Source organism: Plectrocnemia conspersa, unplaced genomic scaffold (genome assembly GCF_051122295.1).
Source record: "Plectrocnemia conspersa isolate PC_06_02 unplaced genomic scaffold, ASM5112229v1 ptg000001l, whole genome shotgun sequence".
NCBI classification, from domain to species: Eukaryota; Metazoa; Arthropoda; class Insecta; order Trichoptera; family Polycentropodidae; genus Plectrocnemia; species Plectrocnemia conspersa.
The window spans coordinates 20,777,620-20,846,298 of NW_028277165.1; the positions used below are offsets into that span (position 1 = coordinate 20,777,620).

The following is a 68,679-nucleotide window of genomic DNA, read 5'->3' on the forward strand; positions in this document are numbered from 1 at the left end:
AAGCTGATTTATTTAAAAAGCTTAAGAATTGCCTAACAAAATAAAATTTACAATAATAAGCGTAACAACTGATGAAACACCAATTTTACCATCTAAACATGTTGCAGCATTAAAGAAAATTCAAGATAAATTTTTCGAAAATATTCTGATTTCAATTTACTGTATTCATCAACAAATATTGTTTAAACTGTGTTAAAAGTGCCACATCTTGCATTATTAAACTCGTAAATTCAATACGATCGATAAGCCTGAGATAGTACAGACAATTTCTTATTCAAAGATATTCCTTATCGTAGCCAAATTCGATGGCTCAAGTTGGGAAAAGTGCTTCGGTGAGTATGGAATCTAAACATATTTTTAAAAATCTAAAATATTATTGACTTTCTCAAATTAACTGATAATAACTGGCTATATGTTTTTGCATTTAGATTTGCCGTCTTACAAGAGAAAAAATGATATGTCTATGACATTGTGAATGGACTTCTCTTGTGAATGGAAGTCTGAATGGATTTCATTTAAAACACTTATTGATCAAAAAAAAATACTATTTTTCAACGTTGTCTAAAAATGCTTAAGATACCATAATATAAATTTGAAGGATATAGTAGAAATGGCGATTTCCGAAAAATTGAGATAGATATTTTTTTTTTTCGATTAAATTGTAAAGGGTTTTTTTATTTTTTTCCGTTCAATTAAAACCATAAGCGTTTTGTATTACATTCTTATTTTTTATTGAACTTAGCTAATAACTAATTGTATATTAAATATAATTAGCATGTCTGTAAAATTATTTATATTATTAAAAAAAGCAGTCATAACCTAAATCGAGCTGCTGAAAAAAGTGTATATTCTGTAGAGAAAATCAATTTAACTGCTTTTGTCTTTACAGTTATTAATTAAAATAATACCATAAAAAATATAAGCTAATAAATATTTAGAGTTTACCTAAAATAAATTATAAAAATCATAAACATTATTTATTTATATTTACTCGAATTGTTAAGATAAACATATTTAATATCACCCCACTTTTTTTCCTCAATGCCTTATATTATTTTTTTAATTAACTAATATCATACATGTTATGTTATTATAAATATTATACTTTTTAAAATAATCCGAGTAAAAAAATTAATTGACGATCGATAATTAAACAACCGTACAAAACATTGAGGAAAATCGCTTTCGTTATTCAGAGAGTATTATTATTAGATTACTTCCGATCATTCAATCACGATAGAACTCGTAACATATTCAGGGCTCAATGTTACCATTGAGCTATCGAGTTAGTTAGAACGTGTTACCATCGCGCTTTGGAGCTGAAAAACTCAAAGGGTTAAGGGCGTCTGATGCGATTCATCGCCGAATTGGCAATTAGCGATGCGAAACGCTCGCACAATCGATTATCGGGTTCGAACCGGGGAAAATTGCGATATCCACGCGCAAAAAGACTACTGACACAGAGTGGTTTCCAATTAATGCCTGTTTTATATACGACTGCCTTTTCATCGCGGGACTAATCCGGCTTTTGTGCACGCCCGGTGTATGTGTCCTGGCGCTGCTTTGAGGGTGCCGACGAAAGTTTTCGGGTTTGTGTGCACAATACGGCTCACACACACAGGAAAATTTCATTACTAATTTTGTATCTAGACAAACTCCTTTTGAGGTCGGTGTATTGCCACGGAAATCTAATCACCGCCGATGTGCGGTGGCCCTTGTGCCGTGTGATTGTTGAGTATAATATGTACATATGTAATGCGGCTTTGATTCGCTAACCCTTTGACCGATTTATAAATACATTTTAATTTAGAAGAAAATAATGCCCTGTAAGGCAAGCTTATGAATAGTTTCATACTATTGAAAGCAATTTCGTAATGATTTGGTTATTTCAAATAATATGTTGGAAAGTAAATATATAATATTAGTAAACTCGGTTCCGAAATTATCAATTGAGCCCAATAGCGTGCCGTGACTTAAAACATGAAACAATATATATAAAAAAAATTGATTTCAGTCAGCAAATAAGAAATGTTGAATTTCACATTTACTAAAAAAAATTCTTTTCAGAAAATCTTTTCTTAACCTCAGATGCAATTAGCGCGTTAATGCGTCTCGAATCTATCCCGAAAATATTTGTTAAAATATGTAATTTCAGTGAAATCATATCAGAATACATTTTCTCCGGTAATTTTACTAGTGAAAATATAATTTATCTGGCAGGTGATGGTAAAATTACATGATTTCAACTTTTCCCTATGTAATAATATTTACATACTGATCATCATTTATTTAGATGCGATGTGTAAATTTTACAGTAAATGAATATTTTTCAGTGAAGTTATAATATTAGGTTGATGCATAAGTAACGTCGTATTTTGACATCGACTATCATATATTTTTTTTAACCAACTGTTTTAATATCTGTGCTTAATATTGTATTTGTATTATATAAAAAAGGGTTTCTTCTACCATTTTTTTAGTCTATTGTCAGCGGTTGAGTTATACAGAGCCCTTGAGATTTTTTTAAAATGTCACAGAAAAAAGTCCATATTCGACATTTTTTGCTTTTTGAATTCGATAAAGGCCATAATGCAACATTGGCAACCAAAAACATATGTGATGTGTACGGCAGAGGTGCTATCGATGTTCGAAACAGTCAACGATAGTTTGCTAAATTCAGATCTGAGAATTCATCAACAGCTGATGAAGAAAGAGTGAGGCGCCCTTTTACCACCGATAATGATATTCTGAATGACATACTTGAAACTGATCTCCGTCAAAATACCAGAGACATCGCAATGAAGATGGGTATAATTCAATCTACGGTGGTGAGGCATCAGAGTCGCATTGGAATGGTTTCCAAGTACAACGTTATGGTCCCGCACAACCTGCTGGACCGAGTTGCCACGTGTGTTTCTTTGTGTGCGAGACAAAAGCATGAACTTTTTTGCATCGACTAGTGACTGGAGATGAAAAATTGGTTGTCTATAACAATAAAACTAGGAAGCGACACTGGGCCCATTAACCACTCCAAAGGCAGAACATCATTAAAAAAATAATGCTTTGTGTTTGGTGGGATATGAAGGGTATTATTTATTACGAGTTATTGCAACCTAACCAAACAATTAATGCTGATAGATATTGTGAACAGCTGCAAAAATTAAACTCGGCACTCGTAAGAAAACGACCTGAACTTAGCAATAGCAAGGGTGTCATCTTTCATCATGATAACGCGCGGCCTCATTCTGCAATGATGACAGCATAAATTAAAGGAGCTCAATTGGGATGTTTTAAAGGATCCACCTTATTCTCTTGACTTAGCTTTTTCTGATTTGCACTTGTTTTTATCTCTACAAAATTATTTAAATGGAAAAAATGTAATACAACAGATGAGGTAAAAACAGCACTAGATTCGTTCCTTGCATCGAAACTTGAAAGTTTTTATTCTAATATGATTAAAAAGTTGACAGAAAGATGGGAGAAAATATGTAATTGATTTATTCAATCAAATTTATCTGAAAATTTTAATTTTTGTTTTCTTAAAAAAATACGACGTTACTTATGCATTAACTAATATTTTCACTAGTGAAGCTTAAATATTTTTTTACTACTAGATATATATTTAACTGATAGGCGCTAGTGGAATTATATGCTGCTCCTAAATATTTATATGAAATTCAATTTGACAGTTGCGAAACGTTCATTTGCTGTTCAAACCAAAACTTATTATAATTTATTTTATTTTAATAAATTATTTAGCTTTATAGCTAATTTTTACACCAAACAAACTTTAACTAAACATACATATAATGTAGTATAACAGAAACAAAAAATAAAAAGTCTTAATAATATAATTTATTTCCTAATACACTAAGTTGTTTTTTATTTCATTTTATGAAACCCGTTACAGTTTTATTTTTGCAAATTATCCTAGAAATATTATTATACAGATTCACACCTCCGTACATAATTCACCTAGCCGTACTCGTTTTCTTACACCTAACTATCCTTACATTTTCTCTATTTTTATTATTCAATTTATGTTCATCTTAATTTTTTAATTTATACTTATTAAAATACTATGGTAAAATGATTTTCTAACTTACTAATAAATACAATCATTCTACTAAATTTATTTGCTCATTGCTCATTTTTTCATTTAATTTAATAAACATATCTAATATTATTGCATAATGAGTAAAATAGGACAATATGATACTAATAATATAACTATTTTTCTACTAATTTATTTTCAAATGTAATTACAATGTTCCTTAAAATTTAATTTTGTATCTACAATTACTCTTAAATAATTTATATTATCAACTATTTCTATATTAGAGTTATCTATAACTATTTTTATATTATTATCTAACATATTTGTTTATTTATTACTAAACATACATCTAGTTTTATTCTCGTTTAGCTTAAGTACAATATTTCAATTATACTTAATTCATTATTAAAACTATCTACAACTTCTTTAATATTATCACCTATACAATACATTAATGTATCCTTTGGAAACAGATTTATTTAACTATTTTTTACATTATTAACTGTATCTTTAATAGATAATATAAATTATGTGGTGCACCGTGAGATATTAATTTATCATTGTATTACGCAACTTTTTGCTTTCTCTTTTTTAAATAATTATTAAACCTATAGTTTTGAGAACTTTCATTAGGTCACGTCAAAAATACAAATCAAGCTAGCTTATCTGTCAGGAAAATTAAGCGAAAGAAAAAGTACAGAAAGGCGTTATATCCCGCACATTGTTTCATAAAGTGCTTATCAAAATATATTTAAATCACTTATGATATAAGAGCATTGGTCAAAGTATATTCAAACCGAATTTTGGTCAATAGGAGGGCGCAAAACCAATTATCACTTCTCAGAAGTCAAAAATCTACGTTAAAAGCAATAAAATCGTGTCGGCGCCGTCGCAGTGGGAACGCTCGGTAACGAGCGTTCCCACTGCGTCGGCGTCGGCACGATTTTATTGCTTTTGACGTAGATTTTTGACTTCTGAGAAGGGATAATTGTTTTTTGCGCTCTCCTATTGGTCAAAATTTGGTTTAGATATGCCTTATTCGATGCTTATTTATAGTAATATTGTTAAAAATACTTAATATGAATTCGATTCCCACTTATTTTAGACGGTAATATTGTTTAAAATACATAATCATCATTTGCACCATGTTTCAAGCTTTATGCCAAATGACCAAATTTAAAAAAAATCAACAATCGCAACTAAAAACATTTGAGGCACGATTTAAGAATCATTATCTGTTCAACAATGTCAGAGTTGCTTTAAACATGTCAAAAGTGGAAATTTTTGTTTAGAGAATGAGCCTCGACGTGAAAGAATAATGAAATTGTGCTGAAATTTAATATAATCTGATTATACACCAATTAATAAAATAGCTCGAATATTTCTGGAGAAATGTATAAGAGTACTTTAAAAAATAGGCAAAGAGTGTAAAACAGGGCGTGTAGATACCGCACGACAAAGCTGAAGAGATCAAAGCTGTGCGCGTGAATGTTTCGTGATTTAATCGAAAAATAAAAAAGAACCGTTTTTGCACTTTCTTGTGAGTGGAGACAAAAAGTATGTCTTACGTTTAAATCAAAGTCGCAAAAAAGCGGCTTTCAAAGGCACAGGTATAGAAATCGACCCTTCGACCCAGTCTAATAATAAAAAAGAGCTTTTAAGTGTATGGTGAAAATCCAAAGGGGTAATTTACTACACTTAAATATATGGAAGAAAGTAGTATCCACTGAAGTTGAATACATGGCATCGATAAAATGAGAACATATTTTACTATTTAGATGTTACTCTTTTATTCCAAATACATTTTCGTCTGACCCTTCTAATATATTAGTTCTTAATCCCGGAAAATTCAAGGTTAAGTTAGCGGCTTCTTTTCAGTGAAAGAGAAAGCGTTACTAAAAATTATTATTTTTAAATTTATAGCTATGACAATATAAACACATAATAACTGGAAAATAAGTGTAGAGAAATCAAAAGTAAAATAAATGATTATGAAATAAAGCTAATAATTTTCGTTACGACCGATGAAGTTTATAAAAAGTGAAAAGAAGTGTTTGAACCTAATCATTATACAGTTATCAAAAGATCTGCATTTGGTACCAAAAATAAAATAGACGCGAGACATATAAAAATCATTTCAATAGATGTTCCTTATACTAAGTTTATCAAAATATAAAATAAAACATAAATATTTTTTTGGTGACACTGTATACTTTCCGAGTGTCTATTGTGCATTATTTTCTTTAAATTTATTATTTTTTATATAATATTTGAGCATATTTAAACAAATGCTTATGTAATTCACTATGTCAATATAAAAAGCTCATAATTATGAAAGTGGCCTAAGTCAAAAAAAGATCGAAAAAAATTAGTGTCTCATTGTTTTAAATTAATATAATATGATGCAAAATTTAAGATTGTGAAAAATTCGATACGTTATATGCAGTGTATTGTAACAACGTTCAATGGTATTCCGTTAATGTTTATTTTGATATTGGACCATGTAAGTGACGCAGTGCTTGTATCGTTATTTTTACCTTCATTGAAATTGATTTTCAATTATGTCATCATATATATTTATCACGTGATCATTTTTATAAACTTATTTTTTATTTGGTTTATAGACATACGACCGCTAAATTTAAATAACACGTCCAAAAAATCGGAATGAATACGACAGTTATCGTCTTCTGGTGAATCTCACTAAGATTTCTCTCTAAGTATTTTTTTATGAAAATCAAAAACCCTAGATATGGAGCCAGAGAAAATGAAATAAAGAAAGAGAACAAGAAATGAACAGAACTATAGACAAAAGCAAAATATTGAAGAGAAATAGCGGAAAATAATACACTACAAAAACTTAAAAAAAATTGTTAAAGATACGATTTTAAAAAATAAGAATTGCTTCTGCTCATAAAAACGTTTAAATGTCTTTGAATATTAAGAAAGAAAATTTAATTCTAAACAATTTTGTGAACTGAAAAATTTGGTAAAAATAAAAAATCTTTTTTATTGTGTTAAGTAAATATTAATATAATACATTCGGTTAATTTTGAAAATAAACTACAGGCAAAATTGATATGTCAAAATATATATATAAATTTAGCAGATTATATATATTTAAAAACATTGTTTTGCGTTTTATATTAATATTTTTTAATTAATTCAAACGCAAGCCTTTAAATGTCTTTAAAAAGTAAACATGACTTAGTTCACTTTCATAATTATGTGCTCACAAACAGGATACATTTCCTGAAATATGATTTCTATTGGTAATAGTTCGTATGCATGTATGTATATGTTACAGTGAATACGTATCAGTGAAATCATATCCGAATACATTTTTACCGGTAGATATATATGTTTACTAGTGAAATATTATGCTGCTTTAAGCTGTGTTCAGTTAACAACAAGGTTATTTAAACGACACTTTTAACCGTAATATAAAAAATAACGACTCGTTTAGAGATAGGGCCTGTTTTAAAAATTTTATTATTTGGATGTAACTCTTTTATTCAAAATAAATTTTCGTCTGGTCTTCCTAATATATCATTCATTATTAAATAAAATAATAACGTAACTAAATAAACCATCATAAGCACTCTCGTTAAACGCTCGTAATGACAGAAAACTACGCTTTTATGCATAAAGGATGCAATAGACAATGCGTCTTCTAACATAAAAACCACTCTCTGTTGGAACACTTAGTAACAATAAAGTCCTAAGAGAAAGAGACATAAAATAATTAAAATGTATGAAGTTCTCTCTTCATCGATATTTAATATATTGAATAAGACTCAAGTAGATAAAATATATGATAATCGTTTGCTTAAATTAATTTTAAACATTTTTAAATGTACCTTTTTCTAATACTTAATCTACCAAATAACCATTGACTGTATCATATCTAGCAAAACATTATTTTAAATGATAACTGAAAATTTTTTTTAGTAAACTAACGAATATATACAATATATATTTTATACAGAGTACGCCCGTATAAGAAAATTTAAGGGCGGTATTTTTACAAGCTGCATAAATCTTGCCGGCGTTAACGATCACTGGATTATTTCAGACGTCACAAACCGGCGACAAATTTAATTAAAAACGGGTCGTGGTGTTAATTAATATCATTAATTGCTCGAGGCGCGTTATCTTCCAAACAGGAATTAATTTCGAACAAACCACAGGATTTTGGTCTTTCGATAATCCACAGTTTGATCGTTATGAAACAATTTGTTAATTTTGTAACGAAATAAATTCTCGGATCGTTTAACGCGAAAATTCAACCGTTTCGCGATAATTGTATCGAACATTTCTAGGAAACAACTTTCTTCGTGAATATTTTACCGAAAGTCTGAATAAATCAAAAGAGTAAACTTGAGACTAGCGGACTACACAAGAACATGTTTTCTTTGAGGTAATATAAAATTAATCACATAATTAATTGATGAAGCAAGATTAAATTATTCGTTTCTGTTCTTATGCATTTTGTATTTTCAATTGCTAATCATGCAAAATATTTATTCAAGATTATAAATACTTCATATGGCAAACTGGTCTAAAAAAATATTTTAATATAAAATACAATTACTGATAATTTAAAATAGGGTAATATCTGATTAAAGGAAATATTTTAAAATGTTCTTTTACTAAAGGTTTACCCTACACGAAATAATATATCATTTTCGGGACATAAATTCCGTTCGTTTAATTTGCTGTCGTGAATCTTTTTTCAATATCTAAAAATCGTATATTTCTTCTTAATATCTTTTTAAAAAGTCTTGACCTATAATATATCATTATAAAATATATATTATTGTAACGAAACCAATTTGATCGCACCGATAATGTCTTTTTTATACGAATTTAAATTGGAACGATCTTCGATAATATATATATTACTCTACCGTTATAAAAATCTATATTACTTTTATTTTTTAATATATTTAAGTATATATAACGCAAAAACTCCCCCACTAATAAAGACAAATAATTGCGTCACCAGCCGGTCTTAATTGCAAGTACAAAAAAATAATAAAAAAATAATTAAGTTGTAACAGTCCTTTGCATTGTATAAATTCTCGTTTAAATGAAAAAAAGGCAGAAGTCAAATAACAATATAAAAAAGCGAACATTCCCAAACAATGGGTCGTGACCGCGAAAGACAATTAAAATCTGTGTTAAAAAAATACCTAAATAAAAAACATGTGTATAAAATATATTATTATATACTAATCTGAATATTCAATTTTTGCAGATCAATTAACACATTGATTCAATTTAATATAAACTTAATAATATTAAAAATACTTTTAATTTATAATTTTCATGTGAAACATAAATATGGTTAAGTATAAGCATTTTAATGTAAGAAATATAATCAAATTTTTCTTTGTAAAATTGCAAAGGCACAGTTGAATTTAAGACTAATAAACTGTATTAAGAAAAGACGTAATGTACAATAAGAAAACTTAGCGAATAATTAGATGAAGCGTTTTTTATCCTTTGCAATGAGAAAATGCGAGAACAGCTCTGAACGCAATAATAAAAAAAAGTAAAATAAAAACCAAAAAATATCACAATGTCTCCGACCTAGTAACATTCTCATCGACAGTCTCGTGACTTGAGATTAAGGCGCGCCGCTTGGAATGCGCTCCGGAAAATTTCATTGCGGAAAAAATTCTACGAACAAACGCAAAACTTTTATATTGGAATTTCGCAATGTAGGGAATTCGTAAAATTCGCGATAGAGCCGTCGCCGACTAATTAATCGTCGGAAAATTCGCTCTCAAATAAACTCATTCACAACTTTGGGCGTAAAAGTATTTTCGCCCATTAATTTGTATATAGGGCCTCTCGGCGTGCGTGTGTCGGCTGTGAGGGTCAGGAGCGTACTTGTAATTTACCGAAAGGGGGAGGGGGTGTTACAAAATTTTCATAATTTTCTATAGATGTACGGCTCGTTTATTTGGCAAAATTTGTAAATAGCTTTAATTCATAAGGTCTTTGCTACATTGCCAGAAGGTAACGAACTCGAATCAAAATTAAATTATATTATAAAATACCCTATTACAACTGATACTAACGTAAGCAGCAATAAACTGTGTATTTTTTAACCTCAAAGCTTATTTAAATTAATACAACAATTATAAATTATAGCATAAACCTTGCCACTGCCTATGAACAGGGCAGTAATATAAAGCAAAAATCTAGCGTTAAATATTTGAGCCCTCAACTAAAATCCAAACAGAAATTTAACAAACACATTATGGAGCTTTGCTTGCCGCCATTACAACTCTTAGACCGATATTTAATAGAAAGAGTTTACACAACACAAAAAATAAAATCATAATATACAAACATTAAAGCAGACCTATCTAATATATATTTTCTAAATATCAAGTCATCCAAAATAAAGCTACAAAAATAAAATATTTTACACCTTTTCATAATAATCTTAAAGAATAAATTATAATATTTTTTCAATAACAGCAATTAAAGTACATTATCAGTATCATACCAAAAAAATATTTCACGTAACCACACCGGCCAATTACTCTTGTGTAGACTACGATATAAATAACCATTAATTTAAATATAAGTACAAAATTTCGAATCATATATTGCTTTATAGCAGTGTTTCCCAACCTATTTTAAGTGAAAACCCCCAAAGGTGAGTTGATTGCGAGTGAGGAATTCCTAAAACGTCAAAGCAATTTCGATATATTTTTGTACAATTCACTATTGAGATAATAAATAATATAAAATTCCTATTATTTTATTATTGTATAATGAAAAAAATACGGTATTTATTACAAATAACTAGAACTATATAATTACATGATAATCCTGAAACTGTTCTGGGTTTTATAATTGCCAAATAAACTTTTAACAGACTTTCTTTTTTTTTATATTGAAGTAAAAGCAGAAAAGCTCAGTTTCGATATGTGATTGAAAATTGTAATAAAACATTCATAACTTTTTTACTATAATATTTTTTACTATATACTTTGATAAACTATTCTTGTAGTGAATTACAAACATAGTCTATAAAGATAAACTTTTATGGCAAAATAGTCAAATACATAATTAAGGGTGTATTTATTTTCTCTGCCATATTTTAATATTTCATTATATAATATAAGCAAATTAATACTAACATTATAATTATCCATATGTTTTCTTAATCATAATATAATATTAGCTCTCATTAAAAACTATTACTAAAAATGTTCTTCAAATGAATGTATATTCATTTTTTTTAAATTAAACTAAATAATCGTTTTTATCGGAAAAATAATAAAATATGTTTTAAGACAAAAATTCCATACAAAAATCTGAAAAATTGTACAAATTTTTCAGCAAAAAATGTGTAAATTTTAAACCTATATTTTTAAATAAATAAGCTTTTAAATGCACAGTTGTGCTTAAAAGGGCGCAGGACAAAAAAGGGCAGACAAAAGAGCGCGGACAAAAAGGCGCAACGACAAAATAGCGCAAGATAAAACGGTGCAATGACAAAACAGCGCAACGCTTATATAAAAACAAATATTATTAACTGGAATAATAATAAAATAAGACCCATTTTATTTTATTTTATTTTTGTTGTTTTTTATGCAGTATAATTATTTTTAATTCGTCTTATGCAATCCCTTGTACAGTATAATAATATCTAATTTTTCAAAAAAAAAATATTTGAGCTTTAGAAAGTGTGAATGAAAAACAAATTTATTTTTGCAATTAAAATAAACTTTTAACTATCGCACATAAAATTAGCTAAAATTATACTAATGTAAATTAAGTACAACACAAAAAAGCAATATAAACAAGCAACTAAAACGAAGCAAAAACCATATATTTTAACAACTTGAGTATAAAAATAAATAGAGATACACTATTTATTTATTGAAATCAAATTAAGACAATTGTAATCTAACCGGTTACCCCAATACGTCACGAAGGTAAAAAAATAAACAATACACGAAAGAAAAATAATTGAAAAACAATACACGATAAAAAATAGAAATTAATAAAATACGAACCGGACCAGCTCCTCGTAGCTGACATTAAATAGGCGATAGGCGAGTCGGTTAGTGCGGTCGTCCTGGCTTTAACGGGCATCAGAAAAGGTCGCGATCGTGTTTCTCGAAGACGATCCGAAACCCAAAACTGAAATTATTCGAGAATAGTTTGATTATAACTTTCTTTCGAAAGCTTAGCGAATCGTATCCCAAAGCTCTTAAAATAAATATGTTAGGATTCAAGAACAGATAATAAGCAAATATATTTTCATGAATGTTTCTCAAGAACGGTTTATGATTTTTTTCGATTAAGATTAGTTGATAAGTATTCAGGGATTCTAGCTTATGATTTCGATTCAAAAATACTGTAAACTAAAATTTTATAGAGGAAACGAATAACTAGCGGATTTGCAAATTAAATACGAACCTCACAACAAAGCCGAGTATCTAGGAATATTTATCGCAGATGTCGCTTATGTGTAAAAAATACCTTTTATTGCTCTCAGAATATTTAGTTTCTTGCTCTTTAATCAGATCAAAAATACGTTTTACGGAAGCAGCGAGACTGACTTCGTAAGCTTCCAAAATAAAATCGAGAACTTCAACTTCTCAAATTTGAGCGCTTAGCTTCTTTGATGGTCAATACTTAGTTTTCTTAATGACCAAGTTATTTTAAGAAAAATACAGGCAATGGAGTCTGACATACAAACACTATTAAGAAACTACGTAAAAAAACGCGTGTGAAGTAATGGGGAATAACGAGCATTTGCTAGAATGATATATAATACATATATTCATAGTCTTATTTTAGTATCTAGTTATTAAAAGTTATAGTATAAAACTTCCATTTTTAGTCTAGTATTTAATAATACCTACTTTTACGTGTTAACTGTTACCCCCAATGTAATTCGTTAGATTAACCAAATACAGATGAGTATGAAGCAAAAACGATATTATTTCTCGATTAATGTTTAAATAACTTGTTATGTTAAAATAATGCTATATTTTTTTGAAAATATTCAAGTGTTAAATGGGGTTTCGCCTTCATCATTGACTACGCCCATGGCTAAGGTTGCCCGTGAGCATTTGATTTATAGAAGTGTACGAAAAATAATAATAAAATACGATTCGAACGCGAAACAGCAACGTACCTTTTTCTCCTCCGTGATAACCTCGACAGATCATTACTTTCGTTCAAAAACACAATGGTGAAAATGATTAATAACCCTCCTGTGCAGTGCGAAATCTTACTATTCATAAAATTCGAGTCGAATTTGTTCAATCGAAATACGTGACTTTAGTGTGTACAACAACTTGACTGTTGAAAAACCTTTTTATTTTAGCATTTATAACAAGCAATCGATTATAAAATAATTCTGATTAATATTTTAATACACATGTGTGTGTTGAATCATATAAATTATTACATAAAATGTAATAGCTAATAAAGATTGCGCTTTATTCATTTCAACTCATGATTATTGCAATAAAAATATGTTTATTGCTTCATCCAAAATACAGAGAATGATATTAAAAATGCACATACACATTTACACTATTATTACTGGTTGACAGTTTTAACAACCGGGTATGAAGGGTATGCCTATAAAGACTGAAAAGTGTAATAGTCGTGAATTCTGTGTTTTAGCAAATAATAGTCATAGGCGCACTATATGTAGAATTATGAAAAATAGCTGAGAAAAATATGTTTGAAAAAGAGGCAGAATTGTAATTTTAATATAGTATGTATATACCAAAGATTTATGCTTTATAAAACTAAATGGATTTCATATATATTACTAGAAGTGTCACATTTTTACAAAATATAATAAAAATTATGATATTACATTACGAATGTGCGAATGAGTACGTAGCCAGTATAAAAAAACAGAGCCAAAAACAAAACACAATAATAAATGAATAAATAATGTGTTTTGTTTTTTTTTTAAATATAAATAATTAATGTGTTTTTTTTAAATAAAAATACTACGAATTTTTATAAATTTAATAAATGTTGCTCTGTCACGAGTGGAACGTAAAAAAACTTATACGTGCATGCAGTTGAAAATACTCAAATAAAAAACAACATGTACTGTGAAATGAAGAAATACACGACAACAAAGTACAAGCGATCTAGTATATATTAAAATAAACTATGTATATTATATTTGCTTCTTCAAAACAAAAATTCACACAACATTACAGACTATGTATGTAGGTAAATGTAAAGTATTGCGCTGTTACAAACAGATACATACTAACCATCATAAACGACTACAAGATGGCGTACATCACATTTCAACAGTCGGAATTCGCATTTTCACGGAAAATCGTAACGAGCGAACAACTGGAAGAATGACGGCTTTCACATCTGCCGAAATTAATTGCAGTCATAAAATATTACCCGCATCACCGCGATCATAAGCTGTCAGAAGTTGGGCCGTTCCGCAGGAACAATGCCGATGCCAGCCCTAATGGAAATATAACAATAAAATGCGTAAATAAACGCCACAACACTGACAACTAACACGTTCGCCTCTTTATCGATTCGGGTTATATGGGCAGGAGCAAAACGTTAACCTGATATGACTTTAGCGCTTTGATTGAATATTGTAATGTGTAAGCAACTATGGATTCTGTTTTTGGTTCCGGGTTATATTATATGAACATAAGCAAAATATGTTTTAAATGATGTTTGAAACAGTACAAACTTGTGCTAGTACTGAAAATAAATAACAACTAGTATTTCTTATTGGTTTAGACATTGATCCTTAAGATTAGAACTTGACCCATATTTTTTTCTCTGGCAAAGAAATTTGACATTTTTATAGGTAAAGCTACGTCCATTAGGACTTCGCTGGTATAGGTTGTTTGTCAATTGCCCTATGCTAAGAAAATATAAATTTATGTCAGTTTACGCACTATTAGAAAGCTGCAAAATTACTATAAATAAAGGCAAACATTGCGAATGAACTGCCACACCGAAAATGTATTCGGGTTTTGAAGCCAAAGGGATGTGATTTTGCTGCTAGAATTTGCATCCAAAAAGCTTGTGCCAGTATATTATTATTAAGTACAATTTATCACAAAGAAATAGTGTCGATTTACATTTTGTAGACTGAGTGCTGATAGAGAAGCTGGTGGAGAAGTGATGCCTTCTCGTGTGGATGTCGTCTGCTGTCTGAGATCGTCCGGTTGTCTGCCGTCTCGAATCGTTTGATCGTCTCGTCTTAAATCGTGTGATCGTCTCCTTTCAAATCGTTTGAACATCTGGTGATGTGACAAAGAGTCAGATCTCTTACACTCTTGATTCGAGACAGCTCTGTCGAATCACATATTCTTGGACAATTGCATCGCTTGATTATTTAACCAAAGAAATATATTAAAGTCTTAAATAAGTGAAACTGCAATGTGAAGCTTTTAAATTTGGTTAATGCAAGGAGTAAATAATAGTGGTTTTTACGCTGGTTAGACGCATTGCTTATCACGATCCTTTACACACAGTTTTCTGGTGCTTAAAAATGGTTAATGTACTAGCAAGTGGATGGTCTGTAAAATGACACAATTGCGGTACTAAGTACTCTGTTATTGTTAGTTAAGCATTAGTTATTAAAATGAGTTGCTATTTCCTTTTCATGTTATTTTAATGTTCATTTGAACAATTTTAGCATTAACGATGCAGATGGTTGCACGTCCCACAATGCCTAGAATATTCTCATTTTAAGCATATACACAGTGATCCTAAGTTTGCAGCACTGTAAATCAGACAGCTGTCAATAATCACGCGTGTTCAAAGTGTCAAATGTTAGTTTGCAACAACGCATTTTTGAAATGGATTAACCACCGCTAAACGCATTAAAATTGTTCAATTGCTTTACAGAAATACAGTGGCGTAGCTAGGGTATGTGCTGCCCGGGGCAATCCTTAAAATTGCCGCCCCCCTCTCCATACATTTTTTTGCATCAGCATTTCTTAAAATAATAAATTGATTATTGATAAGCTCTTGCTATTCGTAGATTTACATACATCTTAGTTTATTCAGGTCTAAGAACCACACTAGACGATTCCATCGCGAATATGCCGCCACCAAGCAAGTACCGACCGGGGCGGCCCGCCCTCCCCCCCCCCCCATAGCTACGTTACTGCAGAAATATAAAATATGTGAGAATTGTACATCAAAATTGACGGGAAGATTATGGTAAATCTCATTGTCCTACTAAACGAACAATTCCCAACGTAGTGAAAAAAAATTAAATGACTGGAAGCGCTGGAGATAGGGTAAGTCGTGTGCATCATCGTGGCGCCCATTCAGTCGAAAATATTGCTGCTGTAAGTGAAAATGTAGCCGAAGATTTGGAATTGTCGATTCGTCGGCGTTCACAGCCTTTGGGCATATTTTATGGCTCCCTTTGGCACATTTTGCATCTGGGCTTGCACCTACACCCGTATAAAATTCAGATAACCCAAGAACTGAAGCCCAGAAACCATGGATAGCGAAGAATTTACGCAGATTAGTGCAGTAGGAAGTTTATGCTGATTTTTCATATAAAATATTTTCTGATGAAGCACATTTTCACCTCTTTGGGTACGTTAATAAGCAAAATTGTCGCATATGTGACAAGAAAAGTCTTCATCTGATTCACGAGAGAGCATTACATGCCCAAAAAGCAACTGTTTGGTGCGCATTGTGGTCAGGCGGCGTCATTGGTACTGTAACAGTCAACGGTGAGCGCTATAGGCGCATAATATCCGATTATTTTTGGCACGAAATCAAAGATATTGATGTGGAAGACATGTAGTTCCAACAAGACCAAGTGCAACCTGACACACATGTTTCGCGTAAAAAGTCAATTGGCCGGCAAGATCATGCGATTTAATGCCGTTGAAATCTTTTTGTGAAGTTAGGCTAAGAGTCATGTCTACGCCGACAAACCCGTAAAGTTTAAGTACATAAAAACCAACATCCGCCAAGATGTAGTAGAGATACCACCAGAAATGTGCAAAAATGTCATCGAAAGGATCGGCTGCTACAAATGTCTGGAGGCGGTAATTAAATTAATATTATTTTTTTATAAAAAATTAAATACATAAAAAAAATCCGAAAATATTCACTATAGTTGGATCATCCTTTATTTTTACAATTAAAATATCTTTACAACATAGTCGACATATGTTCTACGAGCCGCCACTGTTTTAACCCTTTCAAACCCTAGACGAGTTAATGCATTTAGTGTCGGCAATAAAACACGGTGCGACAGAAGCTGGATTGTGTGCTAATTTGTTGAATTTGCATCCGTCCTCGTGTGAGTTTTTAATGAGTTGCAGTCGCTACCGTGTTTCGCTTAACACTTAACACTCGGTGGTCACATCACCAAACAAAACGGCGTGTCGTACCATTCGCTCGACGAACACGAAATCCACGCCTAAAATACACGCGATGGTATTTGTAAAGCGAACAGACATGCACGGTAAAACTCTAGATCATATAATAATGTACTAACTTGGTTCTTGCTCCATGTAAGTTATTTAGAGTAAAAATATTTTACTTGTTTAACGTATTACGTGTTTTGTACGTATGCTATTCACGTGAAATATCGTGTACTTAAAAATATAAATATCCATTTTTTTTAAAATGACACTAAAAGACTTAAATATTAATAATAAGTAGACGTAAAAATATTTACATGTTACTAATTTTTTATAAAACGTTTATATCAATACAATAACCAGTTTGTAAATATAATATATTACTGGTTTATAACCATTTTCATGTTTAGAAGAATGAAACAGTTTTCAGACAACTATTTTTAAATAAAATTTGCCCCAAATCATGATCTCTTAAAAATTACTTGAGCAAATTTTGCAACCAATTTTCGTAGGTGTCTTCTATTATTATTTTTTAAATTAATATAAAAAATGCTTTACAAATTTTTCATCAATGATAAAAACTGAAAAAATGAAAACCGTTAAATGGACTTGGCAAATAAACAAAATCATTACCTCAACATACATCATTAGTCAATCTAATGAAATTTCTAACCCTCGTAAATCTTGATCTTGTGATCTTTTTGAAAAACGAAAACAACACTCGAGACGTATATAATAGTTTTATATTTATTTTAATTTAAGAATTTTTGTAAATATTTTTACAATAAATCAATAATAATAATCATACAAATAATAATTACATCTTAGTTAAAATGCTTAAAACATCTTTAACAAAACAAAGATAAAAAGTATAAATATCATCATAACTCTATGAATAAAATTATGTCGAATATACGTTTTCTAATAAATTGTTTTAATATATATACGTATGTACAAATGCATATTTTGATTTAGTTTACAGTAGTATATGATTTGCAGAATCTATGATGTTCATGTATCACAGATTTCTATATGGATTTTGTAATTAAATTGTTATTTCCTGGATAACCCATATTCTGAAAAACATAATAAGCAAATTAGTATTAATGCAATACAAAATATGTTATATTTTAGCGCACATTAATTATATACCTGAACATTCTCCCTTTGTAAAACTAACTCGATTCTGTCTCCGGCCGAAGCAATCAAAGGTACGGTTAAGCAACAATCAAAATCGACTGTCCTTGTGCCATTCACCTAAACACAGAAAAGTAATGAAATATGCCGTATACTTTCTATTCCTTATAATATATTAGGAAAGGATACAGTACATATACAATTGTTTATATTAACAATAATTCTGTAAGATATTTTATCAGATAAATTTAGGTCTGAATCGGTTTAAGAGAATAGAATGGAATGAAATAGAGACCTGAACAATAATGTACATATTTTGGTTATCCGTTAAATTAAATAGATGATAATACTTAAATTTTATTTACTTACTTTATTCTTATTATTTTCATTTTAAAGGTTTAGTAGTTTTAGATTTGAAGGTCAGCATCTTTTTGATTACACTTTAATATAAGTATGAGATAATTTGTACAAACTTGTAAAATACGGTCGAACGGCTTAATACGTCCGACGATATCAGCGGGGCCACCTCTGCGAATTCTGTTCACAAATACACCTCTGTTGAACAAACCATCAGATAAAGAGAATCCATAGTCGTCGTATACGACGTCCTTGTAAAGAGTCACATGATGGATCGTCGACGGATCGAGATGTTCGTTATCCATAGCGTATAAAGCTGAAAACATAAAGTATTCCCTATTCAAGTTCTATTGATTATAAACGAAATCACATTCTAACTCACTGTTTAAGAAATCAGGTTCGTTATGCTGATAACCATTGGGTAGTTGGTAAGGGAGCATGTTCGTTATACCGCAAGCTTCTTCTCCATAGTGTCCCGAATCTTCGTTGAACAGATACTCAGCGCAAAGATTATCTCTGATGTTTGGATATTGGAATGGATCCCTTTGTGGGTTGCTCATATCAGAATGCTCCAGTCCGTTATTGTCGATGCGATAATCATCAGAATTGTTCATTACATGAACGTCCGCTCTGGTGGTAGCGTTGCCGTCGGTTTGGGCGAAAGCGTTATTACCGTTTCTGTCGTTCAAATTGAACGATCTTGGAGTGTTTATATAGTTGAAGTTAGGAGGTGGCAGTTGATTGTCCGGGATGGACGCATTTTCGAGACACTTAATAACGGATGCTAGTAACTTGTTTTCGTCCGTTGGTAGATATGACAATCTGTTTTCAACTTCCGACGAGTTGTTCCTCGTGTTTTCATTAATGTCTGGTACTTTACCTTTAAGAAAAACGATTTGGATACAATTTATTTATATATAAAGGTCATGACTTAGTGGTATGGAGTTTTTTATGTTGGTCTATATCTTCACTAAGACAACACTTTGTTCCAGCCTGCGAGCAAGCGACATCCCATATTAACATATCAATTGTAATAATAATTTATATTACATTATTTTTATCTGCTAATGTAATTTTTTACTTAGATTTAATATTCAATAACGTTATTGAGTCCACGTTGAAGGAGGCGTATCGGTAAATAAATCACAATACAGATATTTCTACGATAGATTTTAATACGTGGTGCTATAGACAGATGATATTGTTTTTATGTATCAAATGTGTATGAAAAAAACTATTGATGCAGAAGATTTCTTGGAGCAAATATATATGAAAAGTATATAGTACTTTTGCTACATAATTCTTCAACTTCCGAACATCATTATATGTAATACTAACCTTGAGTATTCGCATCACGCTTATTCAACGTTGGTTGACTATCCCATGACTCAACTGCACTGTCAACAGATGCTAAACCAGGACTCGATTGTGGATTATTACCCTCTGATGTACATTCGCCATTTTCCAATTGCACTTCATCTAAAAAAAGTGTCTTATTAAATCATTCTTAATAAAAAATTCAGTATGAATAAAGTAATATAAATTATCAAAACAAATATGAATACCAATTAATCTGGTTATAAACAAATTACTGGAAGAGTTCTGAAGGAACTTTCCAAATAAGTATTAAGGTATATCAAGTTGATTTTCAATGGTGTACTTAAACAGATATTTTCCATTTGAGTTAAATGAAACTCAAATAAGTATCATACAGAAAGATCTCCATAAAATTAATAATTATTATTTGACACTAAAGTCATACTTCAATGTCAATTTCTATAAGGAACGAACATCACTTCATCCAAAAAATCTGAAGTTCCGTAAAGCAGCATCATGAGATCAATCCTGTATTTGATAAAAACGCAGATGTTGCATCAAATATCTGCAGAAGAATCTAAGCTAGATCGATACTATAAAACTAGTCAAAAAACTTTGCGATGCAAAAATTGAAATCCTAATTATTTTAATAAAAAATTAAGCACCCACCACGTTCACGGTACATCTTTAAGAAAACCTGTTTCTTAGCAAACTGAAGCATATTTATGACTTCGGATAGCGTCTTTTGCTGAACGCTCTCGCCGTTTATGAACAAAATCTCATCGCCAACTTTCAGCACACCGGATCGTTCAGCCGGACTGCCTTTAGCTAGTCCGGTAATTTTTATCGGCTCACTAGAGTCTTCGCTTCCAGAAATCGTCAAACCGAGCGTTCCATCTTTTGGTTTCATTAGCTGCAAATCGAAGATGTTGGATTGACTCGACGAACCTTCTTGATTCTCCATGATAAATTTAGTCGAATTAGATGGAGCGTAAGTGCTGCTGGATTTGATCGAAGAGTTTATCGATGAGTCGGCTCTATTATATTGATAGTTGGATGGATAGATTAGCTTCTTTGCTCCCAAATCACACCAATCTCTTCCCGTTTTTTTAACTGTTAAAGTTATTATATCGTCAGGGAAGTTTTGCAAGATACTGAATGCAGCTTCCTGAAATGTATAATATATTTAATTAAAATGTTTATGCTTTATTATTATTGTTTAAACACTCACTAAAGATAGATTGCTTAAAGGTTGAGAGTCGATAGCGATCAAATGATCACCGACGCTAAGTGTACCACTTCTGTAAGCCACTGATCCAATTTTTATGTTGGATATTACCATAGGCTCGTCGCTGTTGATTCCTCGCTGTTTACTTCCTTTAAAATATATTAAAATAATAATATAAAGTTTTAAATAATTCAGAGCATTTTAATATATGTAATCTGTTGAAGATATTTTTATATTTCTAAAAATAATTTCATATAATTTTATTTTTTTAATAAAAAAATAATTATTTTATACAATTAATGTTATTTATAGAATTTAATACATTTATAGAATCAGTACTAGTATCTTATCTCTTAATAGATTATAATTCAAATCATAGTAAGAAATTCATTTAAAATAGTACAAAATTTGGTCAATAGGTGTCTATAGCACATTGTAGTCAAAATTGAAAAATACATGTTTGTTTAAAAGTTGTTTTTAAAATTCTTTAATAGTTATAGATAAATAGAATTGCTCTTTTTCCAAATATGAAATTAAGTATGATTAAAATGTATTTGAAATTAATTGTTGTTATTAAAACTAAATTAGTTCGTAAAGCAGTCAACAGATGTCTATGAAAAATAAAGTTTATATACTACTAATATAGCATTAAAAATAATAGTAATAAATTTTCGATAGAACAAATAAAGATAAAACCAATAAACGCATAAAAATGCATCGAAATTAAATTCCTAAACTCTCAGGGGCAAGCGTAATAATACAATTGCACAAAAATGTTCCATTTAATAAACCAATATTTACACTATGCAATACTTTTGCCTTTTTTCTGCCATAAAACGAGGTAAATATTTATGCTGGATCAAATACATTTATGAAGTTTGTTAAAGTTGAAAAAAATATGCATAAAATAATAAATTTACTATTCTCTCCATAAAAACTTTAATAATAAAAATGCAATTAAAAAGTTTTTCTGCTATTTTTTGTAAATAAAACCATTAGCTAATTATTTTATGTAAAATCTTTCACCCAGATGAGAGTCAAAATCTTAAGAACATTATAATATTTGGAATCTAACGAATTTCAACTAAATAAAGCATAACTGGCCAGACATTATTAGTGTAACGATACAAATATGAGAAAGCGGTATTGGTTGATTAAAAACGGAGTGAGTATCTAAATATGTTTTCACACTAAATGCATGCACACGATAGTCTTAGTCCCTTTTTAACCTGTTATCGTGATTCCCAACCCTGCGCCGCTTTTCGCCAGTTTCACGTTGAAAACACCGCTAGAGGCTTCGACGGAATCAGCCATACTGAATTCTATCTTAACATTGAGGTACCTCGTAGTCGTCGAGTCGTTGGTCTTCTGGAGTATTTCGTTGGCCGCCTGAGTAGTCAAGTTCTGCTGGGAGTTGATGGACAATACTCGGTCCCCCAGCTGAAGACACCCAGTTCTGCAAAAGGTCCGAAGCGAACTGATTAGTCAATTTCGCGAGAAACACTCATCGGGTGATGATTGGTATAGGGGGGGTTTTTGCAAGCTTGCAATTTGATTGTTTTATTTTAAAATAGTTTATATATCGATAACGAAATAGAAATATGTTTTGTCTTCCTTCATTGCATTTCTCGACGTGTGGGAATTTGATTAGTTGTCATTGTAAAACAATATAAAAAAACTGCCTAATGCAACGTTGCATCTACTCAAATTGCCACATTGTGACCTTATTATGGAGGTATCAAATATTTTTCCCATCCTATAACTAATCTATCACTATTTACATTATATTTTTTTTAAAGTTGCTTTGAACTAGATGCCGTCTAGTATGTAAAATGAATCATAGAAATATGCGCAGCAGCATTATCTTAAATTACACTTTTTTTGTTTTTTTTCTAGGAAGTTAATCAAATACCTATAAGCAGGTGACTGATGAGTAATGTGAGAAATCAACAACAACTCTCTATCTTCGCAAACTGTGATACCACTGTCGTGATTGGGAGGAATGTCTAGCTGTAGTGATAAAACTTCTGTCCGGCATACGCCCACGCCGGTTACGAAGTTATTGTGATGGAATTCTGAAAATTGATATATACACATAGTTTATATTTAATAATGGAACAGAAAATTCATTAGTCAATTTACTAGTATATTTTTATTTAAACACTTAACATTTATGATGAGATAATTCATGACGGAACGATACAAAAAAATAACTGGGCTTTATTTCTAAATTCAGCGTTTCATTACTTTCGCGCAGAGTATGCTTGCGCTATTTCCATGTCAGGAATCCACCCATTAAACCAACGATACTTCATCTGATTGACGTTCCCAGTTACATGGAACTGTCACGAGCCAAGATTATGCATTATGTCTACGACAGCAAAAGAAATAAGTAACAATCATCAACTGACAGATTTTTCTATTAACTTAGGCACTTAATTTTGTAGTAATCATTAGTTATTATAATATTCTCAGAGTGTATTTTCACATTTTATGCCAGCTTTAGATATTTTATTTAATCCTATCTAAAGGACAAGCTGTATTTTAATTAACTATGGGTATCAGAAAGAAAAAAGTGTTTGGAATAAATCACCTCAAAGCCACCTATTTTCAGAATTAAAAAGAAATATATTCCAAGAGTATAAAATATATATAAAATACTTGTAAAATACTTATACACTTATACTATAGAAAGTACAGTTGTGGTCTTATTTTCAATTTTTATTGAAAATTAAGTTTCATATAATATAATATTATTTTGTAGTGTGAGAGTTTTTGTGGGAGCCCTCGGCAATACCACGCTAGTGACTCGTGGCATTAAAAAGGTTAGTATGATACATATTTACACCGAGATGTGCGAGTATATGCCTATGTTTTCACCAGTTTTTTTAGTTATTTTAATCGCTCCGTCATTTTACAAGATCTCTGGAATTGTACTTTAAGTTTAAGCTATGTTTCCAGATCTAAAAAATACTTTAATTTAATATACCTGTATCATCAAACGTTTTCGGTAATGAGCTCTGTCTGAATTGTCTGTTCTGCCTATGCGACTTTCTAGAGTTGATCGTGGACATGCCAGACATTGGACTACTAGGCTGATTTCTGTGATTGGAAAGTCTCAAGTTCTTCAGAAGCATGTGCACCGGATATATCTGAAGCTGAGTGAATCCCTTATTAGAATAATTCTCCATGTAGCACATGACGTCTTCTGGAGTATACGAAGAGTTTTCTATCAGCAGATCGTCCACCGCCAACACTTGATCGCCTGGATGTAGAGCGCCACATCTGTAATTAGAAGCGCATTAACACCACAAGTGGACAATGGAATATTTTTAGAACCCACCTATCCGAAATGCTCGCAGGAATGATGCTTTCAATGTAGACGCCCGGCGAAGCATCGGAATGCTGAGACCCGAAACACTCTTCGTTGAAACTCTTGTTGGTAAGGATGAGCCCCAAGTTTTCGTTACATTTTCTTTCTATTTCTATGAGCAAGGGACCAGTGGCGAATTTCACGGATTCCATCACAGAAATATCGTATTCTATGGTTAGTAGTGTGTTTAGCGGGCTGTTTTGTAGAATCTGGTGCGTGTCGGTCAAGGACTTGTTTGCTAATGATGTCTGTTTAAGATAAAAGTATTTTAGTAGTTGTGCTTTTATTGTGTTAAAAAATCAATTTAAAAATAATTAATTAGTCTCACATTGTCTACTTTGAGGAGTCGATCCCCAGATTTGATCCTGGCAGTGGAATGGGCTGGTCCTCCGGGTCGAACGTGCGTCACCAGAAGAGGACCAGCTCCTTGGACCGTTCCCAGGCCGCATCCTTGCAACCCTCTCGCCTCTCCTCCCCTCAGCGTAATGCCTAGCGACCCGTTGACCTTCTGCACGTTAACTTGCGCCACCTTCGTCGTGATGCACAAGGAGCTTTGCGAATCTGAAATTCAAATATATAATAAACCAGATTTTCCAAGACGGAAATAGGAAAGTTTGTTTAATTAGTTTTTCGCGGAGACCGGAGGGCATAAATTAGATTTCATACGGTGTTCGTCACGGCCTCCCGTGTTTTAATACACCCGACCAAAATAAATAATAAGCAAAGAGGAGCCGGGATCGAGTGAGATACTGGCTGGTAATTTTTTTTGTACAATTGAGTCGGGTTGCGATTTCGAGCGTGAAGAAGCCCGAGACTTGAGAGACATATTTTGCGGATGGACCGTGGCGGGCTGGTGTGAAAATGCTCATGTTAAAAAGAGTCACTCCTTGAAAAGTAAAGTTTTTATTTATAGTGATATTTTGAGTTCAAATGTACAGAAAAAAAAATATTTTCACAAGTGGATAAAATTAGGGTTCGCAATAACTTTAGGACCGATACCGGTAATACCAGTATTGGGGCAAAAATCGACATTCGATACTACCGGTATTACAAAATGAAATACCTTTCTAATATTTTTTTAAATCCGTACATTATATTTTAAACCAAATTTTAACCTTCTTGTTTATTATTTAAAAGAAAAAACATATAGACAACAAAATATCAAATCTTGAATCCTTAGATTTTTTGCAAAATTCTCAAGCAACAATATATTACAGCATAAACTTAGCAATATAGCAGTTAGTTTGACTTTGAATGATTGAACAGATAAGGTAACTTAACAACGTTAAAAAGATAGGGACGTCATTTGGGGGGGAGGGCAGGTGTGGGCATCCCCTCCCCTTGAATTTGGCCAGACAGATACGTTAATTAATGATAAACTATTCATCTTAATGAAATCGAAATATTAAAAACACGACTAGCCATTGGCTAACATTTCCCCTCCCCCCCCTCCAGAAAAGGTTAAAATGACATCCCTGATTCTAAACCTGAAATTCTCGGGTGAAACAGTCTCGCATCTATCCCGAAATATTTTTTTTAAATATATCGTTTTAGTGAAATTATATCGGAATACATTTTCACCGGTAGATATATATTATTACCAGTAAAAATATAATTAATCTGGCAGATGCTAGTAGAATTATATAATTTTAACTTTTCCATTTACATACTTATTACTTTTTATTTAGATGCGATTTATAAATTTTACAGTGAATGTGTATTTTTCAATAAAGTTATACTTTCACTAGTGAAGTCTAAATATATTTTCACCAGTGGATATGTATTTCCACTAGCGAAAATATAATTTAGCTGATTTCTTTGCTACTCTATAATTTTGACAGTTGCGAAACGTCCATTTGCTGTTCGAATCCAAACCCAATTTGTCCTAATGAAAGTTCTAAAACTAATTACCGTTTTAAAACATTCATTAGATCAAGTCCAAAATACAAACTAAGCCAACTCATCTCTCAGGAGAAATTAAGCAAAAAATATGTACAGACAGAAGTCACATCCTACAAATTACTCCATAGTTTGTCTGCACTTGGATATTATAGTTTAAAAAAATATGATAGCTATCTTTACTAGTATTACTACAGAATTCTGATATAAGAGTATTGGTTAAAGTGTATTCAAACCAAATTTTGGTCAATAGGAGGGCGCAAAAAATAATTATCACTTCTCAGAAGGCAAAAATTCACGTCAAAAGTAATAAAATCGTGTCGGCGCCGTTGCAGTGGGAACGCTCGGTAACGAGCGTTCCCACTGCGACGGCGGCGACACGATTTTATTGCTTTTGACGTGGATTTTTGACTTCTGAGAAGGGATAATTGTTTTTTGCGCTCTCCTATTGATCAAAATTTGGTTTAAATATACTTTATTCGATTCTCACTTTTTGCTAGTCGTAATATTGTTTAAAAACGCTTGATAACCGAGCGTTTTCACTGCGATGCGACGGCACGATTTTATTGCTTTTGGTGTGGATTCTAAACAGGGACCTCTTTGAATTTGCCATTTAATGATATACTATGAATCTTAATGAAATGGTAGTATTAAAAAAATTACTACCAACTTCCAAAATTTTCTCCCCCCTTCCTCCTAGAAATAGCTGAAATGATTGCTTATAGATATTAAATATAACCATTTGTTATGATTGTAATTTAATTGTAATGCAATAAAAATCAAACTAAAAATTCTACAGGTCACAAATTTCTACAAAACAATCATCCGCGCTAGTAAATTGTAAACATGAAAATATGTACAATGAAATATGAAAATATGTACATAAAAAAATGTACATTGTAAACATAAAAAGGGATAATTATATAATTAAAAAATATAATATACTGAAACAATAATTTTTTTATTACCAAGTAATAATAATGTCAGTATCGGTAATACCGGTATCGAAAATGTCGGTTTCATTGCAATCCCTAGATACAATGGAAAATAACTAAGACTTTATTTCAGTTATTATTACGGAACTTTATAAAAATGACTGATGAATGATACAGTAACATAACAAAGTATATTATCTCTGTGCCAACAATTATTATTTTATATTATACCAATAGATTTATTGATTTCACAGTATATTTACAAACAAAAATCGTAGAAGGAAAGATGTTCTTGATATCTTAATTTAATTCTGACATTGGCTTTTAGATTAAAAAAAGAGCAATGGCTTCTGAAATATGATAAAATATAAAATCATCAATTTATTTATAGAATATAATATTTAATTCGCACGACACTTATTTTATTGAATATCCACTAAATTTCAATACCAACAATATTATAAATAATAACCCATTATTTTTTCCGTATTTTAAATGCAACAGTATTTAACTTAGTAACTTAAAATACTATATTTTCTATTCAAAGTAAATCATTATCATTAATTTATTAGGACTTTCGTTAATGTTGTCTCTTGACACTTTCAAGCTGAAAAAAAAACACGTCCCATAAGCTCGTTTGTTACAAGATACTTATAGAAACGCTAACTGTTTTTTGGCGGCAGGTATTTCGAATTTTGGCACCATTACAAAATCCAATCAGCGTTACGTTTGAAGCGGTTGTTTCTAATCCCAAACTACAGACATTGTGGTCAAACCATATCGATTTACGATTGCTTTCTATATTTATTTTACAAATGCAAATTCTGATTTTTAACTTAAACGTTAATTTTAAGTATTTAATCACAGCTTGTCGAGACACATTGAAAGTTACGCAAATGTAATTACTCTCAAAGTTAAAGCGAAGCAAATATAACAATAAAACAGTTAAATCCAACATTCTAAATTGTGTAATGTTTAAACTTCTTATTCGCACAGTGCTCTAAACTCTAAAGCACATGTGTTTATTTTTTATTACCGGTAGTGATGAAATTTCTATTTCACAAAATACATTTTTTACGACTTCTTCAATCAAATAACACTTCTAAGAAATTATCTTATCTAATAAATTATTTTTCAGATATACACATAATATGACATTATATTAAAAATATAACAAATAGTGTTCTTATAGTATGTTGATCGTTAAAACGAATATTAATACTTAACGAATTGATATCTATTGGTCGAGTAATTAAAAAATAACTTTGAGAGACCTTAAAAATCGAAAATTAAATAATTTTTGATTGACTTTATCAAACGCTTTTTCAAAATCTATGTATATAACATCCACTTGTATACTAAGTAAAGTGAGTCTAATAGCTTTGAAACAAAGCAAAACAAAAATATTAGGTTAGTGACAAAAGATTGGCGAAAACCATGTCTATAAATATATTTTAATGTAATCTAATTTCGAATTATTTTGCAGGTATTGAAAGCATGTTTACAAGCCTTTAAGTATAAACGCACGACTGTTTACCCTTATGACCTTAGGGCATTTCCACAACTTTGGAAAAGAAGAGGATCGCAACCATAAATAAAACAAACCGAATAGGATTCATAAGACCATCCTTTCAGAATGTAGTCTGTGATATAATCTGGTCCCGAAAAATAAATGGCCTTTAAATTGCTAAATCCGTAATCCAGAAAAAACAAACTTGAGTTTTTGATAGACTACAAAGTTGACCATGAACGCTGTGTGTAAAATCCAAATGTGATCTAATGTTATGGTACACGGTTTGAAAATATTTAGCAAACCCATCAGCAACATGTTTAAAACCTTCAAATTTGATGCTGTTCCAGCTCATAGACGACAGCTAAAAGTGGTCGTTCCGTTTGAGTTTACGAATTTGCAGAATCTTGGATCTAAAATCAACGACTATTTACAATCTGTAATATTTTGATGGCAATTTTAAATCACGATCTCTGCCCACAATCTCAGATTATAAATTCATCTTATACGAGAGTTAGCATCAACTGAGACTTGGGCAGCTGATTCCCTCTTCACGAATCCAAAATTCACAGTACAATCTGACCTTTGGAGATGACTGGATAATACGAGACGCAGATAAGTTTACGATAAAACATCACATATTTATAGTAATTACACATGATTCTAAAATTGCAGCACATATAATAATAATTTATAAACGGAATAATTTTGCATACGTGACCGCTAGGCTAAGAAAAACTTTTTATCGAAATCAGAAATAGATAATTTATATATTATTTTAAAATACAATATTTCACATCCATAAGATCAAGAAACACTGTTCTAGCAAGGCCCTGTATAAAAATTACCAATCAATAAAGTCGTCAGAGGTTCAACGTATGGAATATTTTTTTCCAAAAATTATATTAAAAAAATGCTAACCTAGCACAATAGCAGCTTTGCGGCAATCTACTTACAACTTAGAACTACGTCAACTGTCACTAATCTAAAGCACTATCTTACGTCTCTTACTTCTAGGCACATGTTTTTATTACACTCCCTATATTTACGTGACTTTCAGTTGATAACTTAGCGTAAATTTTTGGATTACTTTTCAAGCGATTTCTTAAACATAAACTGATTTTTATTTAAATTTGTAAATATGACTTATATTAATTTATTACTATTTTTTCATAATAAATTTTTTAAGAGATATAAGCGTTAAAAGTGTGACATGTTTTCGTTGCATCCGTCCTATTGAAGATGCCAGTTCTACGTCAAAAAGATTATTGAAACAGAATGAAATAAAAGTTCTGAAAGGCATGTTCTCTTTAAATGAGATACTCTGTCAACCTTAAACCAAAATAATAAAAAAAGCACCTACCATAGTTAGGTAGATAGTACTCGACTTCCAGTGATGCCCTCTCCTCGACGTTGTCCAGTAGCGCCAGCACTTCATCATTGGTGAGTCTTGCGGTGGCGATGCCGTTGATGCTGCTAATTCTGTCGCCGGGAGCAAATCTGTCAGCATCGTGAGCCGCCGACTCCTTCTTGAAGCCGGCGATGGTCGGCAGCAGGCCTGGCTCGGACCTTCCTAAAATTACATACAAACATTTAATATAAAACAAAAAGTCGGACGGGGGCGTCTGTGCGCTTCTGTTGCGTCACGCGCCGCCATCGTGGCGCTAGCGTAGCTTCCGTTTGCCGTTAATTTTATTTTTGTATTCATACACTAATCGACAACGTTGACCATAACGCAATAGAGTGCGACCATGTCTTCATCATTCAAATATTTTAAATACAATAATATGTACATATGTATATGATATTATAGAAATCAGATTTTTTTATATTCCAATGCAACTTTTAATAATGAACTGTACAATATATGTATTTGGTAATTGTATCTATATGCACATTAATTTATTTTTTAAAAGATAAACTACCATAACCTAAAAAACAGATTACCCCAGTGGCGTAGCTAAGGAGCGGTGGAGGGACCGCCCCGGTCGGCACTTTATTAGGGGCGGCATTTTCGCGATGATCGGACCGTTTGTGTAGTGTGTGTTAAAAATATATATTTACAAATAGCTAAGAACAAAATTAAATATGTGAAAACGTTAATGATCGGCGTTAAGGATTACTCCACAAATAATCCAAATTAATCTATAAATATAATGAGTCAGAAATCATTTGTATACTTTTCTGCGACAAAAACTTCATGGACTTTTGGCTCAACGACAGTACGTCCACGTTAAAAATCCAGCCGAACAGTAACTCATGCGACAATATATCCAACGACATTACGACCCCAAACAAAAAAAAATAAAAAATAATAATTAAAAACAATCAAAATATCGACGAATCGAGGGGTGGCGGAAATTCGCATTTTAATTTTCAATATTATTTAGTGACCTGTTCTTTCAAATAAAATCTCAAGATAAAAAGTTTATCAAGTAAAAATATTATCAGAAACTTTCAAATCATCGGAATATAACAAAAAGTTATAGTTTTTAACGATCATGTCGTTGTTAATAATAAAAGTAACAGTTGACCCTGATTGAAATCCTGCTGATCTCTAAAAGAGGTAAAATTCTCCTGTAACTCATTCACGATAACTCACAAATAAATATCTTACTCGTAGATACTATTTTTCTCAAAGTAAATATTAATGATTTAACATTTTTCTATAATTTATTTAGCCCCCCAAATTAATATGGTTATTGCTATATGATTGTATATCTAATGAGAGACTAATGATTGTATACTTAAGGAAAGACAAAAAACTGCATGGTTACCAGGCGCGTACGGTGAGATATAATCTTTTTCGCTCGCTCGCGTGCTAAGTGACGAGAGTGAGTGAGCACTCACTCTCAATTTTTTTTAAATATTATAATATAAAGCCCAGATGTGCACTAACAAAGATATATTAAAAGACGTACTCAGGTTTCAACTAACAAAGCACGACTGACATTAATTTTAGAATTACCTAATATTTATTCGGCTGACATTTTTTTAATATTTAAAACTATTCTTTATAATACATACATAAAAAACAGTTGTATAAACAAAATTTATATAAATCTGGCGGCCAACGTCAGAAGAATATTTTCACGTTGAAGTCCATTTTATTATTGATTTTGGTTAGTGTGACGCGTATTTTTAATATAGCTAAACGACCCGGATTGATATTGTTTAGTTATTTGTGATACATAATTTTATTTATTTAACTAATATAATAATACAATATTGTATTATAAAAAATATCATTTAAGCGAATTTAAATATTTAAAAGCAGTTTAAATAAAGTGAAAAATAATCTATTGTAAAACATTCTCGTCTCGCATCAGTAGCCGAAACGATTAAAAACGTAGATCGTTAAAACAGAATTTATCGAATCAGATTTTTATTTCTCTCCATTGTCACCATCAGTATAAATTTCGTTGAAGACGTAAACACGTTATAAAAGCTAAAATTTGATTTTATTCTCCTCTGAACGCGCCACTGCTTAAGATAATTTTATTTTATTATAAAGACGTATTGTATCAATAAAAATTAAAGTTCGTTATACGATAGTTTTTACAGACAATGAGATATAGTTTTATTTATATTCGACACTGCTAATAAAATCTATTTGGCTATGTGGGTCAAATGCTTAGAACGGCTGAAAAAATATAAATACGTAAATATTATCAACCACTAATAGCTTTAATTATTTAATAATTTCCTTTAAACTCGTATATTTTTTATACATTTTATTCCTATATATTATATTTATATTCCAGGATTATACTTAAAAAACATATAGCTTAAAGAGAACCATTTTTTAATATTTAAATTTATAAATCGGGAGGCGATTCTTCAGAAATATTAGGCAAATGTAACCTATATTAAAAAAAAACATATACTACACGACGACATTAATGTATTAAAAATACTTTTTTAATATTAAATTGAATCGATGTATTTAAATCGATGGTCTGATCTTCACGACCATAAAATGTATTTAAAAAGTTTTAATTATAATCTTTAAAAACATAGATATTCAACGGTAGAAAACCATTGATCAGTCAAAGGGATCGTCGGGATTGAGAAACATGTCAGATTGTAAACTTTCACGTGTTCCAAAATGGTTGTTTTTGCCAAAAGCCGTACTAATTGCTTTCGGCAACGTTTGACTCATCCGGCGCTCCTCCATCTGCTCGCTAGACGAATTACGATTTTTAACATTTTAAAAATAAACTTAATATTCTGCTAATAACTCAACGAACGCCGTGTTGCGTTACAGACAGACACACACATAAACACTGGAAGACCGCAAACAAATCTGCAGCAGCTTTCACTGACATCCAACGGAGCGATAAGGGTTAAAACGCAGATGGGGTCAATGTGTATAAAACATTGAATCACAGTTCAAGCAAACGGGAACAGGAGATTAGGTCTGTAATGATCGAAATATATACACATTACGCATTATTCATTTACACGAAAATTGGCACGTGTCCAAATTGAATTTGCGAATAAATCTAAATAATATGGCGTTGTATAAATCAAACGACTTGTTAAATAGAAGAATTGGGTGTGTGCATATATTTTGCTTGTTTAACTTCTTTATATCTACGTTTGTAATACTAAAGAAATATTGAACATGGTGTAAAAATAAAAAACTTTAATAGTAGTTATATATATTTGATAATCCACCCTTCAATAATTTTAAGAAATGTTAATAGTTAACAATTGATACTGCGTTAAATTCTAGCTGGAGTTCCTCAGAGAAGTCCGCTCGGGCCGTTACTTTTTGTATTGTATACGAACGATATCCCAAAATTTAAAAATAAGCATTTATACAGCTTTTTTTAACGAATGCTTATGGTTTTAAACCAAACGCGAATTAATTACAACAGAAATCTTTTGAAATTTGGATAAATACCTTGTGAGGTAGAAATTTAAAATTAATCTTTCGTAAATATAGTTGACTTTGTTTTATTATAATAAAACAGAGTCAACTATATTTACGAAAGGTAGATAAACTTTGTGTTTGCCTCTCCAAAGTGAACAGAACAGTAATGTAAAATGGAAATATAGCGTTTAATAACCGAGTTTTCACCTAAGCTTAATTTTATTATACATAAAACTTTGCATTAAATGGCTTGCCGTCATTGCGGCCCTTAGACTGATATTAAAAGAAATAAAATCTGACCGAACAGACATAGGCCAAGATCCAAGCCTGTTCAGGATATTATTGCAACTAAACAATAAAATTTAATACACCCTTTTATACTAATCTAAAAAAACATAACACCTAGCATTCATATGCCAACAATTAAAGAACAATGTAAATTTCATACCAGAAATATTTTATGAATAATAACACATATTTTATGTATCAGAAACAACAATAAAAACAACCTTATATTCAAATTTAAGCACATATCGCTTTAGTGGCTGAAGACCACATAGCAATGGTTTCAGATATTCAACTAAATTATCTTAAATTAGCACCCAATTAATTTTTTTACTTTTTCTTTTATTTAAATTGTAAAAGGCTTTTCCCTTAAATTATATAAAAATGTATATCAAACAATAATACAATAATATTTAATGATATTAGCTGTTTGTACCTCACTGTCATGAGGTACCGAAGCTAGTGAGTGTGCGAATACCGGACCCTAAACTTTTTGGGTTTTAAATATTATTTTCGCTTCGTAATCAATTAGATATGTTTAATAAAAAAAAATACGAAAGCATAGCAAACCATAACCCAAAGTTTTTAATAAGAACAGAATAAAAAGTATTTTTTGGAGTTTTCATTTATGTGAGAATATTTGGCGTTGCGTGGGTTGTAAATTAAGAATCCTGTGTAAAGATTTTTACGTACTAAAATATTTAAAAGATGTATTCGTCTTTCAATTTATCGTATCCGCACCCTGCGTATGAATCTCGGTATTAAATTTAAGAAAAAAAAAGTTATAATGATAAAATATCCATATACTTCCAGCTACGCTAGCATTTAAACAGCATACAGAGTAAAAATCCCATGAAAATATACATTTTTAGTACTATATGAACACTGATTTATTACAAGATTAAAACTCAAAACAGTGAAACGAGTATAAAAATACGCATCTCACACATTAACGTCTAATTTTTCGGCGAAAAGTCCATGATTTTGTTATATATTTCAACGGAACTAGGATATAAATATCAATTTTGTGTCGAATAAATTTATTTCGCGCTTCGTTTTGACGCACACTGTACTCTAATTATAACGTGAAAACACGAACTGGAAATCGAGTTTCGATACTAAATTATTTTAGCAGCGGGTTTAGAGTTAATTTATTAGTTTTTTATACGCGTATAAATATTGTATGAACCATATTTTTCCGGAATGAGAAAGTGGGACACGTGAATTATTCTTGGATGGAGTTTTTTGTACAATATTATTATTGTTTCACTATACTTATTTAAGTCCATATGATAGATTATTTTTAAGACACCTATCCAAGTGGTGTGCATCTGGATTTGTGCAATTAACATTGTTCAACTTGATTAATGGTTCCAAAGAAGGGCTCTTAAGTTCTATATTTAATCACAAGCTTATGTACACCTAATGGATGATTAATTATGAAATGTATTGAGATTCGTTATTTATGGAATAAATTTAATACACTGTGAGAATAGTTTTTTTTTAATTGCCTCTTCAGAATTATAATTATAATTAACGACGTTTCTTGTTTGGAAAAAAGTATTTAAAAAACAGCAACTAAATATACTTATACATCTATAAGTGTAAACCAAAATCTCGTAACTATAAAAAAAAATCAAAACCAGAAATTATGTTAAAACTTCACTTCAATTAGGTTAAATTTAATAGATTGTTTATATTTTAAAACCTCTTATATTATGTATATTTTGACGGGATTTACTGGTCAAGCATCTCATATTACATTACAGTATAAACACTCTTCGTCTGTCTGGTCCAGGGATTGACAACCATAATACTTGATAAATTAGAAATGGAACACAGAAAGACGTAATCGTTTATTTGATATTTTAAAATGTCAAAATTATAATATTGCACAATTTATAATTCAAGAATGCAACTAGCAATAAGGAGCGGCATGGAATTTTAATGTAAAAAATGTATATTTATGAATTAAAATTCTATAGTAAGATTTTGATTCAATATTTTTTGGAATTAAACTTTTTTAAAGAAAATATATTTTTATTTCATAACTGTGAAAATATAATAATCGACAAAGTGGATTACCGTTTTAAAAATAGTTCTTAGAACATTACTTTTAATTAAAAGATTAAAAGAAAACGAGAAATGGGTTACCAAGGATCCAAAACTGTAGGATCAAAAGGATCAATAAAATCAGGAATAAATTACTAAGTTATAAATTGTATTAACAAAATATATTTTTAATATTTTATATCTAATCTATTTATTAAATAGTTAAACATTATTTAAAAATACATAATATTATTTAGCGTGAGACTAAATATGTCACAATTAATTGTTACTCACAATTTACTTGCAAATGCACTTAAATATAGGAATGCACAAAGAACAGTATATGCCGATGCCAAAACAATGAAATGTACTGCCGATAATGTTTGAGTAATAGACATTCTACAAAGAGCTATTATTAGAAATGTAACAATCAATAAAATTCTCTGTTTACACCCTCAATAAAATATAAGCAACTTGCATTTTTTAAAGTTGACGTTTAATAAATGTTATTACTTAAAATATATGTTAATATAGTTGTCTACACCAAAAAAGTAATTTTAGCGAAGTTTTGGATAAGAATCAGATTATTTTTTATATTATATATTTTTTATTACTGATTTTTCACTTTTTCTCAGTTGAATAATAATGTTTCTTACGCCTCTGGTGTCTCTTGATCCTTTCGCTGGAGCCCAGGATCGGCGTCTTCGGTGGTTTTCCCTTCAGGATGTTGAGCTTTTCACAAGGGGCCAAACCCTCCTGGTTTGGCTTCTGGTGCTTAGAACGAAGTGTGGGGAACTTGAACGACGAGAACATAGTACATACTATCCAGCCACTTTCACTTTGTCGAACACAGGTTGACGAGTTTCGGAAACGGGTCTGTTTTTCATATACATATCCGTAAACACCATCACGAAGTTTTTCACTTGTATATCACTTCACACCAAAATTTCACATAATGCATCAAAAAATCCACACGATAAAAGTCACTATGGAAGTTAAAGATGCTTATAAAATTTTAAATTAGTTCAATATAATATTATATAGTATTCAATTGCATTTTAAAATAAATAAATCTGAAAGCTCTTGTAAATGTTTTAATAATAAACATTTTTAATAACGTTTATATTTGTAGCGTTATATAAATATAACTAACAGTAACTAATATATATTTTAAAACATGTATATGCTTCAAAAAATTTTGTTTTATTATAAAACTATTATTTATATATATTTTTAAACTATTCTAAATTTATTTTATAGTCATTATTTCAGATTATTAAAACATAAAATAAATATATAACTTTCGCATTCTAGTATAACAAAAATGTAATTGCTTCTTAAAGATAGCTATAATATTTTATATTAAAAAATTTAAAAAACATCTTTTAAGAAAACTCAAGACTTTTCAATGAGTAATGAGAAACGAATTTAACATTACAATCTGGTTTCATCTGTATCATAAATTAATTTTTTAATGAGTTTTTCGTTTTTTGATTCCGTTTATTTGATTTTATAAATTTTATGCAAAATTTATCGTGTAATATTTTAATTTAAAAATTGATTTACAATATATTTTTTTTAAATTAAAGAGGTAAATTTTAACAAAATATTTTTTTTCATAAAGAATTATTCAATGTATTTAATTATTTATATCGATTATATCGTTTATACGAAATTTAGAACTTAGTAATGAATTAACCACTTAGTAATAAATTATTTAGAACCAGCACTTTTTTATACATGAAATAGATTCCAGAAATGTATTGTATATTCCCAGCACAATAAAAATAACATTGATGTGTAATAAAAAGCTATAAAAATTTAAAAAAAACTTTCCATGATAAAAAAATGTTAAAGCAATATATTATTTTTTTTTAAAATAGTTTTTATGCAACGATTTTAAAAAATATGTTATACATAATCATACTATAAAAGGTTTACTTTTTAGCATAGTTTATTATAATTACTTATTCACGTGCAATTAAAAATGATTTTTTAATATATTCGTAAGTATTAGATAATCCCAAAAAGAATATTTTTTAAATTTAACAGTCAGTTGTGCTTTGATCGTTAAAACCTGGATACCTGGATATTTTTTTACATGTGTGTTAATGCACATCTGGACTACATATTCCGATATTTAAATAAAAAATAGGACTTCAAATTTACGATAGCAGAATTTTTACTAAATTAACCAGTTATACAAAATTATATGATTTTTTTAATCGGAAACTACAACCACTAAAAACATTTGAAGAGTAGTAGACGTAATAGCAATAGACGTAATAGACGTCCAGCAAAGATAGACGTTGTGTCCTGGCTGATCCTACTCAAACTATCCATCGGCTTGTCGGAACACTAAACCAGTCCATAAACGTGTTAGGAAGATGTGGAAGGTTTGGAGACAATGTGTATGGTTCAACACGAATTGACAAGTCAGCACGTATTCACAATATCACAAGAGCTTCTGTATCTTGCAGCTGAATCGCCTTTTCTCGATTGTTGATATCCGGAGGTAATAAATAGGTGATGTACGATAACAATCGTCTTAGAAAACAGTGGTTATTTTAACGACAAGTAAGAAAACCAACCTCAAAACCCAACCTCACTGTAAAAAATATATTTTATGTATATGGTGGGATTGCAAAGGGATTCTACATTACGAAATTCTTAAATCTAGCCAAATAGTAACAACAAGCTTATGATGTAATGAGCTGGATCAATTGCAAGAGGAAGTAAAAAAAGGTCGGCATTTGTCAATATAAGTCGAATACTTTCATCACACGACAATGCGCATCCCCATATGGCGAAATTGCCTAAAAGATTTTAACTCATCCACCATATTATACAGCCCTTGCTCCTACAGACAACTATTTTTTTAATTTGATACAACACTTCCTTGATATAAAAAAATCAAAATTCAGACAATGTGAAAAGAGAGCTATCGGAATATATTGAATTAAAGCCTCCAACATGGAATTAAAAAATTGCCTGAAAGGTGGAGGGTTATATCTTTAGAATAAAATTATATTTTAAATCATTAAAATTAAAAGTTATTTTTTTTTTAATTGAAAACGATATTCTTTCGGGATTACCTGATCATATAAACTTAACGATTTTTTTACTTAAAAAACGAAAACTAATAAAAAAAAATTCTTGATACATCTGAATTAACGTGTAATTTTATCTTTATGGTAGAAATAGTGTTAGAAATTTTTATGATTCTAAAATACAAGCACATTATTTTGTCCTAAAAATACATTTTAAGAAGTACCTTAAATAACTTAATTATGAAATCACTTTTAATTTGTTTGTATTTTTATAAACATAAACACTGTTTAATTATCATTTTTTGCGTAATTCAAGTAACGGAAATACCATTGTTGCTTTCTAAGAAACAATAGCTGTTATTGATGTTTTTTTAATAAAGCTTTTTTATTAAAATAACATAAACAATATAGAGCTTCGTCTGCGGAATGCGAATAATGGAACCACATTGTTATTATTTCACAAGAAACATAGATCAGTTTATTTTTTAATCAACTATTTTAATTTTTAAAGGTAACACGCATAATAAAATTGTTGAACCACTTGCGCCATTTGCGTACATCTCGAAACCAAAAACAAACCAAAAAACACAAAATCACTGACGCGACACACAAAACGAGCAAAAAAATCACCACAACGTAAACAAGTCTGCGTCTAGACTGTAAGTTTCGCACAAAACAGCTGAAACACATCAAAGCGGAACCACTTCTTCGAATCTCTTCAACTCCTTCCGCACACCATCTTCTTCGGTAATAAAATATTATATGAAATATTTAATAACTGTGTTGCAATTGGGAAGCGCGAGGTCCGTAAATAACCATCGGGGGGCCCGCGGGGGCGCAGGCCGAGGCGGAGGCGCTTCCCGCCGGTGGACGAGCGCGTCCGACACTGCGGCCAGCTTCTTTTTTTCGCTTCTTTCTTTTCGTCCGTCGGACATGCGCCGACGCAGGTTGGGAGGAAATGTAAATATAGATCATGTGTGTAGACACGCGCTGCGGATCTCTCTCGCACTCTCTCGGTGGATCTTCAGATCAGAGGCCGGTAATTAAATCTGGATCGATTTTCGGTCGGTGCTTCTTGTTCTTGACGCTTCTTCTTTTGTTAAAAGACAGGTGGTGACATCAGCTTGTGTGCTCATATGTTTTAATAGACAGTTCAACAAAGCTTTATGTCTTATTAAAAGAATTTATTTTGAATGATTTAATATTGGATAACACATTGATAAATATAGATAGAATATACTAAACATGATTTATCAAAGTTTTTTCTCAAAATCGCTTCTTTATTCAAGGAACAAAATTAATTTGAGGGCTTATTTCACCTACTTAACACGGCACTCAATTACGTTATCATTAATATCTTAAGAAAAATCTTTTCAAATGCTAATTATAATTTAAAAATATATTTTTAATGTTTAAAAACAAAAAAAATATGACGATAAAGATCTATAATACATAATCAAAATACATCTGTATAAAAACTCTTTTGATCGTTTTATAAATGATATGACACGAATAAAAGTATGAATGTTCAAATTATGCGGTGTATGCAATAGCGCCATATACACGTGCGAATATAGACTCACATAAGCACACGTACCCATAAGCACGACCAAAATGTGTAGGGTTATCAAAAACGTACACACCGTCTTATTATTATTATATTTATATTTGCTTATTACCCGTACGAATACATTATTTTCTGTCACTAAAAGTTAAATAAAAAATATAAAACCGATCAAATCATGTCAATGGTTTCAAAAACAACTAAATTTTGCGTGCGAAAGTAATAAAAATACTGGCCAATGTATTACACAGAGCTGACATGCATATATATATATACAGTATTTAATATGTTTTACAGCTCCTAGGAAGCAGCTACTATACACTATTTGCGTTAACACAGTCACTTCGAGAGATCGATATTATATTTAAAAAAAATTGATTATCCAACTAAAAATAAGGCAGTTGCCGTGCCATTAAAAACCGTTATATACAGGGTGGGTCATAAAGATAAGCGGTTTGGAATAAATTATTTAAAAAAACTTAATTCATATTGTAATAATTAAAAATAGTAAGAGCTTTATAAGCTCGTCCACCGGTTTATGTGCAAATGAGATATTTTATAATATATTTCAAAAATAAATAATTTATTGCCCATTTAATAATACATACATAACTGTTATAATATATTTTAATTCTGATCGTCTTATATTTGTATTTTGACCATATGCTATTTTTATTTTAATCATTTAAGACAATCAAAAACCCTACACAATCATTACTTTTTTTGATAAGCTTAAATTAACTATGAGAACTTAGACTATTAAATTTTTTTCCATTAGTTTTTTGTGTATATATTACTTCAATATGATCACAAAGATCAGAATTGAATTGATTTTTAAAGAAGGAAACAAAACTATCTGCATCATTATATGAAAATGTTTTATATCTAAATATTAGAGGAGAAACATCGATATATGTAAGTTTATAATGCAACCTGTTCTATTACCTCAAGAAGCTATATACACACTTAAAATAATAACAGATGTTATATGTATATACATATGCATATACACATTAATCTTAAATGTTAAGGTCGTCGGTTGCTACTTAATTTTTGTTCCTTTGCTCGTCTATGGATAATTTTAGTATTGTGTTCTTAATTTTTAAGCAAAATCTACTAGTCAATTCAGTTATCATATTACCTGCAAGTATTTTGTTTTATAAATGACATATTATACTATTAAGTGAATAACTTAAATTTGGCTATTCTTTAAGAGAAATGATCGCAAAGAACAAAGGTTAATAAAACACATACATATTTTTTTGACGCGATATTGGGCTTTATTAATTTAAATTAAGTATGCACTTGTATACTATTTTCTTATGACTTTTGTCCACTTTTATCACTATATGCATATATGACGTTAATAATATGTATATGAGAAATTCACATCCTTACGTCCAACGTCTTCCACAATTATATATAAGAATATACTATTGAATAAAGCTGTTACTATTTTTAATTATTTTTCAGAAGCATTGAAAATTTTTCTGTATTTCAAATTAATTTTTATGTAAAAACTCACTTTTCGATCTCGAAGTCCATCGGCGGAATTAAAAATTTGAAGATTTCATTACGAAGATAATTAATGTATACTTCTAAACCTTACACACATTATATATATTTAATTTCCATAGTTAAAACGTACTTAATTAATTGGCAACCCGAATATTTATAGTCAGTCAAATCGATCAACACACGCAACAAGTGAATGAAAATATTTTTATAAACAATAATGCTACCGGCCATCTTGTTTTATATTTAAATGTTGATTTTTCAATGGTCGACAGTAGTCTCCAATTAACCCTTTAAGTGCCAAGTGAAATTAGACAGGGTACGCTAAAAATTCCAAGCACATTTTTTGCAAATATTGATGACATTAAAAAATATTTCTGAAATTTTGTGTGAACCACTATTTATTATATGAACAAAATTTAATTCAGTTTATACGTGTAAATACACTAGAAGTATAGAAATAAAATGAAAAAAAGAGAGTAATTTTAAGTTCAATCATAAAGGAAAAGCAAAGCTTCGCAGCCAAAAGATCCAACTTCGCAATATTCAGGTATCAATTGAAAAAGCACGACTGACTATTAAACTTAATTTAAAAAAACGGCTTTAATTTCGGGATTACCTAATATCAAATAAAATGCGAATACAAATTATTATTTTAATTCAAAAAAAATTTCACTACGCGGCTTTAAAAATATTTAAAAATCTCTTCTGCTGGTAATTTTTTAAGTTGACCGTACTGTTAATTTAAAAGATGACTGGACTGACTGCACATGAAAAGCAAACAATAAAAATATATTACCAATGTTTTAGCTCTAATAATTTATACAATGATTGTTTTATAAAGTAATATAATCTAGATATTATGTTTTCTTGCAATTGGTCACAGACACGAATACAAAGCTACGGTTAAATGATTTTCCGCTCGTTCAATTTTCCGACTTATAGTGTGCTGCCATCTACTAGCAGCTGGCTTAACCCGTGAAAATTATAGCTCGACGACAAGATGGCGTCCGTTTCAAACATCGACGATCACAAAATAAATAATTGAAGTTGACATGAATGGCGGAAATATTAATTCAACTCGACGCTTAAAGAGCATGTTTATCGCACGCATTTGATTTTATGACGTTTTATTTTAACCAATATTAAAATTAAGTTTTAAGATTTGTATACTTTTTATTTTTGTATGTAAAAGTTTCAAAATAAGTTCACTGTCCATCTGACGCAAATAGAATACTAGCACACGTTTTGACATATGGTGTTTCGTAGAACCCTAGGGGTACTATTGTAATGTAATATTAAGGGTTCATTTTAAAATTTTAACTTAGCTCAATTCCAAATTATTTAATTACAGTTATTATATTGAAAATCTTATTTAAAATATAAATTATTTTTGCACTCACCTGAGAGAATAAACCCCAGATCCTTTCCTCTCCTCCTGTCCAACTGTACTGTAGTTCTTCTGCATGGTCGTTCTCCGGGTAATCCAGAATCGGGAGACTCGCTCGCCGATCTCCGTTGCAGATCTGCGAAAAGCGTAAAATATCAATTTTCACGCAATCTATTCGCAGACGAGCGTGTAAGTCGATCTCAATGGGGCGAAATCTTTTGAAGCAATAAGACACTCATCATCCGGGGCTAAATCGCCAAGAAACTCAAATAAATAAAAGCTGTAGGTAAAACTATAAATATAGCATAAAACAACGTTGTGTTCTTTTGATATTTAATTTTAATGAATATTTTTAATCGATTGAAAACACTATCATTTTCGCTAGGGTCTGAGTAACGTGGCATCAATTGCAGAAAAGATATGCTTACAAAGCTTATTTTAAGTGGATGTAAATAGTTTTGTAAAAGCTTTGGATAAAGTTTGTCATGGATTATTTTTTTAAATAATTAGGATTGGTTTTTTAAAAAATAAATTTTTAATCATACTTTTCCAATCATGGTCAATATAAAAAATGGTTCTAAATTAGTAACTTAAATTTATTTATAAAATACTATAAATTCTCAGCATTATATAATATTGTATTAAACAAATTTAAAATCATGATTTCTATTTTATAACATAATGTTACATACAAATAAAATATATTATTTATGTACGAAATCTTAGTTTGTAGATAAAAATAATAATAAATATATATATTATTCTTTATTGTTATTTAATATAAAAGATCAACGTTCAATGTCTTCTAAATAGCGATTAAATAAATCGTCCACAAATGGACAACGAGTGACACATCAAATTAGACCTACTACAATTTGTCCTTATTTACTATAAAATGGTGCAGTGCGACGATCAATCAATTGAGTATTTTTTTCACCGACTAATAAAATAATAATAATCGCCCCCATTGCGGACCTGTTCTCACTCCCGATAGAATTTGATAATAGCCAGTTTACTGTTTTACGTTCAGAATTCGCCACGACCAATTGACACTGTTAAATATCTCTGATCGAATTAATTGACTGGAATAAGCTCGTAATTAACGCACAATAGCTGCCATTCATTTAGGGATATAGGGCCACATTCTTGAGCGAATGGTTGACTATTCCTGCAATATTTATTACACTAGTATCATACCCCTAATGATGAGCCACGATCTTGTATGAGAAATCGTAATTAATAACGTTAAACAGTATCATAATTATAATTCTGGTAGATTACTTCATATATATATATGAAAAGTTAGATACAGCATTAATAGTTATAAGTTATGAACATTTTATTGCCACTTCTATTGGTAAATTTGGTACATACCATAGACGACAAATTGACAATTTATGAACAACTCCGCTTTTTAAAAAGACGAATGGAGATAACACATGCTCAACTGCGTGAGATCTTCTAAAACACTAAATTTCGGTAATAAGCAGTCTTGTGTAATGGCATTTTTTTCTGGTGGAGCTCGTTAAGTTTTTTAAGTTACTTTTTTATGACGGGGAAGAAATTGAGTCATCGCGGCTCGAGTGATAAAGGGTTCTAAGGGTGCAGTAATAAGTATAGCATTTACCTCTCAACATGTATCACAAGTTTATTAGGTGTTTCAATAAAGCGAAAAGCTTGATATAGCTACTGGATTTATTATATAATTTAACATGAAACATAACTACGATTTTGTTAAAAATATACATATATATTGTATATAATTTAAGATAAATATAAACTTTGTCTTCAAGCGCTAAATTATTCTCAGTAACAAATAATTAATATCAGTTCAACACGATAAATATGTTATTTTTTAAAGGTTAACACTTCGTGAGACAGTTTTTTTCTAGTCATAAAAACAGACCCCTTGTGTTGATATTAAGACGGCTTATAAGGGATGACAGCTCCAAATGACAAAAAACGTATAGATACTCTTGTGCACGTGTGTGATAATATGAACAAATTGAGAGGTTAAATTTTAAAAATGCATCTCCGGGAGATACGGTCTTGCTCAAATTGGTGATAAATATTTTTTGAGATAAGAAATGGGCTCGGAAGTGGTGCTTGAGAATTTTAGCGCCGGTATATTTCAGGAAATGCACTCATAAATTTATTTAAAAAAATATTTGTTCGACTCTGAAAGTAACCATATAGTTATAATATATCGAATGCGATGAAAATAAGTTTATAAAGTATTATAAATTAACTTAAAGTTTAAAGTATTATAGATTACAGTTTTATATTTTTATTCGTAATACATCATTTAATTGTATTCGTGAATTTAATGAAGCTTTATTATTCTAAGAATAATATAAATAAATTATGAGGCATGATAATTATAATGTTGTATTTTATAATAAAAAATCCTAACAGTGTTTAATACAAAGATAAATATAAAGAAATTAAACCTTGATGTTATATTTTTATGTTATGTATATAAAAACGTTGTATTATTGTTATTTTATATACAATACGAAATATTTTTATGTAATTTAAATAAAATAATTAAAAAATATTTTTAATTATTATTTATTTCTTTAAGCTATGCCTACAATTAAAATTGTTGCTTTGTAAAAACACAGTGACTTAAATACTCACATATTTAATATACAAACATAGGCGTTTTAGTTTTTGAATTTTAAAGAAATTAAGTTTTATATTTTATTTCTTTAAAAATAATATTGTCAATTATATTATTTTGTGTTTCTAATGACACACAATAAATACAAGTAACAGAATTTTAAAGTTATTTATTTTAATTTGCAATAATAGTTCAAATCTGTGGCGACCGTCTACCACCCAAAGGAAATAACGATGTTTCGAGGAAACACTTTCTATTAGACCTTTCAAATGAATATATTAGTCACAGTCACAGATTTCATGGTGCTCACTCTGAACAATTATTTTTAAACACTACTTTTAAGAAGTGAAAAAGTGTTTTTGATCAAATTTTATTTTAGTGAATAAGCGTATTAAAAAAAATATTTTTATGTTTAATTTAAAAAATGTACTAAACAATGACTATAAAACATAGCATTACCAGATTTGAAATTTAAAGTAAATAAATGAAAATATATATCTTCATATCACAGTTATGTTTTTATAAAAATATATACGGCATGTCTTATTTCATAAAATACAACAATATAACTATTATGCGTCATAATTAATAAGGCCTATTTTAATTAATCTGTATTTATTTATTAAATATAACAATATTTAAGCCGTTTATAAAGTTTTAAAACTATTTATTAAAAATTTATTGTATTTTTTAATGATTAATAAATATAGAAACGGATATGATACTATTGTTTTATACTAAACAAAACAAATAAATTGAGCCGGAAGAAGCTCAATATATACATATTTTTTTATATATTATAAAATGATGAAATATGTAAATCATAGTACAGATTAAAATTCTTCAACAACTTATACTATAAGAAGTGCATTGATCTTTCATCGCCTCATACACCATAACTTCTCGTTCTTGTTTATTATCCTGATCGGAACCAAAATACACATTCTCGAACCGCTGCACACATTTGTATATAATATAACATTGAACAAATAATAATTATTCCAAGTATCCATATAATAAAAGTCACCAGAAGCAACCGCTATTTCTAAAACTAAACTAAACACCGTCACATTAAACCTCTGGTAATAAACGCACATGGGCACGCGCACATTTCTAGATTTACAAAACCAACAATGTTATTGAGTGATTGGTCTAATTTTACACCGGCTCGGTCGTGGAACCAAGGGACTATTTTTACCGCTATATATCCCTGAAAACGGTAAGACTTTTGAGCCCCGAGCCTAATGACTGCTCCGAGAGATATCCCTCCTCACAAATATTTACCAAAACCGCGTTATTCGCCTTGAATATAACGCTTAAGCTTTGTGCTCGGAATAGATTTTGTATTTACACTTTGAAAATGCTATGCAAAGTCCATCGCAACCCTCCTTTCATAAGCGGGTTTCGTGAGAAAAACCCATTCTCGTTTTCATATTTTCGTCTATTTTTTTTTTCAATTATACTTTTATCGATTAGGTAAAAATGTTTGGTTAGCACTGTTCTAGCAAATTATTTCATGCTTCGGTTGAGGATAAAACCAAGATTGATCGCGAGGGACAGGACAGCGCGAATCGTGAAAGTTATTGCCTCGGAATTAATCATCGACTATCCGCAATTAGGAGTAACTGGGAATTTGCGGGAATAAACCGCTGAGATAAAACTCCGAGCCGTCCAATTAGTCGGTTGATTAATTAATGAGCAAGCTAAAATTTTGATTGAGCCGTGTGCATTATAAATGTGTCGGGGCTCGTTCATTCCGGTGAATTCCACCTACTGTTGGCTTTCGTTACGTTGAAGAATAATTGCTTTGACTATGGAGGATAAGGAACAACGAACACATTGTACGTAATGATTTTTTTCTTTATTTTTTAATGTATTGCTAATTAAATTTATATATAGTGACCCTAATTTTTCAACAATACAATAAAAAAATCCTTACATATATGAATAAATGATTGTGTGTATACAATATAAAAAAAAATATTGTTGATAATCAGATTTTAAAATCATATAATCTATCCGTATAGTATGTATGTATGGTAACAAACGGGACAAATTCCTGGGGTCCATTCTCCAATCATATCAAGAATATATTTATAAAAAAATAGCGAATCTGAATTAAGCTAGTTGTTTGCGATGTATGTATTTCAGGTATCTTTCGCCTTTTTTATACATACTAAAATAAATAAAAGGAGTGGAACATTGCCTTAAAAGCACCCACTTCCTAGGAAGTACTTTCACAATAAGCATTATTAATCAAAGGAACAATCTTATAAAATATTACATTTAGTTGGGAGGAAATATCCAAGGAATGTTAATGAGTAGAGTAAATATAGGTATTTAATCGATTTTTTGATATAATACAACCAACCAGGAAACGTTGAAATAAACGTCCAAAGCCACCATGGCATTGTTTACGTCCTCTTAGACAACGTTCCGCATTCACTCTCCTCCGGATGAGGAAGTTACTTTCGTCAAAGTGACCCATTAAATCTGATCTGGTCATCTTGAGTTTTACGATCGATCCCGAATTTTAGAGACCCGTAACTCCCGGTATGATTTAAGTTCCCACTTTCCGTCTTCCGAAATAATCTTTATGGCGCTCGATCTCTACGCCATCGTGAGCACTCGAATCTGAGAAACGAGGACAATGATAGTGAAGTTAAATTTAAATCCAAATTGGAGACGAGCGCATGTGCATCTGAAATACCGCAGCCAGCGGAGCAATAAGTCACGAAGGGAAAAAAGGAACTGGCGAAGAAAACCCTTCACTAATTGCGCTCCGGATGGGCGTCCGGAAATGCTCCCGTTCCTTTTATTCTCTAAGTTTCATAATGGGACATTGGAAAAACGAAAGTGTTGGAATAACTACAATGGAATTCACGAAGAATAACGTAATCGTTAAAAAGAAAGTCGATGTAACATATAATATTATTTTATAAGTAAGTAGGTTTTCTTTGAGAGTAGAATACATCAAATTTATTCATTTTGAAATAGTATAATAGTATTCTTCTTATTTCATATAACTTATTCCATTCTTATAACAAAACGAATTCCATAATTGACTTAGAGCATATTTTTATTAAAAATATAATTCAGCTAAGTAACCGACTGCATCACAATTAATGTCACGCGATCGTCGTGAAATATTGTATCCCCAAATAACAATAGATATAAAATACGTTTTATTAGCATTTACACGGTTTGATCAACATAAACCTCAATCTTCATACGTACTAAATATATATTACATGCTCACGTTTAAAACGTACCTGGTTCAGTCAAATATAACCTATATGCTCATTAAATCGGAAGCAATGATAATGTTTATGTATTATAAAAGAAAAAACTCACTTTTCGGCCTCGGAGCCCGTCGACGGGAATTCAAAATTTGAAGATTTCACTACGAAGATTGTTTTATCTAGTTTAATCAATATATTATTATAATCCTTACACACGTTATGTATATATTTCATTTTCATAGTTATAACATACCTAGTTAATTTGCAATCCGAATATTTATATTCAGTCAAATGGAACAAAGCATATGACGAATTAATGAAAATTATTGTCGCGTAGCAAAATGTTAGTAATAAATAATAATTATTTAAAACTGTTGCCACGTTACTGTCGTCCATCTTGTTTTATATTTTAATGCTTATTTTTCATCGTCGACAACAAAAGAATATATTAGCGGAGGCTCGAAAATCATAGTCCCAACTCTATTTAAACTTTTATTAATTATTATTAAATATATTTCTTTTGTTTACGTGTATTATTATACACCGTTCGTACGAAGTTATTTTGTAAGTAAAGCACTCTACGAAGAAAAATACCTGATAATTTAATTTTTTTTTAATACCTAAACATAAAATAAAAAATAATAAGAAGGTTGCGGAAATGCGACCAATTAACATGTTACCTTGTATGGATAAGATGATGTAAGAAGTAGTAACTAAACAATAAAGGATTTTATTATTTCACATAACATTGTGTGTTAACAACAACAGTGATTCAAAGAAAAAAATCCACAGAGACTGCATTACAAGAAGTGATAAATGATTGGTTGTTGCCTAAGGATACAACACAAATCATTGGAGCAGTTTTCTTGTATTCCAAGAGAGCTTTTGTAACAATAGACAGAAGTATAACGTTAAAAAAACTAGAGATTATAGGTATAAGTGAAATACATTTAAGACGGTTTAATATATATTTAAAAAATGGAAAGCAAAAAGTTAAAATAAATTGTGTTTATTCCATAGAGAAAATAATATCTCATAGTGTACCACAGTACCAAATTATGATATAATTAATAAATTAATACATATAGAAAAATGTAAAATACGTTTACAGATGGCTAGTAGATAATGTTAAAGAAGTTGTAGATAACTTAATAACGAATTAATAAAATAAATAAATAATAATATTTTTCTATATGTGGATGGTTATAGTTCTCTACTGTTATATAATACTATATTAATTATAAAAAAAATTGCAAATATCTTCATAATTGGAAAATAAATACAAAAAATAGTACATAAAATCAATTATAAAATAACTTAAAAGACTTTTTTGGTGATTTTTTGCTTTGTTATTTAATATTTTTTTTATAATAAACTTTTACAAATTACGTTACTTAAAAGTTATAATGAATTATTTACTTGAATCATAATATATATTACGATTTTACTTTTAACAAAATGATCCCTTGATCTCATTGCGAAAATTGAAATACAAATTTCATCGAAACTTTTAGCGAGAATAATTTTTGCACGACTTTTACTATATTTTAAAATATATTTATATGCAAAATACAAATATTATGGTATTTCATCGTTTTATGTCTGTACTTATTACAAAGTCAATTTTAAGTAGCTTGTTTAACTAATTTGAGAATGGAAATATATCTTATTATTTTACACACAATGACAATTAATTAGTCAGATTATTATGTTTTATATATATAATGCATATGAAAAACTCTTGTATAATACTTTTACTAATAATTTTAATTTACGATTGGATGTATTTGATATTATTTATATCATAACATAGTATATTACACGTACAAGCATAACGATTAATTTAAACATGAAACCATAACTATCATTATTTTGGAGTCGAGTTACTTGGTTTGAACTACAAATACAATTTCACACACATACAAAGCGATATGTTTAACATTTTCCTTACAGACGTCGCGACAAGGAAAGTCACCAAAAAAGATCTTTCGTCGAGACAAATAACCTCCTACTCAATTAGACTGTTGCACTCTTGATTTATAAGATATCTCAAATATGCCGCCGACACAGTGATCCTACCCAATTAGCTCATAGTTCCGTTTTTGTCTGTTCATTCTCATCACAGCAAGACGTTTCCTTGATAATAAATCACCCCCTTCGGTGTTTTTTCCCCACCCGATACCGATTAACCCTTCAACGCCCCGGCTCGAGTTTGGCTAATTTTAATTCAGCTCTGGTCGTTAATCTGAGCTTTCTAGACGTTTATTGCAATGCTAGCAGTATGGCAGAAACGCGAGAGAACAATAAAAGAACGCGAAAGCTCAAACTGCGAGGAAACAAAAACGTTGTTGATTTAGTGGGGAAACTATAAAGTAAAGCAGCTGGGGGTGTAAATAAATAGAACGTCTTTTGTGTCTTGTATTTCAACTAGGATCTGCTCTCTTTGAGAATATGAGGATTAGAGGTGTCGTCTCGTCGCGCATCACTGGATTAACGTGTTTTGGTTGACTTAGTATGGAAGAGAGCTAAAAAAATATATAAAATTCTCTTCATATTTTTTATTGAAAAGCAAACTTTATTCGCTTGATAGAAAAATCTTATCAAAACAAGGGGAGAATGAGTACCTTTCAAAGATATAGAAATATTGGTACGAAAAGTTTATAAAAGGAAGTGCGTCTTCGAGATGAAGGGGATTGAATGCGTCCTGTTTTGTTGACATCGACAAATTAAAGATTTTAGTGAAAGGAAGTGTTCATCCAAGAATTCTAAAATAAAAGTATTGGATTGTAAAATGTAACATATAGTAAAATAGCATTTAAAATATGTAATTAAGATAAGGAATAGGCCTACTCAATAAAAAAAATAAAAAATTATTTTAGGAATTATTCTTTGAATTCATTACAAAACAAAAATTCAGAATAATTTTTAATTTAACTAGATGTAATTATTGCTAGATATTTTTTAATGTTTATTATTAAACACAAAAAAGATTTTTTAATAATTTAATATAATTTGATTTATTGCTCTATAATTCAAACAAAGATAGCAAAGACGTCACCTAAAAAAATCTTAACATTGCAGCAACAAACATGTGTTGTATGATGCGCTATTAATTTTCATTTACTATTTTATATATGTTACAATAAATATGCAGTATCAGTGAAAGTATATTTTTACTGTCACTTCAGTGAAATTATATCCGAATACAATTTCACCGGTAGATATATATTTCTTCTAGCAAAAATATAATTTAACTAATCGTTGCTAGTGAAATTATATGCTGCTCTAAAATACTTATCAAACTAAATTTGAAATTTGCGAAACATTCATTTGCTGTTCAAATCGAACCTAAACTTATCCATCAACTAACTACAGTAATCGAAGTTAATTTGTTAAGGTAAGGTTCAGGTTTGGATTAATATATTTAAAATATTTTTGTATTTTGTCTAACGATGTGACGTCACAATTATGTATTATATATGCTCATGTGTTCTACTGATACTGAGCAGTGAAATTGCAAATCAATTATTTGATACATATTCACTTGCTAAGTTGGTGAAACCATATTTATACTAAAGAAAATATAATTTTACTTATAATACACTTTTACTTTAACTCTGTAACCAATGAAAATCATAATTATTCAATATTTGTAAGTAATTATCATCCTCAATTTTTACTCAAACACAATTTCCATTTTAATATAGAATAATTGTATCAAATTACTTTATGCCTTTATGACTCAAATATCTTTTAATAAATTCGTAGAAGGTAATGTGAAACTGCTATTCCAAATAAATTAGAGGTAGCAGTCTAATTATAATACAGTTCAATTTTAATACTAAGAAAACACTCAAGATTTTTCAACCATTTAAATAGATAATTAAATCTATTCAATGTATTAATCTCTATATTTATTTTGCTTTATCAAAATTGTATCAATGATTTTGCTGTTAAGTTTATTTGTAAATAACTATAAATCAATAGTCAAAGACATCGCTTATCAGTTTTGATATAGTAGTTTTAAATTCCACGCGAACTCAGACTTTGTTTTTGTTTCTATCGTGTTTAAGAGATAGAGATTACTGGTTATGGTTTATTATTTCAAGTTTTCCTTATCTCATAAATATCGATATTTATAAATTTAGTAGTTCATAAGAAAAAAATATAAAATAATAATAATAGAATATAGAAATAAAACTACAAAAGGTTCCGTCATTATTATCAACAATACTTACAGTTTCTAATCCATTTTTTTTAATTTGACTTAAAAGAAAAATACTACGTTAAGTGTTTTTCACTTTGACCATATTGGGAAAAAGTTTTTTTCTTAATATGTACTCCAAGGACTTGAAAAGGTAATATTAAAATGAAGCAAAACTTTCTTCCTTTTTGGTGTTTATATTGTCGTGATGAATAATTATCACTTTTCTGTAAATAAACTTGGATGTTTACCCTTCATTTTCTGATTTAATCTTTCTGGGTTATAACAATTCATAGTGAAATATTTCGCGTATACCTCACTAAATGAACAGAAAAACTGTTCGAAGTATTTACTTGGGCTAAGGGGTTAGAATTGGTATTTTATTCGGAGAAAAGCGTTTTTTTAACATATATCGTCGTAAAGAACCCATACGTCGTAAAGAACCCATTTCTCATCCCTAGCCAAAATGTAAGAAGAGACAAATTCATTGTCATATTCTTCTCTGATAGTTCCACGCACTTTAAACTTAACCGTATTATGGACCATCTGCGGCAATTTCTAAATTGTTAGCTGAATATCTGATTAAATTAAAAAAAAGAATAAAAGTTTATAAATATGAAATTTAATCTAATATTTGACACCGTTACAAGATAAGATTTTCGATAAATATCATTATTCTAAAAAATATCGTAGAAGATAATATATTTCTATATAATATGTTAATAATATCGTACTTAATTAATATTCAACCAATTTGTGTATTTAACATTTCAATATAAACAATGAAACGGAGGAAATTAATTTAATTGAAAACCAAAAGTAAAAGGTCAAACTTAGATAAGGTCAGCGATAATTAAATTTTGTAATATAATTATAATTTTTATATTAACACAGACAAATTTCCTTTCATCCTAAACGCACACAACATACATTTTTAGAATCTGAGATCAAAAGCACGTGCGTCAAGCTTTCAAAGCTTTCATTATATACATATACGTGTATGTACATATTGAATAGATATATCATGGAAATATGATGATTTGAAAATTATAAAAATGAAGTATGTTTTTCGACCAAAGTTTTTTCAACTTTGATTTTCAATGAGAAAAGTATGTCATGCATCATAAATTTAGGCTAGAATATGAAAAATATTTTTTCACATATATTTAAACTACGTTGTTAAAAGTATAAGATGAAAATAATAAAAATGCATACCTTCAAGCTCATACGTATCCACCGTCTGATTGGAAGAAGCTACACTCGAACTTGTAGTTTTGGAATCACTTCCGCTTTTGCTGCTTCCAGAAAGCTTCAAAGTCTTCCACAACTTCATCGTGACGACACTTCACAAGATCACAATTTGCTATTATGTATCGAAAGACCCATCTGCGGTGAATCATTGGGGAGGAATATTTTCAGCGCAGGTGAGTCATAAGAAAATTTCATTATTTAAAACAACACTTTTATTATTTAGCTAATGTTAGGTAGTTTTGATTTAGATTCGATTGTTTCTATTTGTATTTAAGTCGTAATGACAACAAACAATCCAACTAATTGAACCAATCTTCCGCGACACGTGCGCACGTCCCGAGCATCGAGAGACGAATGGACCAAGATGAGAGAGGTATAAGACGAGGGGAGACGCGCGCTCGCGCGAAAATAACTGAGTCCGCCCCCTTGTTTATGTTTCGCACTAAAGCAGGGTCGACAACATCGCGAAAAACAAACGTCAAAGTCACACGTTGTGCAATTTGACAGTAAGAGAGCATCTGTTCTGAATAATGCAGAAGCAAAGTATAATTTAAATAATATTATCTACTGGAAAAATAAAATAAAATAATAAAATGACACATCAAAACTTATCCTTATTTTTCAGAAGAATAATATAATTTATTAGCATTTAAGCATCATTTACTTTGTCACAAAAAATATAATTTCGTAAGCAAACTAGACTAAATTTTGGTAATGACTACATTATCATAGTAATACATAAAATACCTAGTTTAGATATATAGAGAAATGCACGCCCGAAAATTTCTGTCAAGATTCGCTGGTTCTCGGTGTCCACATCACACACCTATATGACAGTACTTTCATTACTAGAATTTTACATAAACGTATTTAATTCTCTTGGATATACGGCTGATTATTAAGACCATAAAAAACACCTGTGTTCCGACAATTTTTACATATATTTATGCATGGCCGAATAAAACTGTGTTATGGCCGTGCGTGGGTTTTCTGTGTGAAAATTACCTGAAGGCTCTTCGGCTGTCACGGCGTGTGGTCGTGCGTCAGCAAGGATTCTGAGGATGTAAACTCTGATAATAAAGCATTTCAATAGTTCGAGGCGTTTAATTCCGTCGAGAGACGGTAGTCCTTCGAGAAGAAAAGACGGCCATCTCCAAAGGGGAGAGGTCGCAACAACCTGTTTAATTAATGTTCTGATAATTTTCAGCCAATCTTTTCGGCGCTGACATCATCTTTTGTTGTATTATGTAGGCGATTTGTTTATCGTTTTTTAGCTGGTTTGTTATGTTTACTGTCTTTCTGGCGCTTAAAATGTATACTCTCAACTTTGAGTTTTTAACTCTATAGCTTATTATGTCATAATGTTTGAGGTTTAGATTATTTTAGTGTAAATCAAAATAAATATATTAATATTTAATGAACCCTTTATTTAACCAATTTCATACCCTACATCGAAATGGTATTTATTTATTTTATTTGCGCCTCATTATTGAGCCCCTTGACTACAGCAACAGGATGGTGGACACGTTGGTTGCGGAGGCGGCGGTGGTGGAGCACAAGTTGGCGGCGGCGGAGCGCATACTGGTGGTGGGCATGTAGGTGCTGGCGGCGGCGGTGGTGGTGGGCATGTTGGTGCTGGCGGCGGCGGTGGTGGTGGACATGTTGGCGCTGGCGGTGGGCATGTAGGTGCTGGCGGTGGTGGGCATGTTGGCGCTGGCGACGGTGGTGGTGGTGGGCATGTTGGCGCTGGCGGTGGGCACGTTGGCGCTGGCGGTGGTGGTGGTGGTGGGCATGTTGGCGGTGGCGGTGGTGGGCAAGTAGGGGCTGGCGGTGGTGGTGGTGGTGGTGGTGGTGGTGGTGGTACACATTGACATGGCGGTGGTGGCGGTGGTGCGCATGTTGGTGGCGGTGGATCGCATGTTGGCGGTGGCGGTGGTGGTGGTGGCGGTGCTCCACATCCACAGTTCGAAGTAGGTATGATAGGAGGTGGCATTGGTATTCCACATCCAGGTTTAGGCGGCATCACGAAGGGGAACGGCATTGCGGGAACTATGATGTGATTCGGCAGAGGCGGTAAACCTCCCTTGAAGCATGCAGATTGTGCACTCTGAAAAAATATATAGGTATGTGAGCCTCTCTGTGATAATTTGCATAAAACAATTAGAGCATCAATATAGGAGAATATATTTTTATAAACTTGCGGAGATTGATTTAATCGATTATATTAATGGATTCTAAATAATTCATATGGTTTTAATATAAAAAATTCTGTAAAAATCAAATTTTGCACAGACGGTATCAATACTGTGTTAAAATGTAACAATCAAGAGTATCAACACTAATTAAATAAAAAAATATAATTTAATTAGAAGTTCTCGTTACACTTTGCTAAAACCAAAGTATAATATAGAAATTGCTAGTATATGTAAATGAATGTCTACAATACTTTTTTCAGAAAATATTTCGATTATGAATTACGCTATTCAGATCACAAATTATTAATACAAATTAAATAAAGTAAGTATACCTGCACAGCCAGCACCAGCAAAAGTCCAAAAGTGAAGCATTTCATATTGGAGGAGTTTCTACTACTTGTTCTTTGCCGTGCAAAGAGCAGGAGTCGAATGATAATTTTCAATAAAAATGCACCCTTTTATATTAAAATTATACGTGCTTTTTTCCATTGTTTTGATTTGGCATGTTTTTCACTTCCTTATCAGCCACGTTTTGAAATTTTGTTGTTAAAAATTGAGGTCAGACGTGACATTGTAAACATAACGTCAAAATTGACTCATCTAACGTGATATTATATTTTTTTGGAAAACGCACGTCTTTACAGTCCTTAAATACTCGATTGAAATTGTGAACTTCTTCAGTTGTTCTTCGGCCAGTTGATCGTCTAAGACTCACGATGAAGACCCAAAGTTTTAAGCTTTCAGCGTTGAGTATCTTCTTTGTGAGTATCGGATTTTATTGTATTATATTTATGTGATAGATTATATACTATAAAATAAATATATTATATTAATAGGTATTTATCTTCGGTGTCAACTGCCATGAATTTGACGTAGAAGAATTCGACTTTATCCCAGTGCTGCGCGACGTTCTGTTTGATTGGCCATCTATCCGATTGCCAGAGAAGATTCTTGTTGCGATTTTGCTGTTAACAAATGTCATATTGTTATTCTACGTTTCATCTAGTATGGCTAGTTGTCTCACGAATTTGTTTTTCGGCAAATCAAAATTTTCAGACAGCAAGAATCCTAAAGTATATTCTTTTGACGGACGTCACTGTTTTAAATGTACAAAATGCAAATCCTGCTATAAAATCATTACTAAGCAATAACTGTAATATCAATCTATATCTTTAAAAATGTTAAAGAATTTTACAAAAATGTTACAGGTATAAATAATAAGTATGAATAAATTTATTTACTCATATAAATATGTTTTTTATTTAAGCGTACGTATACATATGTATATTTCAAGTGTCGAAGATATTAAATAAAAAAACAGATGTAATTTAAAGATAATTTGTAACATTTACTGTGGAATGAAAATTTAATTTAAATAACAAGAAAAAGTCATATTTACTCATAAAATGCGCTATAAAAAATTTAAAAAGTACATACATTTTATCATATCAAGTATAACTGATAAACAATTAAAACACTTATTTTAAGAGGGCCTATTTAAAAACATGAAAAGTATAGAAAAATAAATTGAGATAAAAGTATTTTAACAACCACAATATATAATATATTGTAAATTCAAGACATGACTGTAAATCAGCTTGAAAAAATACCAAAGAAAGTTAAACTATTTTTATAAATTTACAAGTTTATATTTAACCCTTTGCGCTCGTAAGTCGACTATGTGTCGACATCGTATTTCAAGCGTTGTACTCGAACGTCGACAATATGTCGACAAAACTTTGAATGCATTTATTGGCTTTGTGTTAAAGCAAATTTTGAAAATTTAAATTTATTAATAGTAAAAAGACTTCTGTTAAACACATTTCAGTAATATTGAATTTTTAACTTATGCAAATAACTCAATAATTTTAAATTTACAAGTGTAAGTTTATTGTAAAATTTTTCATCGGAACATGGTCAAAGCGCGCGCTGTTAGGACGGCATCGCGCTAGACTTGACAGATTTAGGTTGTCAATTATTGCTTTAAAACTGATTTTTTTCTTCTAAGGGCATCTATATTTTTATGATATGGGATGAAACGGGATCATATGCTCTAATTGTGCATAATTATTACTTTATATTGTGTGTCTGTTATGAAATAAAAATTAAATTTTTAAAGCGGAAAAAAGAGCGAGATGCCGTTATGCTAGCAGAGCTCGCTTACTCGCTCGCACTAATAAAATCAGCGATTGACAACTATCGACCTGGGTACTCAACTCAAACGATAATATTAGTCTCGACACATTTAATGTATTTTCAAGCTAGTAAATAACTAAATTATGTAAAACAGAATTAGTAATCTGTGTTTTAATTATTTATAAATACATATATTGATTTTCTTTTAAAAATTATCCATATAATTACGAATGATGATATAATAATATATTATTACTGTGACAGTAATAGTATGCGTTTATGCTAAGACTATTTCTACCAATTTTAAATCTTGTACAAGTATTTAAAGTTTTAAGTTTTAGGATATTCTTTTAATGTAATCATTTTTTACGATCAATTATAATTATATTTTTAAAAACTGTTTTAATAAATTCAATACTTAAAAATTCAAAAATAAAGCCACGAGGCCAAACTACGCTGGTTCGTTCTAGGTGTAAGAACGCCTGCCAATCCAAAACAGATCCCCACAAAAAAACAATGTAATATTTATCATTTCTGCCTCAAATGGGCAAATACATACGAAAAACTTGTAGAATATTTGTCTAAATATAAAATTTGATCATTTTCACAAAATATAATAAAACTTTACCGGCTCTATCTAATTTTTTTATGTACAAAAAAATTAGGTGAGGCCTGGCCCCGATTGCATTTAGATTATCACCACAGCTGATATTTTTGGGCGCCATTTCGAAATTTGTTAATATGTGGGGACACCTATTCGTGCCATATTTTTAAAAATATTATGGATCAAATAATTGATTTACAGCCTTAAATTATACTAAAAAGCCATTTTATTAGGCTCAATTGCTTACGGCACCTTTAAATGTCCATGAGTACTGGCGATTTTCTTGATGACACCTATAGAAGTCATCCGCGGTGAAAGGGTTAAAAGTCTTGTAAAACATGATTTTTTCAGTGAGTTTTAGGATTGTATTGTACTTATATAAGTTTATCCATATTTAACACTCTAAAGGTGGATGACTCAAATATGCGTCATTGAAAAACTATTGTTAAAAGTCGTTTATGCACAACATAATCAACACTTACACGTTTAATTGGATAAGATTTAAAACACGGTTTGTAAATTAGTGATATCTATTATATATTGTTAACTATAATTACAGCTTACAATCAATAGATGTCGCTTAGCAGTTAGGGCTTAATTTTAATAATAGCGCATTCGTAATATTAAAATGTTTAGTTTGCTGCGGGGACCTGAACCGATAGTCTCTAGGATATCAGTTCAACGGCTTAAGGACTATGACATTCCGGTTATACAAGACAATCTAAATATAAAGTTGTAAAATCGCCATGACGCGCTTTGAAAGTCTCTCTGTAAAACATATGACTGAAGAATATAGACAAGGTTATTTTGCTCGTGTAACACCATAGACCAGGGGTCGGCAAACCTTTTTTGTGAAGGACCAGATTGTAAATATTTTAAGCTCAGCGGGCCAGGAAGCAAAATTAAAATGAGCTTTATCATTTCTCTCAAATATTCAAATGTTGTATAAATTTTAAATATAAGCACTGTTTTTGTTTTTAGCTTTAAGTTCAATCTGTTAAGAAATCTCATGATATCTGCAGCCAAGGCTAATTCTCAAATCTATTTAATATCAGATAATAATAGCTGAGGGCGTGGTTTTTCGTTGAAAAAAATTTTAATCGCTCCTATGATTTAAAAAATCTTAGTCAACCTATACCATGACTGGGCCATTGGACTACTGTATGGTAGAGAAAGTTGAAATATACGGCTTATATTATGATAAAAAAATAGTCACAGAACTGATGACGGTTAAGTTCACGATAGTTAATAAAGTTTACGGTTATTACAATTGTTTTAATAATACACAATAAATTTAAATGTTTTCTATAGTACCTGTTGGTAAATAGTGCATTTTTACAAAAATCATATTTTTTTCTAAAAAGCTTATACTTGTTCTGCTTTTAAATTTACCACCATCAGATGTTACACATTTCATTCGAAATTCACTTTAAAATGTACTTTGTTAACGTTTTTCAACTTTATTATTAATATTTTCATTTGTAGTAGTTCCATGCAAACTATTCATCAAAACTATTTTTTTTGTCACTTTAACATAGCATTGACTGCTTGAATAAATAATTTAGTGCAAACCAGTAACTTATTTAGTAACTTACTGTTTGCAGAAGCCTTTAAAAATGGATAAATACTGCTACTATTTATACATAACCCTTTACTTATACAAAATATTAACTATTTGGCAAAGGCTACATGTAATATTTTGACTTAGAGAGCATTGCAAAAGCAATGGTGTTAATCGAAAATAATTTAAAATCACTGAATTGAGTTAAAAAAAACTGCTATTTAGTTGTCTATTGATGTTACACACAATGTGCTTATCTTTTAGCAACTGTTCTCGCCGAAAAACTGGTAAACGAACAAATCTATTGCAAAAGGCGTTACGTGGGCACTGAAGATGCTGTCAAATTTAAAGTTCATAACGTCACGGTGAAATACAAAGCAATAGGAGCACCTTATAAGGTGATACATAGCTAGCTCCTTAACTCGATTGTTAGATTGTTAGATTTTTTTATATGTCAAATCTAACAATTACTTGCAGGCCGGATTAAAATAAGCAGAGGGCTGAATTTAGCCGTAGTTTTCTGACCTCTGCCATAGACAGTGAATATATTAAAAAAATATCTAATTTAATTTGGCCTTCTTTTTCGTATTTTAAATATTCCTATCCTAAGTGCACATAAACGCAGGACAAATACCCCCTGGACATATATCCCCCATCAAAACTCCCCTGGACATTAACCCCTCGTACAAATAATCCCCTGTGCAAATAACCCCCTGACAAATAGCCCCCTGAAAATTAACCCCCCGTGTAAATAACCCCTTTGACGATTAATAGAGATAAATATTTTATATAAGTTGTTATTATCTATAATAAATGGTCATTATTTAAATAAAATAATGTTTAATACGAATAATCAGTATCAATACTAATTTATTTTATTCAGCAAAATACAGAATTTTTAAAATATTAATAAAACCAACACACTTACGAAGAAAATATACGTATTGTATATTTTGTACCGGTGACCGGTGCGAGCAAAATTGTTATAAAGAGTATTAAAAAAAATAAAAAATATTATTAGGCTAGATACATATGTATGTATAATACAGCTAAACTTTGGTAATGGCATCAGTATATGTTTTATTAAGTATAATAGAGCGTCACGAGACGTGTTAAGTAATATCTGTATTATCTTTATACGTGGCGGGGATTAATTGTCAGGGGGGCTATTTGCATGGTGGGTTAATTGTCAGGGGGTTATTTGCACGGTGGAAAATGTCCAGGGGGGGTTTTGACGGGGGGTTATTGTCCAAGGGGTATATTTCCAGGCGGTTAGTGTCCTAGAACCATATTTCCTAATCTACATTCTCCTTTATATATGGACCTTCGCTTTACTTTATTCGGAATCTCATTATCGGCAACTTAGCGTCAAAAGTGTTAAATTTTCTTTTAAAAATCATTGGTTAAATCGTCAAAATGTATCCTTTTGCTTAAAACATATGTGCTGATGTGCATATTGTTTGTTTTTTATTTATTGTAAGGTGCATAACAATTTTTCGTATTAAATATGTTTTAAAACGTTATTATATGTTTTATTTAACTAACAGTATATTTTTTTTTTTATAATACGTTTATTGTAATCTGATTTTTTAAAAAGTGTAAAACTTGTTAATGGTAATGTATTAACTATTTACCAAGAAAAAACAACAATTAAAAAAACTAAAAACTAAGGTTTTACTAAGAAAAAAAACAACAAGTAAAAAACTTGTACTCTTTGTAATTTTAATCTTGATTAAATTATATTGTAACCATTATTTTTTTGTATGAACGCAAATTGTTGATCGATGTTATGAGCGCTAAACGCTATAGAACGAGCGCGATGCGCAAGATAATAAGCGCATTGCGCAAGATAATAAACGATAGGTGCAAAAAAAATACAATCAGTCCAATATTTTAATTATTCAGAATTCATATGACATCTAGCTATTTACAAATTTCTTAATGGTTATAAACCCCTGCCGCTACAACACTCAGCTGTTTTTTAAATAATTAATTTATTTGTTTTGCCGCGCATTTGATTGCGATGGACGAAAAATCATCTAAAAACATCATTACATTTACCTTCCTATACTATGTATACCTAATACTATGTCATTTTTTTTTTTGTGAATAGTAAGTACAATTCTTCGTGAACACATTTTAATAAATTATTCTTTTCTAAGTTTCATGGTTATCGTTTTACAAGTTATTTAAAAAAGTAAAATATAAAAAGTTATTTTCCGATTAAAGTATTAAAATTATAATATATTTTAAATATTTAATTAATTTTTTTTAACTAAAATACTGACAAACTATCCACCTTTCGCTGTATTAATTTTAATTTGTAAAAATATTAGTCAAAACATGTTTTATTTCATTTTTACTTCCAAAAATTGAACTTATAAAAAATCTTGAAATTAAATACGAGCTGGCACTACCCCAACCAAAAAAAAAATACGAGTTCAAAGGGTTAATAAATTACTAGCTTTCACAATTTTTCGTAGTTTTCAACTATTAGAATATTGAATAAAAAATAGATGAAGTATTCGAATATATTCTTAATTTTTTTTCGGTTAATTTGCATTAACCAATTAATGAAAAACAATAATTAATTGCCTGCTAAATATTATTTAATTAAAAAATAATTATTTTAATCAATTATTAATTATTTCCTAATCGTTAAACTTTTTAATTCTATAAAATATGCTGTGTGAATTACTGAATATTGAGGATATTAAAAGAAAAATGCTTAATTTATTATTACATACTCTTTGATTAAGGGCGTCATTTGAGCTTTTTCATATTAACAGAATTAAGTTCAGCTGCGATTGAGTTAATTCAGCAAATTGATGAAACGTTTTTAATACATAATTCTATCGATTTTTTATACATACAATAGCTAATAATGGTTAGAACAAATTTGATATACATTAAGGGTTTTAATGCGGATTTGCATATAAATTAAATAACTAGAAATAAATTAACCGCGATTGAATTATTAAATTAACTCAAATAAAATATTTACGTCTTCAAACAAAAAATACATAAACGTAACACAAAAATTTGCGACAAACACCTTTATTTTATATAAGTATTAAACGATAATACAGGGTGGGTCTTTCCAACCTTTTGCTTAGTTTAATAAAAAAAGTTTGCAAATTTCGGTCATAGTAGATACCACCGATAAATATTCTATTCCCAAATGTTTTTTTGAAGCGTCTTAATGTCTTGCACATTGAAACACAACAAAGGCACATAAAGACCATGAATTTTGGAGCGGCACTAGTCACTCGAGTATGTTGAGAGAAAAACGACTACCTGTATTGCTCAAGTATACAAATTGTTTAATTCAAAGATTTTTTCAAATTAAATTCTATCACTTTAAATTTGGACTAGTAATTTGAATAATCGAATATTGCTGCGAAACGGTCACGGGAAATAATATATCACCGGAAGACAAATAGCATCGTAAGGTCACAAAATTCCCGTTACACAATTCAACCTCGGATATATTCATCACGCAAATGTCACTTTCTAAAAGCGTATACTTCTTTCGTTGTTCTAAGAAGCTAATGCAACGATTGGCTGGATGATCGCTGCATGATTGTGCTTGGTGAGCAAGCTTTGAAGCCCTGAATACTTAAGCCTGGACTCCAATGAGGAGAAGGCAGGCACTTGGCAGACTCCGGGAGACACTCGAAAATACTACCAGATGCCCGCCTGCCCGCTGACAACATACTGTCATGGATGCTTGCACCAGAGAGAGATCAACCCTACCATACGAGCACCATAACAGAAAGGGATCAACCTCCGCAATACCGTCGCTGCCACACCTGCCAGAACTCTAAGGATCCCTGCGGCAGCTTCTCCACCACTGTTCGGAGAAAACATCTCGCCCGTCATAGTCTGCCGCAATATGTAATATAATCTAATAAAATTCTAACTAGTTTCCACATGCATCTTATTGGCACACCCCTAAAGATTAGAACCCCGAAAATATATTGTATATATTTGTTTAAATTTTTACCGAAATTATTCAGCACGTTACTTAGCTTTATGAGATATGAAGGCATGCGTATCGCGCCTCCTCTTTCTCGCATCTCGTTTGCCGACGTTTCGACCACTGATTTTGGGAGTAATCTGGACCTTATCTCAGCTGCCGCAGACTTTTCAGTTTCGTCGTCATTGATTTGTTATTTGTTTTAATAAGCGCATTAATTTTCAAATTAGTTTGTTTAAGTGTATTTATTTATATTTGTGTAATTTTGCTAAAATCAAATTTAGCTTGCTTTAAAACTGGTAACCAGGTATTTGAAAGTGTTTCCGCGTCTTCTCTTTTACTTAGTGATATTTTTCTTTCAATTTAGATTTCAATTGCTTCTCTAAGATTGTTTACAATTTGTTTTTAAATTTCGCCCAAAGTTTTCATTGTATCAAAGTGTATATGGTAATTTTTATCGAAAGTGTGATTTGCTAAGGTTTTATTTTTCATCAAAGCATTTCATCGCGTTTCTGTGCTCTATTTTTCACAATAAATTTGATACATTCCTTCTGATTCGTTAGCAATTTATCTTTTCCATTCAGTAGAATGGTTCCTATTTTATTTTGAGATTTAAAAATTGTCCCAACGCCCTCTTTGGAAAATACTCGCCCTATCTTTTCTAAAATCCCTCGAACATCTCCGTCAAAAATCTTCCAGAATCCCTAGATTCTATGCAGTGGCGTAGCTATGGTAGGGCGGAAGGGGCGGGCCGCCCCGGGCGGCACTTGCTTGGGGGCGGCATATTCGCGATGGGATCGTCTAGTGTGGTTCTTAACCCTGAATGCACTAACACATATATAAATCCACGAATAACAAGATCTTAATAATTACCAATTTATTATTTTAAGAATAGCTGATTTTATGACCCTGCAAAAAATGTATGGGGGGGGGGGCGGCAATTTTAAGGATCATCCTGAGCGGCACATACCCTAGCTACGCCACTGATTCTATGACTTTCTTAAAATTTAGGACTCCCTAGAATCTAGATATTTTCCCCGTTGTAACCCATTGGGCTTCCGCCTGTCAGCTTACAACGGTAGATTAAAAACAATAATAATATGTATATATATATCGGATATGATTTCACTGAAATTCTAGTAAAAATATAACTTTAATGGTAATACACATTCACTGTAACATGTTCACTAATAGCTATATTTTTCACTTGACTATTATTGTTATAAGAGCTACTATAAAAATTATTTTATTTTATAATATTTTAAAGTAATGATTTCACTGTCAGGATAATAGGGAATGGAACAAAACAGCTTACTCAAAAACCAGTAAAATTTAAAAAAACATTATTGAGCCACATCAATCAGTAAAAAGTTAATAAACCACAAAAGCTTCTACAATTTTATATCAACATTTATTTTGATTTTTTTCTTCATCCTGAAGAGATTCTATCAAGACACAGAATTATTTCTCAAATTAATATTAATAAAAGAGAAAAATTTAATCACTTGGATTTCTGCGAATAATTTATGATATAATATTAATTTGATTACTACTAATAGAACTCTTAGAGCAAATTCGCTATATATTATAGCTATGTTCAGATGTAGATTTTCAAACTTATATATTTTACATAAATTATTCCTATTGGAATTAAAGTGCATATATGATTAGCAAAATGATTGTATTAGCTTCTTTTTAATGTACAATAAGTTGATATTGTATCCTTATTTATCGATCAATGTGTCAGTGCTCAAAATAGTTCCTCTAAAACGGGGAATTCAGATTCTTATGTTTTCAGCTATAGCTATGAGGAGCTGGAACAATCTAAATGAAGTAATGCATATCTCTTTTAAGTATGCGTTACTACAGGTATTTTTTATTTTACACATTTTCGTCTACATATATGTAAAAAAAGTAATTTAAGTTTAATCAATCATTTGAAAGTTCACAGAAAATATATAACATTTTTATTTTTCACTCATACATAATAAATGTATGAATATTAAATGGGTAACACGTCATTTTATTTCACACGTGCCAAACTGTCTATGACGCATTTTTGTGTGAAAATACTCATATAACAATGCCTACGTGATTTTGATTGTTTTTGTGTTATTTCTTAAATGGCACATTTATGAGTTTTAGAGTGAATCATTGTTTTTTTTATATTTTGTGAATCATCATCATAAACGCAACCTTAAACAATAATGTAGTACAAGTTGAATTTTATGATTAAATTAGGATAAATTGATTGATCCTTAAATTTCTGAATTGTGTAATATCATCAAGGAATCTATGATCATTTAATAGTGCAACATTGTATTTTTTAATATTTTACCTCTGAGACTAGTTATTTAACCACAATATTAATTCCTGAAATTATAATTTATATTAGTTTCTATTCTATAAATTCCATGGTACATAGCCTATAAATTGATAAATATGTATTTATACCTAACAATATTAAAATTCTGTCGTCTAAATTGTGTAACATAGAAAATACCAGATTCGTTTCTCAGCAACACAATCGGATTTTAAAAATAGTGATGTTTCTTATCTGAAAGTACATATGTTATATCATATAAATGTAAATGCTCAGCTTCTGAGATTGCAACATACAATTGACTATTAAAGTAGAATCTGACAAATCAATTCCTACCACTTTAAGTTATGATGGATATTAATTTCTCAAAAGCATAATAGAGCTACTATCCTTAAGGGTTAGGCTGGTTTCAAACGTGCCGGATGGATTCGCCCGACACCGGGCCGGCGTCGTGTAGTGGGGGTGGTGTTGTATGGGCAGCGTCAGGCCGGCGCCGGATGGATTCGTCCAGCACGTCTGAAATGGTCAGTACTAGCCCATACAACACCACCCCCACGGTGCCGAGCAAATCCATCCAGCACGTATGATTTCAACACAGCCATAGTGTGTTGAAATTCACATG

At 30.5% G+C, this 68,679-nt stretch overlaps 1 protein-coding gene across 6 annotated transcripts; it reads right to left on the minus strand.

Annotated features, from left to right (window-relative positions):
* Window positions 1-18,361: 18,361 nt before the first annotated feature.
* Window positions 18,362-55,577, minus strand: Grip (Glutamate receptor interacting protein). Of its 6 annotated transcripts, none has more exons than XM_088189013.1 (15): window positions 55,224-55,577; window positions 43,953-44,075; window positions 30,568-30,777; window positions 25,189-25,421; window positions 24,831-25,108; window positions 24,477-24,772; window positions 23,400-23,562; window positions 22,717-22,943; window positions 21,491-21,636; window positions 20,929-21,427; window positions 20,281-20,421; window positions 19,325-19,822; window positions 19,059-19,258; window positions 18,601-18,705; window positions 18,362-18,524 (listed from the first exon to the last, which is right to left on the minus strand). In XM_088189013.1, exons 1-15 carry the CDS (start codon window positions 55,339-55,341, stop codon window positions 18,477-18,479), a joined length of 3,285 nt encoding a protein of 1,094 aa, XP_088045139.1. In that variant the 5' UTR covers window positions 55,342-55,577; the 3' UTR covers window positions 18,362-18,476. The 6 variants fall into 6 exon arrangements, with proteins under 6 accessions (XP_088045139.1, XP_088045172.1, XP_088045147.1 ...); XM_088189046.1 differs by lacking the exons at window positions 43,953-44,075; window positions 55,224-55,577 and adding exons at window positions 37,077-37,406; window positions 40,250-40,358; XM_088189021.1 differs by lacking the exons at window positions 43,953-44,075; window positions 55,224-55,577 and adding exons at window positions 37,077-37,406; window positions 40,101-40,358.
* Window positions 55,578-68,679: the final 13,102 nt, after the last annotated feature.

What these genes read in the sequence shown, in the direction of transcription:
- Grip (XM_088189013.1), bottom strand. Translation starts at nt 55,341, where the DNA reads ATGAAGTTGTGGAAGACTTTGAAGCTTTCTGGAAGCAGCAAAAGCGGA. An exon ending in GTTGGGAATCACGATAACAG is followed by an intron (nt 21,637 to 22,716) that starts GTTAAAAAGGGA and finishes TATATTTTAAAG; the next exon opens with GAAGTAAACAGCGAGGAATC. An exon ending in TACAAAGGGAGAATGTTCAG is followed by an intron (nt 18,525 to 18,600) that starts GTATATAATTAA and finishes TATGTTTTTCAG; the next exon opens with AATATGGGTTATCCAGGAAA.